General features: G+C 38.4%; 1 protein-coding gene across 1 annotated transcript; it reads right to left on the bottom strand.

Annotated features, from left to right (window-relative positions):
• Positions 1 to 41,817: 41,817 nt before the first annotated feature.
• On the bottom strand, positions 41,818 to 53,226 carry LOC142175770 (uncharacterized). Its single transcript, XM_075242760.1, has 7 exons — positions 52,642 to 53,226; positions 52,081 to 52,593; positions 50,123 to 52,036; positions 49,466 to 49,699; positions 48,886 to 48,998; positions 41,955 to 42,078; positions 41,818 to 41,841 (listed from the first exon to the last, which is right to left on the bottom strand). The coding sequence occupies exons 1-7, from the start codon at positions 53,224 to 53,226 to the stop codon at positions 41,818 to 41,820; spliced, it is 3,507 nt and encodes a 1,168-aa protein (XP_075098861.1).
• Between the last annotated feature and the right edge of the window lie 18,863 nt (positions 53,227 to 72,089).

Raw genomic sequence — 72,089 nt, 5'->3', positions numbered from 1 at the left:
CCGGGTGCCGCAAAGATGTATCAGGACTTGAGGAACCATTACTGGTGGAGGAGGATGAAGAAGGATATAGTAGAGTATGTGGCCCGATATCTAAATTTCCAGCAGGTGAAGTATGAGCATCAACGGCCTGGTGGGTTGCTTCAGAGGTTGGAGTCTCCGGAGTGGAAATGGGAATGGATCACTATAGATTTCGTGGTTGGACTCCCACGGACTCAGCGGAGGTTTGATGCAATTTGGGTGATTGTTGATAGGCTGACCAAGTCGACTCATTTCATTCCTGTGATGACTACCTATTCTTCCGAGCAGCTAGCTCGAATCTACATCCGTGAGATCGTTAGGCTTCATGGCGTATCGATATATATTATCTCTAACCGAGGTACGCAGTTTACATCATGATTCTGGAGAGCCGTACAACAGGAGTTGGGTACTAGAGTGGAGCTGAGCACAACATTTCAACCTCAGACAGACGGACAGTCCGAGCGCACTATTCAGATACTGGAGGATATGCTCCGCGCTTGTGTGATAGATTTTAGGGGTGCTTGGGACCAATTTTTGCCACTTGCCGAGTTTGCTTACAACAACAGTTATCAGTCCAGCATTCAGATGGCACTGTATGAGGCTCTGTATGTAGGCTGTGTCGGTACCCAGTGGGTCAGTTCGAGCCGGGTGAGGCCAGATTATTAGGTACTGACTTGGTTCAGGATGCCTTGGAAAAGGTTAAGGTGATTCAGGATAGATTTCGCACAGCCAGTCCAAACAGAAGAGTTACGCGAGAGCTTAAGTCTTAGGATTCGGAGTGTTTTGGGACACTTAGTCCCTAAAGCGGGAGCTTAAGTCTGAGGATTTTAACTGTAGTCAGAACTGTGTGAAAACGACTCCGGAATGGAGTTTCGTCGGTTCCGTTATCTCCGTTGGGTGATTTTGGACTTAGGAGCATCTCCGAATTGTGTTTTGGAGGTCCGTAGCTTATTTAGGCTTGAAATGACGAAAGTCTAATTTTTGGAGATTTGGACCGATGGTGGAAATTTTGATATCGGGGTCGAATTCTGATTCCGGAAGTTGGAGTAGGTCCGTAATGTTGAATATGACTTGTGTTCACAATTTGGGGTCAATCGAACGTGGTTTGGTTGGGTTTGGCATCGGTTGTCGAATTTGGAAGTTTCTAGTTCTTTAAGTTTGAATCGGAGGATGATTTGTGATTTTAGCTTTGTTTGATGTGGTTTGAAGATTCGACTAAGTTTGTATGGTGTTTTAGGATTGTTTGTATGTTTGGTTGAGGTCCCGGGGGCCTTGGGTGAGTTTCAGATGGTTATCGGATCATTTTTGGACTTGGAAGATTTTCTGGTGCTGGGTTGGTTCTGCTGTAATCGCACCTGCACAAGGCTGCCCGCAGGTGCAAGCCCGTGATAAGTAGGGATTTTAACCTATTGTTTTCTCTCTATTACTTGTATTTAGGGCCAAAAATTCGTGAAGGTATTCCCCGAAACTAATGTAATATGCTTGCAGGGATTGTTCAAAATAAGTCAAAGGAGTCATAATCAATTCATAAAGGAGTCAAAACTTGAACAAAAAACAAAACTGGGCCAAAGGATGTGAAACGCGGGCCGCACAAATATTGTGCGGCTGCGAAAGTTACAACGCGGTCGCGAGCACTATTTCAAGGTCCGTGAAAGGAAGATTCAGAGAGATGGATTTTTGGGATAAAACATGAACACGGACCGCGTCAGAAAGGTGCAGCCGCGAAAATACCTGCACGGCCGCGATTACGCGGACCACGGTTGTTGAGGTTCAGAGAGTTTACATTTTAAGCAAAAAAAAAGTGCGGTCTATATCAAGATTATGCGTCCGCGGAAGTCTCCTACACGACCGCGATAGAAATTACGTGGTCCGCGAAACCATGCTCAACCCAGATCCAAAAGTGAAGAACGCGGACCGCGATCAGAATTACGCGGCCACTAAAGCAAGAGTGCGGCCGCGGTCAGAATTACGCAGCCACGTGTGAAACGTGGGCCGCACAAATATTGTGTGGCCGCGAAAGCTACAACGCGATCGCGAGCACTATTTCGAGGTCCGTGAAAGGAAGATTCAGAGAGATGAATTTTTAGGCTAAAACATTAACGCGGACCGCGACAGAAAGGTGTGACCGCGTAAGTAACTGCGCGGCCGTGATTGGAATTATGCGGACCGCGGTTGCTGAGGTTCATAGAGCTTACATTTTAAGCAAAAACAAAAAGTGTGGTCCGTGTTAAGATTATGCGGCCACGGAAGTCTCCTAAGCGACCGCGATCCAAAAGTGAAGAACGTGGACCGCGATCATATTTACGCGGCTGCTAAAGCAAGAGTGCGGTCGCGGTCAGATTTACGTGGCTGCGTAACCTCCGCAGGGGTATTTTTGTCCAGAAATTTCAACTTAGTATAAATAGAACTTTTTGTCATTTTTAGCTCATGTTGTGTATTTTGCTAAGCACGTAAGATGGTTGTAACTTCCCTTTTGGGCAATTTTGTATTAGATTCACCTTATAACATTAGATTTTCATCTTTTAATATAGTATTATGAATTTTATCTTCTTTTCATCTTTAATTTCTGTTATTTTCATGAGTAGCTAAACCCATAGCTAGAGTTGTGACCCAACCCTAGTGTGGGTATTTAATGGGTATTTGATTTTAGGGCTTGAATGTGAAAGGGTTAGTGATATTTAGCCTAGTTCTTGCTAGAGCTCAAGAATTAATGGTTGCAAAAATTGATTCATACCTTTATGACTTAGTCTCTACTTGAGAAAAAAGGACTAAGTCGAGGAAAACTAGGCTAACAAGGAATTGGGGTGAACTCAAGAAATTGATAGCCCCAATTAGAGGGTTAAACCTAGAGATAGTAATACCCAACTTGAGCTAATATCACTTGATTTGCAAGAATACCCATTTAGACTTGAGAAAGCCAAATTGGGTAAAATCACTCAAATTACCGAGAGGTATAGAGTGAGTACCTGGGTGTGATTGCTATATTACAATCCCAAATAATCAAGCTTGCCCTAAATTTTTCTACCCGTTAGATATCCACTTAGGTAGAAGCCACTACCCTAGTCTCTTTAAACATTTGAAAAACAACAACAAAAATATTGTCATTAGCTTCAATTATTGCAATCTTTAGAGTAAAGTTACAAATAGAAACACCAATCAAGTTTATGGAAGTGTAATTAAACCCAAAACTTGCATTTAACTTAGATATACACCTAATCCCGTATTCTAGCTCCCTGTGGATTCGATCGCGGCCTTTGTTGGGTTTATTATTACATCGACTGCCTTGCTACTCAATTGTGGTGTAGGTTTGGCACATATCAATTTTTGACACCGTTGCCGGGGAGTTAAATGGATTTAGCTATATATCTAGGTATTTGTATGTTTTGTCTTTCTTTCCTTTCGAGTCACTAATTTTGTTTGTGAATTGCTTTCAGGTACAAAATGGCCCTTAACTACGAGCCCCTCGGAAATTTACCATTGGGGGAAGATGTAGATGACGATCAAGTGGACGAGGTTCATCCCGAGCCTCAAATAAACAGGCGAGGCCGACCACCTCCACCAAGAGCACCGCACATGGTGTTGCCGAATTAGGGCTATGCAAGTGCAATAGTCCCGCCCCAGATTAGGGCGTGCAACTTCCAAATTACCAATGTGATGCTTACACTGCTTGAGCAACGAGATTTCTTCACCGGAGCTCCACACCAAAATGCCTACAAGCATCTCAAGGCTTTCGTAGATACTTGTTAGGGGAGCAAGCAAACAAATGTCACAGAGGATGCACTATGGTTAAGGCTATTTCCCTTTTCTCTACGGGGAAAGGCCTTGGACTGGATAGAGAGATTTCCCAATCATTCCATCCATATTTGGGATGAGTTGGCCGAGAAGTTCATTGCAAATTCTTCTCTCCGGGGCACATGGCTACACTAAGGGATGAAATTTTAGCTTTCAAACAAGAGCCCAATGAGCCATTGCACGAGATTTAGGAAAAATATCGCACCATGGTCAAAGAATGCCCGAATAATGATATGACCGAGTCCATGATCCAATAGACCTTCTACAGGGGGATCAACACAACAAATCAATATGTGGTAAATCAACTCGTTGGGGGTAACTTCATGAACACACCTTATTCTGAAGCTTGTGATATCTTAGATGCGATGGCGGACACCTCATCGGCATGGCAAAGTAGAGCCAATGTTCCTCAGGGTGACCCTAATGTTATCCACCTTCACAAGGAACTTCATGATCACGGACAAGCCATTGCAGAGTTCACAAATACCATGAATTAGTTAGCCAAGGCTCAACTTCAGCAGGTTCAGGGGCCAAAGCAAGTAAATGCCATGGAATGAGTGAATGTAATGGTTAACAAGAGGAGACAAAGAGGTCAACAAGTTCAACACAATCAGGATCAATTTGAGCAAAGTGGTAGTGGGTACAACCAAGATTACTCTTATGACGATCAAAGTGAAGAGGTTCAATATGTGAACAATTACCAAGGTCAACGGAGCAATGCTCCAAATCAACAACAATGGAGATCATAGGGAAACAATCAAAATTGGGGCAACCAAGGCCAAGGGAATTGGAATAGTGTCAACAACAACAATCCGAACAATTGGGGGAATCAAGGAAATAACCAAGGCAATTGGGGTGACAACAATAATAGTAATTGGGGAGGCAATGGAAACCAAGGGTGTTGGAATAACAATAATGAAGGGAACCGGGGGTCGGGCTTTCAAAGGCCCCCGATGTATCAACAACCCAACAACCTGTCTCCATATCCGTCATAAGGGCAAAGTTCTTCCAACAATGAGATGGAATGGATAGAAAGTATGTTCAAGCAAATGATGGAAAGAAACGCCGACTCCGATGCCCAAATAGCCTCCCAAAACACTTCTATCCGCAACTGGAAGTCCAAATGGGTCAAATTTCTCAAGCCTTGAATACTCGCCCTAAGGGGTCAATACCAAGTGATACGGTAGTAAACCCGAAGGGTGGAAACAATATGGGCCATGCTATGGCGGTGACTACAAGAAGTGGTAGAGGTGGAGTTGCTAGTACCTCCAATCCAAGAAAGATCGTGAATGATGATGTGGTTTTGCAAGAATAGGATGAGCCAAGAAATGATGAGAATGTGAACGATGAAGTGGGGATAGACATTGATGAAAACATGGAGGAGACACAAGATGATGTGAACCCGTCTAGGAAACACGTGATTGACATACCTGATCCGGTAGTGCCCAAAGCCAAGGCTCCTTTGCCAAGGACTCCTCTACCATATCCTCAAAGGCTCGCAAAGCAAAACAATGAGAACCAATTCAAGAAATTCATTGATATGATGAAAAGTTTGTCCATAAATGTGCCTTTGGTTGAAGCTCTAGAACAAATGCCGGGATATGCCAAGTTCATGAAGGACTTGGTAACAAAGAAGAGGTCAATGAACTATGAGATGATCAAAATGACACATCAAGTGAGTGCCATTGTGCATCCCATGGCTCCAAAGCTAGAAGATCCCAGTGCCTTTACAATTCCATGCATTTTTGGTAGTGCCGATTTCGCCAAAGCCTTGTGTGATTTGGGAGCGAGCATTAATTTGATGCCATATTCTGTGCTCAAGACATTGGGAATTGGGAAACCAAGACCTACTTCCATGAGGTTGGAAATGTCAGACCGAACAATGAAGAGACCATTGGGGATAATTGATGATGTGCTAGTTCGGGTCGACAAGTTCATACTTCCCGCAGATTTTGTGATACTCAACTGTGAGGTTGACTATGAGGTGCCAATCATATTGGGGAGACCTTTCCTAGCTACAGGGAAGGCCTTAGTTGATGTGGAAGCTGGGGAGTTCACCTTCCAGGTGGGCGATGAAAAGGTTGTGTTCCACGTGTGCAAGTCAATGAGGCAGCCTAATAGCAACGAAGTATGTTCGTTTATGGATCTTGTGACTGAGGTGATTGTTGATGACACAAGTGCTATGATTAATGTGGAAGACCCTTTGGAAGCTGTGTTGTTGAATCATGATGAGGATGAGAAGGAAGGCTTGGTAGAATGTGCAAATGCTTTGCCAGGAATGGGATCCTACACATATGGACCCCGAAAACTTTCCTTGGACCTTGAGAACCGGAAGACTTCACCGATAAAGCCCTCAATCGAGGAGCCACACACATTGGAGTTGAAGTCCTTGCCTTCACACCTCAGGTATGAGTTCTTAGGCCCTTGTTCCACATTACCTGTTATTCTCTCTTCGTGCTTAACTTACGTGCAAGTAGATTCCACCCTTGCGGTGTTTCAAAGAAGGAAGAAGGCAATAGGTTGGACATTGGCAGATATTCGAGGTATAAGCCCCGCCTTTTGCATGTACAAAATCATATTGGAGGAAGATGCCAAACCCTCCATGGAATCAAAGGAGGTTGATCGAGGCCATGCAAGAGGTAGTCAAGAAAGAGATCATCAAGTGGCTAGATGCAGGGGTTGGGTACCCCATTTCTGATAGTTCATAGACTTCGCTGGTACAATGTGTCCCAAAGAAGGGGGCATGGCTGTGATCACAAATGATAGAAATGAATTGATCCCCACAAGAACTGTCATCTGTTGGAGGGTATGCATGGATAATAGGAAGCTGAACAAAGTGACCCAGAAAGACCATTTTTCATTGCCATTTGTTGACCAAATGTTGGATAGACTTGCCGGACGTGCTTATTATTGCTTTTTGGATGGGAATTCCGGATATAACCAGATTCTTATTGCATCTGAAGATCAAGAGAAGACCACCTTCACTTGTCCATATGGCACTTTCACATTCTCACGGATGCTATTCGGGTTATGCAATGCACCGATAACTTTTCAGCGGTGTATGATTTCCATCTTCACCGATATGGTGGAGGACTTTCTCGAGGTTTTCATGGATGATTTTTCTATCATGGGGGATTCTTTTGAAGAATGCTTGGATAACTTGGATAAGGTATTGGCACGTTGTGAAGAAACTAACTTGGTGCTGAATTGGAAAAAGTGTCACTTTATGGTCAAGGAGGGCATTGTCCTCGGTCACATGATTTCCATGAATGACATTGAGGTTGATAAAGCAAAAATTGAAGTGATATCCAAACTCCCTCCCCCTACTTCCGTAAAGGGAGTGAGAAGCTTTCTAGGTCATGCGGGGTTTTACTGCCGATTCATCAAGGACTTTTCTAAGGTGGTAAACCCCTTGTGCAAACTCTTGGAGAAAGATGCCAAGTTACTTTTCAATGAAGATTGCATGAAGGCATTTGAACTACTCAAGTATAAGTTGACTACCATTCCTATTATCACCGCGCCAAATTGGCGCTTACCATTTGAGCTCATGTGTGATACAAGCGATGTGGTAGTTGGTGCGGTATTGGGGCAACGAATTAATAAGATCTTTCATCCAGTCTACTATGCTAGCAAGACCATGAATGAGGCCCAAGTCAAATATACGGTGACCGAGAAAGAATTCCTAGCCATTGTCTTTGCCATGGAGAAGTTTTGCCCGTACCTAATGGTCACAAAGGTGATTGTTCACACCGACCATGCGACACTTTGTTATTTGATGAGCAAGAAAGACTCTAAGGCAAGGTTGATGCGGTGGGTGCTTCTATTTCAAGAGTTTGATCTAGAGATTCAAGACCGAAAGGGTAGTGAAAATCAAGTAGCAGACCACTTGTCCCGATTGGAGGAGGAGGGGAGACCACATGATGGCCTTGAGATCAATGATTTATTTCCTGACGAATAACTCCTTTCCATTTCTATAACCGGGATGCCATGGTTTGCCGATGTGGAAAACTATCTAATGAGTGGAATTATTCCGAATGAGTTCTCCTCTAACCAACAGAAGAAGCTCAGATGGGACTGCCTGGACTACTATTTTGATGAGCCGTATCTCCTCAAAATTTGCACTGATGGTGTTATCCGGAGATGTGTTCAAGAAGAAGAGCAATCGGGTATTTTTGAAGCTTGCCAATCCTCGCCCTATGGTGGTCACCATGGTGGGGCGAGAACTGCTACAAAGGTCCTAAGTTGTGGATTCTATTGGCCTACCTTATACAAAGACGCTAGCGAGCTCGTTAAGCGTTATGATGATTGCCAATTCCACCGGAATTAGAGCATTATACAAAGGTCCTAAGTTGTGGATTCTATTGGCCTACCTTCTGTGGGATGTAGCTTTCAATCTTTGGGTGGAGAAATTGAATGAACTTGATGAGTTCCGGTTCCATGCTTACTCCAGTTCATCCTTGTATAAGGACAAGATGAAGTACCTACATGATAAGTATATCCGGAATAAAGAATTCAAAAAAAGTGACCTTGTTCTTTTATTCAACTCTCAGTTACAGATGTTTCCGGGAAAGCTCAAGTCGAAGTGGAGTGGTCCTTTTGAAGTGGTACATGTGACTCCTTTCGGTTCTCTAGATTTGAAAAACAAGAATGGTAGGATCTTTAGAGTCAATGGGCACCGAGTGAATCACTACCTTGGCAAGATTGATGATAGCCACGTTGTGTCATTGATCCATTTCAAATGATGGTGGTAACATACGTCGTGCCGCGACGTTAAATCAAGCGCTTCTTGGGAGGCAACCCATGTATTTTTCTTTCTTTTGATTTTCTTCTTAGATTAGACATTATTTTGGACGGACTGGTTGTGAAGTGTATGTAGGAATTGGCTGTGCAGTGCAGGAAATTGACAAGGAAAAAATTTGTCTAAGTGGTGAACTTTCCCGGACCGCGCTCAAAACTTTGTGGACCGCATGAGCACTTTGCGGCCGCACAATTCTGCGCGCGGTTGCGTAGCTGAAATGGGAAAAATGCCAACTCTCTGAAGTTGGCCTGTCAAAATTCCTTCAGAGTTCGCGGCCGCGTTCAAATTTTCACGGTCCGCACAAATTGTGCGGCCGCGGCCAGTTTTTCACGGACCGCGCCCGAGCATTAGAGGCAGCAGCCGGCCAGTCTGAGGAGCCTACTGCCACTTTAAACACTACTGAGGAGCTGATTCGGATGCTCAGAAAACCCGTAGTCGCCCAGTCAGAGGATGTGGACATCCAGTTAGAGGATACAGAGGGTGCTGATGACCCGATGTAGACAGAGACCACATAAGGAGTTTTCTCTACTCTCTACCCCTTTTCCCTGTTCTTATTTGTTATGAGCATTGAGGACAATGCTATTTTTCATTTGGGGGTGGTCCATTTGGATTTGATGACATTTGGTATGTAATAACCATTATACTATTTTTCTTTATCTTTATTTATCTTTATTTTCACTTTTAGTATGTATACATTCTTACCATTCGATGTATATATTCATTTCCATTATGTATATATTCGCTTTACTTCATTTTGTACATATTCAGTCTACTTTACTTCATAACTTCTTTCGTTGTTTTTCCTTAGTAGCATAGCTTCTTATTTACTTTAGCAGCTTCTTTTTAAGTTGTTAGTTTCTTTTTATATTTTATGTGAACAATAAGCCTTTAGTTTTCTTAATGCCACGATTCTTTCCAAAGGGGGATGTTGTGTGAACCGGATGGCTCTTCCCAACGATGGATGGCTTAACAACCTTCTTAAGGGATTGAGTCCGTTTTCTTTATGTTTTTGTATATATAGTACTAATGAATAAAAGTGTCTCAAGCAGGCTTTACTTGGTACTAACACATTTACATTCGACCTTATGGTTAGAAACAAGTTGATTGGCAAAGATTAGCTCTAGTTGTGACCTTTAGACTCTTGTGTTGACTAAAACAATCATCGAGTGGTTTTTTTGAGCCATTTGTGATTTTCACTCTTAGCTAGGGTTGTTGTGGGCCCTCGACTCTGTTCTCTTTAACAATCCAGCAGCTTGAGAGGTGAGGTATTGAATTGCAAGTCCAAGTTCCATGCCAATAAGTCTAGAACTTGCCCTGAATGTTTGTCTAGGCGAAATTCTAAGTGTAGCTCAACTTGAGAAATGATTGTAGGATCTTATTGATCCAACTGGAAACTTGAAAGCTTCCGTAGCCTACCAATGTGACATCCCTAGTCAATCCCTTTGAGCTGAAGCCCTTTTTAATTCAATAGCCATATTACAAGCCTTTATCTGTTGTATAATGACCCTCTCTTGGCACCCGATCTTTCCTTAGCATTCTTCAAATAATTGAAAAAAGCATAAGTTTGGGGGAGAGACGAGGAATTTGAAAGTGATAAAAGGTTCAAAGAAGAAAAAGAATTGATGAAAAGGAAAGGCAAAGAAAAGGAAGAAAAGCCAAAAAGAAAGTGAAGGTTGAAGGGATTCAAAGAATGCAATGATGAAAGGCATGGAATGATGATAAAAGGAGAAAATTGATTGTCATGAGTAAGAAAGAGTGACGGTGTGTCTCTCTAGTTTCCCTAAGGAAGAAGAAAATGACTCAAAGAGTCGAGAAAGTATGAGCCGAAATGAGAAAATGGAGTGCTTAAAGAAAGATGAAACCATCATAGTTCGATAAGTCCTACCTTGATCCAAAAGTCTTCATTACATCCCAATAAAGCCCTATATGATTTCAAGTTAAGTGAGCTTACATTAGTGGTGGTTTACATAAGGGGAAAGCTTATGGTACTTAGAGCCGGACTTGTGGCATTCTTTTGAGAGTGATGAGCGCACTTCTTCACAATCCTTGTTTTGAGTGGTACATTCTAAAAAGTGAGATTTTCTCATGGAGAGTAGAGGGGGAGGAGTTTGGGATCCAAAATGACCTACGTGATAGAGCGAGCTTCCTTGATGAATTGAGTCAACTCTTGATGCTCTAGTGTCACATTAGAACTATAGTACTCAAAAGGTCATAACATGATGTTGTTGATAATTCATTTGTGTTGAGGGTAATTGCTAGTCCCAATTGATGCTTGATGGAGTCACCTTAGGCCAGCTGAAATATCCTTTTCTTTTTCTTGTGGAGGTGGGAATTATCCTATTTGCTCGAGGACAAGCAAAAGCTTAAGTTTGGGGGAGTTGATAAGTAGAGATTTTAACCTATTATTTGCTCTCTTTTACTTCTGTTTAGGGCCAAATATGCGTGAAAGTATTCACGGAAACTAATGTAATATGCTTGCTTGCAGGGATTATTTAAAATGATCCAAAGGAGTCATAATCAACTCATAAAGGAGTCAAATAGGGTAATTCCCACCTCCATAAGAAAAAGATGTGAAACGTGGGCCGCACAAATATTGTGTGGCCGCGAAAGCTACAACGCGATCGCGAGCACTATTTCGAGGTCCGCGAAAGGAAGATTCAGAGAGATGGATTTTTGGGCTAAAACATTAACGCGGACCGCGTCAGAAAGGTGTGGCCGTGAAAGTAACTGCGCGGCCGCGATTGGAATTACGGGGACCGTGGTTGCTGAGGTTCAGAGAGCTTACATTTTAAGCAAAAATAAAAAGTGTGGTCCGCGTTAAGATTATGTGGCCGCGGAAGTCTCCTGAGCGACCGCGATGGAAATTACGCGGTCCGCGAAATCATGCTCAACCCAGATCCAGAAGTGAAGAACGCGGACCGCGATCAGAATTATGCGGCTGCTAAAGCAAGAGTGCGGCCGCGGTCAGAATTACGCGGTTGCGTAACCTCCGCAGGGGTATTTTTGTTCGAAAATTTTAATTTAGTATAAATAGAACTTTTTGTCATCTTTAGGTCATGTTGTGTATTTTGCTAAGCACGTAAGACGACTGTAACTTCCCTTTTGGGCAATTTTGTATTAGATTCACCTTATAACATTAGATTTTCATCTTTTAATCTAGTATTATGAATTTTATCTTCTTTTCATCTTTAATTTCTGTTATTTCCTGAGTAAATAAACCCATAGCTAGGATTGTGACCTAACTCTAGTGTGGGTATTTAATGGGTATTTGATTTTAGGGCTTGAATGTGAAAGGGTTAGTGATATTTAGTCTAGTTCTTGCTAGAACTCAAGAATTAATTAAACATTGATTCATACCTTTATGACTTAGTCTCTACTTGAGAAAGAGGGACTAAGTCTAGGAAAACTAGGCTAATAAGGAATTGGGGTGAACTCAAGAAATTGATAGCCCCAATTAGAGGGTTAATCCTAGAGATAGTAATACCCAACTTGAGCTAATATCACTTGATTTGCAAGAATACCCATTTAGACTTGAGAAAGCCAAATTGGGTAAAATTACTCAAATTACCGAGAGGTATAGAGTGAGTACCCGGGTGTGATTGCTATATTATAATCCCAACTAATCAAGTTTACCCTAGATTTTGCTACCCGTTAGATATCCACCTAGGTAGAAGTCTCTACCCTAGTCTCTTTAAACATTTGAAAAACAACAACAAAAATATTGTCCTTAGTTTCAATTATTGCAATCTTTTAAGTAAAGTTAGAAATAGAAACACCAATCAAGTTTGTGGAAATGTAATTAAAGCCAAAACTTTTATTTAACTTAGATATACACCTAATCCCATATTCTAGCTCCCTGTGGATTCGATCCCGATCTTTGTTGGGTTTATTATTGCATCGACCGTCTTGCTACTCAATTGTGGTGTAGGTTTGGCACAGATCAGCCCGCAGGTGCGAGCAAATTGGCGCAGAAGCGGAGTTGGATGGATTGGTCAGGGGTCGCAGGTGTGTGGAAAAGGCCGCATCTATGATGCCCGCAAATGCGCAATGTTGTCCGCAGGCGCGAAGTTAAACCGCAGAAGCGTACAAGATTTCCGCAAAAGTGCACGTGCAAATGCAGCCCTTTTCATCGCAGGTGCGGAGGCAGAAGGGGTAAGTGATTTGCGCATAAGGTATCATTTTTCGCACAAGCGCACGCGCAGGTGCAGAAATGCCTGGGCAGTGTTTAAAACCGAAGGGTTTCGTAATTTTTATCATTTTGGACTTTGCAAACTCGGTTTAGGGCAAGTTTTGAGAGCCTTTTCGAGAGATTTCTTGAGGTAAGACCCTTGTGCTTATTTTTGATCAATAATCTTGCTTCCCCATTTAGTTTTTCACCTAGTTAGTGTGTGTTTAAGGTAGAATTTGGGAGTTTGAGACTAGGGATTTGGAAAGTTTGATTTATGGATTTGAATTACCATTTGGTTTCTATTTTAGTAAATTTGGTATGGTTAGACTCGTAAGTGAATGGGCTTTTGAATTTTGTGACTTTTACTCGATTCCGAGACGTGGGCCCGGGTCGACCTTTTAGGACGGATTTCGAAAATTTTGTTAAAATATTGATTTCATTAATTAGATGAGTCTATTATGGTTGTATTCATGATATGCAATTGTGTTTGGCTAGATTTGGGCCATTCGGAGTGGGATAATCGAGGAAAGGGCATTCTTACGGATTGATTGAGCTTGACTCGAGGTAAGTGGCTTGCCTAACTTTGTGTGGAGAAAATCCCCTTAGAATTTGGAACTATTGTGATATATGAGCGCCGTGTACGTGAGGTGACGAGTACGTACACGGGCTAGTTATTGTAAAAACCCAATTTTTACTAAGCAACAACCTATTTTCCTTTTATTTTGAGTTATACCATTTTAATGAGTATTAATCTGTTTTCATTCTTAATTGAGTTATTACAGTAAGTGTAGCTAACCTGTTTAGTCTAATATCACATGTCTACGTGCTTTAATTGCTTACTTAAACTCTGTGAAGCATGCCTAGTTGATTTTCCTGCCTTTTCCTTGTTCTTTATCAGTATAGCCGTAGAAATCTTACTGTTAACTGTTGTATTTGTCGTTTGATTGGTTTATTTACTTTTGAGACTACGAGGTGGTTCCTCGGGAGTTCTCCCTGCATATTTACTTTGGGACTATGGAACGGTATTCCGGAAGATCCCCCTGTACTGCATATTTACTTTGGGACTACGGAACGGTATTCCGGGGAGATCCCCCTGTACTGCATATTTACTTCGAGACTGCGGAACGGTATTTCGGGAGATCCTCCTGTCTTGCATATTTACTTTGGGATTACGAGACGGTATCTCGGGAGATCTCTTGTTGTATTTCTGTGTATTGAGTTGTAACCTTCTATGAATTCTTTCTTGTTAAATTTCAATCTTTATTTTAGTGCGATATTTCATTCTTACCTTGCTTTATTATCATATTCCAATAGGGCCCGGACCTGGCTTCGTCACTACTCTACCGAGGTTAGGCTTGGCACTTATTGGGTACCGATTGTAGTGTACTCATGCTACTCTTCTTCACATGTTTTTCGTGTGCAGATCCAGGTGCTCCTTATCAGCCGCACTATCAGTGAGCCGGGACAGTTTTGGAGACTTCAAGGTATATCTGCCGCGTCTGCAGACCTCAGAGTCCCCTTCTACTCTGTCTCATATCTATTATCTTCTGTATTTTTCCTTGTTAGACTCTGATATATAGAGACACTAGATTTTTTTCTTTTGTAGTTTGTGATTCACGATGTTCCGGGTTTTGGGATTACTATGTATTTTGAACAGTTAGTTGTTAAATTTATGTTTTCATTTCATTATTCCGCAAATATTAGGCTTACCTAGTCGTAGATACTAGGTGCCGTCACGACATCATAGGGAGGGAGAAATTGGGTCGTGACAGTAATGCCATCCCTCTTCTACACTCACTACAAAACACTGGCCCAAGCTGAGATGGTTTTTAACTCTAGAATAACAGTTCAGCTTTTGGTCTCAAAACCAACTCAAACTATCCAAATTATTCAGTTAAATCTCAAAAGCTAATGTTAACCAACTAGTTCAGAGCTGTTGTATATTGAAAATAAAGCCGGAGAAACTAGTTCACGACTGAAAGATTACTACCTGCAGCTTTCCAGATTCAAAGGGCACCTATTTTTCTATCTAGATAAGTAGGTTTATTGACCAAAATCAAGTATACCGAGATGAATATCATTAAGTAACTGTCTAATACACAGCACCATCAGACCAACCGTAGTTGCTATAATAGTCAATGTTACTGGTACACGAATTAAAAGTAGGAGGGCGAATTAAATTTATTAAAGCCGACGAAAACATTAGTTCACTGAAATCTGATCATCGTCATTGGGTTGGCTTTATCATTTGTCAAATGGTATTAACTGGTGCTGTCACCTTTCTTGATTTGATAGGTGACATTGGAGAAATAATGAGAACCATTGCGGTAGTACTTAACATGCACGAGTAAAAGCTGGTCAGGGAATAGCTCGGCATCCTCAGAGACTAGACCGTGGCCTTAGCTATACGTAAACGACTGACTTCAAGAAGATCAGAGATACTTCCCACATCAAAATAATTTGGTGGACGGGCACGATACGTGGCATAAGTATCACAAGACAAGGAAGAGTTTATCGACCACGAAAAGTATGTGTCTGTACTAGAAAGCATTAAAATTTCAGATGGCTACAATGAACTGTTGGAACTGTTTTATTGCTATTGTTTCCTGTTGTTTGGATAATCCTCTCTACTCCATATGAGAAAGAGGAGAAAGCTGTTCCAAGGTACAAAAATATAAGATATAGAGGTATCATTTCAAATTTTATCTATTGTTTCTCCAATTCCTTGGTGTGTTATAAATACAGAAGAAGGGATAAATGGGCATTATACCATGAAATTTATCTAAATACTGAAGAGATGTATACATTGGTAGGACAATAATGTGCACTATAAGTCCTAAATGTTTATGTCTTCTATTCTGCTAATGATTGAAAATTCTATTATACATAAACAGTTAAGGTAACTTTTTATCAAACACATCAGATTACAGTTTGATCAAACACATTATAAGATTTAGCCTTCATTCTAAACCAAAAGAAAGCAATATTCAGCTCTAACCGCATAAAAATACTGAAAGCTGCAGCAACTGTGCAACTAAACAAGCAAATTAATTCATTAAGTTTCGTGAATGATTCTACAATATCAAACTTGCTAGCTTAGACACTTCAAATAAATAATTTATATTTATTAGTAAAAATTATCTCTTGTAATCAATGTAGAACTAAAAGTGAATGGAAATTATTGTGTTTAAATCAATTATCCTGAAAAATTAGCTCTTAAACCAAACATGACAAGAAAGTGATAGATCAAATAGACTTGAAAAATTCAACAGAATATGAAAAGCATTAACACTAGCTTGCTTAACCATTATGTTTAGCACCTGGATAAGGCTATTGTTGTCTAAAGGAATAAGGAAACAAATAGGACCTTTGAACCAAGGTACTAGTTAATTTGCTGAAGAGTTCACAAAATGTACATTAACAGCTACACATATGTCTAGAACCTCAATTGATCATCTATGTTTTAGGTGAATCGATATGGAATATTTTGCTATTCATAAACAAATCATAGTCATCATAGAACAAACATGTGAATTTAGTAACTGAGATGTGTTCAACTGTTAAATCTGATAGATTTTGAATTCACTTTTTATGCAGGGGAGAATTTAGAGAAAGAACTGCGGATAATGGAGCTTAGGAATCAGGTGAGATATTACTTTTTCTTATAATTACTTTTGTCGTTACATTCACATAATTCCGAAATAAGTAGCTTGACCTTTTAGCATCAAAGAACTGATTGTAAATAATTTTATGTGTCCTTACTACTTTGCTCCAGTGTAGAACCATCTGCACCACTGAATTGGCTGCTGCATAAGAAAAGCTGCATGAACTACAAAGGAGAAAATGAGAGCTTTTGAAGTTATACTCTTAATATTCCTTTGGTGTCACTGAAGCATAAAATACAGATTTAAGAGAATGTCGAATGATTCAATCAATTTTATCTTGAGTAAATTATTGTACAACAAAGATCAAAGTTCTGGATATACTCGTTTATCTCATTCTTTTCTTCTATCTCTTCTCAGTTATTCGATACCAATAATTTCTTTTCCACATTTCACTTTGAATAGATATTTTCTATGTTCGGATATTAGTAAAAGATTATTCTAGTACTTTAAGACCTTCGCGCGGACAAACTAACCAGTTGATAAATACTTTTCCGAACCTTTTAGCCGCTAAAACTCCCTTTGTAATAAGTAAAAAACCAGTAATAAGCTTAATACTGTACTAAATCATCAACTAACAATAAAATAAAATATAGGATATATGTCATACTCAGGCAAAATGTTTGAACATAGTTGAATTCGTATCTCGACTAGTGGTAGATTAAATGACAATATCAATTTGCATCGAGGACAATTAGAAAATTTATGAACAATCACAAGAATAACAGTAGCCTTAGAAAATATACAAAGAAACCAATTCATAAAATATTAGAGGAATAGAGGAGAAATAAATTCAATCAATTGCACATCAATTTAGCAGCAGCATGATAACACAAACGACTTAGCATACGCAGAAAAAACTGTACTTTCACAAATCCTAAAACACAATAGTTGGATATAAAAAATATCAAATTTGTACCTGGTAAGAAGAATATTTTGCTGATAATGACAAGAAAGTGAAGAAGAAGAATGATTTTTGCAACAATCTTGAAACCTACACGAAAAGAGAAATTGGAAACGGATGAAAGAGAGAATATTGACCATGAAGATTAAGCATAATCGAGCAGCACCAAATATTGGGACTATGGTCAATATTTGTTGAAAAAAATAATGTGTAAGTAGACCTTACCCGTACATTGAAGATAACGGGACTGTTTCCAATAGACCCTATGCTCAAGACAAATGACAGTTAAACTCGACAGGTCAAAATCAAAATGAACAAAAATGATACTGGATAATAAACTGTTACATGTTATACAAAATCAAAAGGACAACATCAACATCATTAATTTTTGAAAAGTTCTAGGAATCAATTAATAAATAGGTTCCTTCGCTCTTCAGTCTTTACTTCTTAAGTAAGTTTGGAATGAAAGGAAAAATAAATATAAACAATTGGAAACTTTCATTCTACATGAAAATTAACACAACAAGAAAAATATCAAATTGTGTGTGAGAATGTGCATGTATCTATGTAGCCAGAAATAGCAACTTAGAATTTAACCCCAAAAAAAAAAAGATGCATCAGAAGGTGAATTGAGAAAACAAGAGAAATAACTAGAAAATGATGATTACAATAATCAAGCACTAAAAAATCGCTTAATCCAATAATTGTCACGACCCAAAATTCCACCACAAACGTCGTGATGGCACTTAGTCTCTAAGACTAAGTAAGCCGGTTATAATTACAATTCAAGTCATTTTTTTTAAAATAGAAACTAACAGCAAAAATAGTTACAAACAACCTCCCAAAACTGGTAATACTGAGTCACGAACTCTAACTGAATATATGAAATGATCTCAAGGATCGAATACTCAATATTGTTTGATTAATAATTAATAGTATAATAAAATGGAAAGACTTCAAGGGACTGCGATGACCAAGCAGCTCTACCTTGAATCCTTGCGATTACACTCTAACTTTGCCCGAGTCCGATAGCTCCAATACCTAGCTCTGCACAAAAATATGCAGAAGTGTAGTATGAGTACACCACGGTCGGTACCCAGTAAGTATCAAGACTAACCTCAGTGGAGTAGTGACGAGGTACAGTCGAGACACTCACTAGTCTAATAAACTGTGCAATATCGTATACAAAAATAATAGGAAACAAATAACAATGATGACAACAATAATCAACCAGTGATATACACAACAGGGCAATAAGAACACCATAAATATTGCTCAACAAATAATGAATACAAGTACAACCAATTAATCAAGTCCTTCAAATATAAATCTTTCGCCTATATATATTTTTTTCCAAATAATAATCTTCAGGATATAATACTCTCCAATAAATATATTTCGAATATACTCCCTTCAAATAAATATCTTTCAAATATAATTCTTTCAAATAAATATCTTTCGAATAAAAGTCACCATGTGACACCTCATTTCAAAATCATAAAAATACGGGTCTCAACCCACTTTCATATTTTCACGGTACCTCGTGCCAATTTCTCTATCACACCTGCGCAGACAACTCACATCCTAATATCATCATCATTTACTCATGGCACCTCGTGTCCACATTTCATATCACAATTGCACGGACAGTTCATGTGCCAATATCATCATTATTTACTCACGTGCATTTCATAATCCGCCTGGCAATAGCCACATGCTCCCAATTTCAACATAGATCAGACTATTATCAATTTACCAACAACAAGATAAATTACACAAGATATAAAAATAAATACAAAGAAAATCACAACATCACATGAAAATTACCAACGCAATAACCCCACATCATCACATAAAAATTACCAACACAATAACTCAACATCATCATGTATCATCCCTGACAATGGCCATATTTATCTCTCATATAGCCACCCTTATCATTCCTATAATAACCTCCCTTATCCCTCCGCCCTGACAATATCAATAGCCACCCTTATCGCTCCTAATGCCACCCTTATATCCTCATAATAATAACTCAAATCACACAATAATTTACACGGGATATTATCACAACAACATAACACAATCAATTCCTATCATAATCTGCCCAACAACCACAATAGATTCCAATGATATAGTAGAATAAATAAATTTCTCAAAAATAACCTAAGGCTCCACATAACGTAAAGAAAACCTCAAAAATAATCAACAGAGATAGAAAATACTCAGTATATCAACATAGAGGTGCTTGATGAGTGTCCGTGCTCTTCCAAAATTACCCTTTTATATCGAAAAGATTTATTTGCGGTAGACTAGTCGATCAACGGTGCAGTCGACAGTCCCATGCCTTTCCCTCTCAAGTTGTCCACTTGGGAGTACCAGTCTAGGCCATTCTAGAAACCTCACTCCAATATTAAATATACATGCATCATGTTAAACCCAATACGGGTTAGAACGTTGCTAACATGATAGCCCGCTAAGATAAGCCTTGTCCAAAGTCCGACGGGATTTCCACAATCCCAATGGACACTGTCACGTTATGTGCATTACTTGGAGAAAATAGGCCAATATGTTGATCACTAGTGTGTAAATAGTCAAATCTGGAGGGGGGAAAGGCTAACTCTATTTGTTCGCAAAAAATGAAGCACGAAATCCCCAGGTTAGGCATGGTCCAAAACAATCTACCTCTGCTACTTGATTAGTGGAAATATCTCATGCCTAGCGACAAGAATCATGTGAGAAGGTTCCTTGGTAACATGTCGTCCTTGTTAGATATCCGACCGAATATAGCATTGATTGAGGTCGCTACTATATTTTGGGATGAGAAAAGGGTCGTCTTCCGCTTCGGTAAGATAGAAATGACTCCTCTCTTAGAGGAAATAGAAGGCTTCGCTAAGCTGCCGTGGGATAGTCCAGGGTTATTAGTGCTAGAGAATCGCACCCCTTGCGGTTTTCTGAAAATGCTGAGTTTCAAGAAAAATGATGTGTTGCTTTGTTTGAAGAAGTCATATATCCCATTTGAATTCCTTTATGAGCGTTATGGGCACAATAAGTCAAATTGCCTTCATCATGATGAACTTGCCATTACTTCTTTGGGTTGGACGCACCGTCGGGTTTATGTGTTCATTGGCTGCTTCTTGGGGTTGTTGATATTTTCAATGAAAGGGGGAAGGATTCATACCCGTTTAGCCATGGTTGCTAGGACTTTTATAGAAGGAATCGAGGGACAGACTTACACCATCATCCCCATGATCCTAGCCGAGATATACCGCGCTCTAGATCGGTGTAAGCAGGAGTTCGAGCACTTCGAGGGTTGTAATATGTTACTGCAAGTTTGGTTATTAGAGCATTTTTAAAGAGGAGAATATCGCCAAGAGCTTCTACATCGACCATTGAATGACTATATAGCTTACCATCACCCAAAGAGAATGACATTTATCCCAGACAGGTTTGCACAACCTGGAAATGCTATGAGCTGGGTGCGTTTCTTCAGCAGTCTGACGGACAAGCAGGTACATTGGATGTTTGAATGGTTTCCTAGCAGTGAGTTCATCATCAGGTCAAGAGAGACTACTCACCTAGTACTGATCGGGTTGAGGGGCATCTATCCTTATGCTCCTATAAGTATAATTAGACAAGCGGGAAGAAAACAGGTTATACATCGGGTTTCCAACATGATCCAGTACAAAGTAGATTTAAAGGGTACGTTATTCCATTCAAGTTCGAGGCACAACATATGTGGAATCAGAAGGTCATTGTGGAAATGATACTATTGAGCCAGATAGGTATCATACTGGCCATGTGTACTTCTACCCATCATGGTTAGTGGACTATATATAGCAGGAGACGTCAAGCCGGGAATTAATCTGAAAAACAGGATCATGGATGACGCTGCTGAAGCACAAGTCAAGTATAGGAGGTTACGCAAAAAGGTCTTCGAGTCTGAAGCTAGGCATCTAGAACAACACAAAGTGGATATAGAAGAAATCAACGAATGGAGAGAAACTGCCACTAAATCAACATAAATATTAGAATATTTGGAGCAGGGTTGATGGAGCTTGAGAGAAAGATGAGAAAGAGGCTTTTAGATTGTCAGAACATGGATGGCAATGAAGGGGGTATCTAGCAAAGGCTTACCTGTTGTTGGATATGTGCGACCTGAGGAATCTGATTGATGGAGTCAAGAGAGCCAAGCATGGGGAAGGTCCTCCTGGGACCAAGTAAATTAGGAAATGATATTATTTACTGCTTTTTAGCTTAGTTTTAGATTTCGATTGTAATAAGGCAATTGTCATTAGTAACTTTCTTATTATTGTTGTTTTAGTAAGGATTTGACTCATTTTAGCATTAATGAAATGACACAATTATTGGCATCAATTTTCTCCAAGTCTATGTGTCGCTTAGCCCTACCTCGGGCACAATGAGGTCCTCCAAATTAAGACGTGATTCTGTTATTTTGCAAAGCATGTTCAATATTGTAGGCATTCTTTCAATATCCCTTACTGACTTGGTTACCTTTTTTTTTCTTTCTTTTGATTATTCCCATTCCCCAAGGTTGGTTCGTGCATACTGGAATCATCCACATATCATACTAGATCCAGAGGTCCTTCACCTCCTCCTCCACCAAGTGATCCTAAAGGCAAAAGCAAAGGGAAAGGAAAAATGGACGATTTAAGCAGCATCAGAAAGGGCAATGCAGAGAATGTTGAAACTTCGGACGGTCGGAGTACTCCAGCACAGAATAAATTGGTCCTATGTCTGGAACAGAAAATATTGGAGCTACTAGGGGAACTTGAGCAGGTCCAGAACTTGGTAAACCTTTCCCTCACCCTAAACGTCCTTGATATCAACCAACAAAATACAAACGCCTAAAACCCAACACCTCCCCAAAACACACAGAATCAAAACCCACAATCAAATCGTCCCGCACCATATCAATACGCCACACCTCCTCAGAACCACAACCCTCTACCGGTACCTACTCCTCAACAACACCATTACCATCCAACTCAATACCCACAAACAACCACATATCACAACTCTCAGAATGCACCACAACCTACTCCTGATCCACAAAACTCAACCAATGACCACCATTACGCCAAGATTCCCGGTGTCCACCAAAGCAATCTCATATGTGTGGAAACTTTACCCCACACCCCACAATAAACTCTATACATACCTGAATCAACCGAGAAAGACCTGTTTATTAAGAATATAGCGGAAGAACTCAAGAAGCTCACTGGCAAAGTTCAAAGTGTCAAAGGTGGTAAAGGCATTGAAGGTTTAAACTATGAGAACTTGTGCATTCAGCCAGATGTGGAACTGCCAGAGGGTCACAAACCTCCCAAGATCAAAATGTTCGATGGAACTGGTGATCCGAAAGTACATCTAAGAATATATTATTTGAAGTTGAAGTAGCCACACCAATGCCATTTGAAGTTGAGGTAACCACACCCTTCACTATGATGGTAGCACCTACTCAATCTTACCAGTCTAAAGCTATACCATGGGATTAAGTTGAGGAGGCAAGAAGGAAAGGAAAAGCGAAAATGGAAGAAACAGGTGCAACACAAGGCATGGCTAGAACTGGTAGGGTTTATACACCCGAGCATTTGAAGGGAACAAGGAAAGAAGTTGCGTCTAAGCCACTTGTCGTCGAGACCGGCCCTGACGACCTTTGGAGGAAGGTGCAAGCAAGAGAATACTCTGTGGTTGACCATTTGAACAAAACTCCTGCTCAGATATCTATTTTATCATTGCTGTAAAATTCAAAGACACACAGGAATGCCCTGATGAAGGTGCTGAGTGAAGCCTATGTACCCACCAATATCACCAGTGGGGAAATGTCCAATATGGTCGGGCAGGTGTTTGAAATCCACAAAATTACTTTTCATGAAGATGGGCTACCGCCGGAAGGACTTAGTCACAACAGGGCACTACATATTACAGTGCAATTTGAGGACAAATTCATCGCCAGGGTCCTGATAAATGGGGGTTCAAGTCTCAACGTATGTCCGCTGACTACTCTGAAGAGGCTGGGTAAAGGTTTGCACGAGATATGAGCAGGAAGTATGAATGTGAAGGCGTTCGATGGATCTCAGAGGGCCACAATTGGAGAAATCAACTTCAGCCTATAGATGGGACCAATCTAGTTTGATGTTGAGTTTTAAGTGCTGGATATATCTGCTACCTACAATATACTGTTGGGATGACCCTGGATACATGCCGTTGGGGACGTAGCTTCTAGTCTGCATCAGGTTATGAATTTTGAATGGAATCATCAAGAAATGATCATCCATGGAGACGGGAGTAATCCCATCTATACCAATCAGACTGTTCCAGTCATCGAGAACAGGAGGAAGTTGGGTGGAGAAACATACCATCGAATTGAGCACGTCAACGCAATTGAAAAGGACAAATGGTGGAGCAACAAGATAGAAAGCATATTTCTATAGACAGGGTACGAGCCTGGCAAGGGTCTTGGCAAGAATCTCCAAGGGATCACCAAACCGGTACAGTTGAAGCGTCATGGTACAACGTTTGGGCTTGGGTATGAATACACTTGGAAAGAGTATCAGGATTGGTCACCGCTATGGCGTGGTCCTTATTATCTGCTGGAACAACCGGCACCACATTTACACCAGACATTTCATCAAGCCGACATGATATGGGGGTCTGGAGAAGATGAAGCTCTAGCTGGCATAAGGAAGCTATTTCTAGATGATGAAGCCATGTATTGCAGTGTGATAGTTGAGGAGGAGTAGGAGGAGGAAGACCTTACTATTCAGACCATAGAGAAAGGAGCTATTCTCAAGAACTGGACTGTTGCACCATGCCGGGCCCATCGAGTTCCTGGGTAGCCTGGCAATTAGCATCAATTATTTTTTAAAGCAATTTTATGAGCATCTAAGACATTTTTCGTATTTAGTTCTGAACGTATTTTGTTTTGAAATAATTGCTCGAGTCATCGAGCCGTACTTGTTTGACGTTTTCAAGATTTATTTAATGCATTTTTATTTTTAGTATTTATTCTTATTATTTACATTTTTTCTCTACAATATTATTATTACCTATCCTGATGAACCTACGACTGTGACATGTAATGAGACAACGCAACGTAAGGATAGTGATTCAGAGGATCTGGAAGAGGATGTAATACCTGAGGACATTGTCAGAGAAGTGGAAAATTTTAAAACAAGCCTAAGTATAATTTGGACGAGACCAAGACGGTTAACTTAGGGAATTCCGAAACAGTCAAGGAAACATGTATAAGCATTCACCTATCACCGTCAGAGAAGGAAGAGTACATCTAGTTCTTGAAGGAGTATGAAGACATCTTTGCATGGTCTTACGATGATATGACTTTTCTGAGCACATCCATAGTGGCTCACAAGTTACCCACCGATCCAATGTGTCCACCAGTGAAACAGAAGCTCATAAAATTCAAGCCAGATATGATTTTGAAGATAAAAGAGGAAGTCACTAAGAAAATCAAAGCCAAAGTTCTCAGAGTGGTTGAATATCCGACTTGGTCAGCCAACATTGTGCCGGTTCTGAAGAAGGATGGGAAGGTCGGAGTATGTATCGATTATCGGGATCTAAACAGAGCAAGTCCCAAAGATGATTTCCCGTTTCCCAATATACACATACTAATCGACAACTGTGCCAAGCATGAACTCCAGTCTTTTGTGGATTGCTTCGCTGGGTATTATTAGATCTGGATTGATGAAGAGGATGCCGAAAAGACAGCCTTTATCACACCATGGGGGACGTACTACTATAAAATGATGTCGTTTGGCCTAAAGAATGCTGGAGCCACTTACATGAGAGCCATGACAACCATTTTTCACGACATGATACATAGGGAAATAGAGGTGTACGTGGATGACGTCATCATCAAATCTAGGAGAAGCACAGATCATATAGCAGACTTGAGAAAATTCTTTAATCGGCTTCCAAGGTACAATCTAAAACTGAATCCTACAAAGTGTGCCTTCGGAGTTCCTGCCGGAAAATTGCTAGGATTCATCGTCAGCCGCCGAAGGATTGAATTGGACCCGTCAAAGGTCAAAGCTATCCAGGACGTGCCACCTCCAAAGAACAAGAAAGATGTGATGAGTTTCTTAGGGCGTCTCAACTATATCAGCCGTTTCATAGCACAATCAATTGTGATCTGTGAACCGATTTTCAAAATGTTGAAAATATATGCCGCAACGAGCTGGACTAAAGAATTCCAAAATGCCTTCGACCAAATCAAGGAGTATTTATCTAAACTACCTGTTCCGGTCCCACCGGAACTAGGGAGACCTTTGCTGCTTTATTTGTCCGTACTAGATGGGGCTTTTAGTTGTGTTCTGGGTCAACACGATGAGACGGAAAGAAAGGAACATGTCATATATCATCTGAGTAAAACATTCACAACCTATGAAGCACGATACTCTTTTATGGAGCGCACTTGCTACGCTTTGACATGGATAGCTCAAAAGTTGAGGCACTACTTCTGTGCTTATACCACATATCTCATATCAAGAATGGACCCATTGAAATACATCTTCCAAAAAACCATGCCTACCGGAAAGTTGGCGAAATGGCAAATATTGCTGAGTGACTTCGACATTATCTATGTAACTCAGAAGGCAGTCAAAGGGCAAGCATTGTCAGATCATTTGGCAGAAAATCCTGTAGACGGAGAATACAAACCGTTGAAAACATATTTTCCCGACGAGGAAGTATCATTTGTGGGAGAATACATCACTGAAGCATATGATGGTTGGAGGATGTTCTTTGACGGAGCCGCGAACTTCAAAGGAGTAGTTATTGGAGCTGTCTTAGTATCAGAAACCGGCCAACACTATCCGGTATCCGCAAAACTCAGGTTTTTCATGTACCAATAATATGGCAGAATATGAGGCTTGCATCTTGGGACTCAGGTTGGCCATTGACATGAATGTTCAAGAGTTGCTAGTGATTGGAGATTCAGATCTCTTGGTACATCAAGTTTCAGGAGAGTGGGACACTAAGAACACTAAGATATTACCATATATGTACTGTGTGCAAGAGATGATCAAGAGGTTCACGAAGATAGAATTCAAACATGTTCCGAGGATTCAGAATGAGTTCGCAGATACATTGGCCACTCTATCTTCCATGAAACAACACCCAGACAAGAATTTCATCGACCCTATCCCAATAAGAATTCATAAGCAACTAGCTTATTGTTCTTATTTTGAAGAAGAAAGTGATGGAAATCCATGGTTACATGACATCAAAGAATACTTGGCATAAGGAGAATACCCAGAGCACGCAACTCATACTCATAAATGCACACTCCGAAGGTTAGCCAACTACTTCTTTCAAAGCGGAGGGATTCTGTACAGAAGGACTCCTGACCTGGGGTTATTACGGTGTTTCGATGCCAAGGAAGCATCCAGATTGCTCGAGAAAATACATGTCGGAACTTGCGGGCCGCACATGAATGGTTTTGTCTTAGCCAAGAAAATACTAAGAGCAGGGTATTTCTGGATGACCATGGAGACAGACTGCATCAGGTATGTCCAGAAGTGTCACCTATGAAAGATACATCCTGACATGATATGAGTGCCACTCAATAAACTCAATGAAACAAGTGCACCACGACCTTTCTCCGCTTGGGGTATGGATGTCATCGGTTCAATCGAACTCGCTGCTTCAAATGGGCATAGATTTATTCTAGTGGCTATAGACTATTTCACAAAATGGGTTGAAGTTGCATCTTACAAAGTTGTAACCAAGAAGGTCATCACAGACTTTCTTCGGGATCACATTATTTGCCGATTCGGGGTTCCAGAGTCAATCATCACCGACAACGCCGCCAATCTTAACAGTTATTTAATGAAGTCTATGTGTTAAACTTTCAAGATCAAGCATAAGAATTCCACAGCATATAAGCCGCAAATGAATGGAGCTGTAGAAGCCGCCAACAAGAACATCAAGAAGATATTGAGGAAGATGGTAGATAATTACAAATAATGGCATGAAAAGCTACTGTTTGCTTTGCTTGGATATCGTACCACGGTTCGCACATCAACTGAGGCAACTCCTTATTTATTGTTTTACGGTACTGAAGCAGTTATCCCTGCCGAAGTAGAAATCCCTTCTCTGAGAATCATACAAGAAGCCGAGCTTAGCGACACAGAATGGTTACAAAGCCGATATGAGCAACTGGCCCTCACTGATGGAACAATAATGAATGCAGTATGTCACGGTCAACTCTACCAAAACAGAATGGCAAGAGCTTTCAACAAAAGGGTCAGACCAAGGCAATTCACACAGGGGCAATTAGTGCTGAAGCGAATTTTGTCGCATCAAGATGAAGCTAAAGGGAAGTTTTCACCTAATTGGCAAGGTCCCTACATGGTTCATCGAGTACTAACAGGAGGGGCACTTATACTTGTAGAAATGAATGGAGAAATTTGGCCAAAACCTATCAACTCAGACGCAGTCAAGAGATACTATGTTTAGGATTGTTTACATTTCTTCATTTGATGTAACTGAGGGGATACGTAGGCAGCCCTGTGGGTTCGGTCACATCTTAATAAAATCTTCATTTTTCCATGATCAGAAAATTGGGGCAGAATTTTGGGAGGACCCTCAAAATTCTAAAGCAAGTTCAGCCGACATCGTCATACACAAAACAACCAAAGTATTGAATTTAAACTGGGGAACTCTCAAATTCTAAATCAAGGAGGTTGCAATGTCTCTAAAATATGTCACAGTCACCGGTTAATATATATTATTTGAAATTGCATACTACTATATTTGAAATAACTATATTTATCAAATGCATGCATATTTTTAGAAAACTTTATTTCTTTGGCAGCGAGATGCTGCCCAGGGTAACTCAAACAGGACCTCAAGATAGGAGCAAAGGCAAAACAGAAAACAAAAGCACAAACCAACCTTCCCCCACAAAACTCATGCTTTTTCTTTGGATGCAGGCACGATAAGACAATAATACCCGCAGATACATCAAATCACTACCTTCATGATGACAAGTTACCAAACGCAAACACTTCCAGCTAAGAAATACTTTACTTTCTCACGGTCACTCATCATTTTTTTTACATAAGGCTAAACACTGCCTTTCACTGCATGAGACTAAGCATTGTCTCCTCTTCCTGCATGAGGCTAAGCACTACCTCCCTAATTGCATAAGGCTAAGCATTGCCTTTCCTTGCATGAGACTAAGCATAGTTTCCCTCATTTGCATGAGACTAAGCATTGTCTCCTCTTCTTCCATAAGGCGAAACATTACCTCCCTAATTGCATGAGACTAAGCATTGTCTCCCCTATTTGCATGAGGCTAAGCATTATCTCCCTCTTTACATGAGACTAAGCATTGTCTCCCTTATTTGCATAAGGCTAAGCATTGCCTCCCTCTTTGAATGAGACTAAGCATTGCCTCATCTTCCTGCATGAGGCTAAGCACTGCCTCCTAATTGCATAAGTCTAAGCGTTGCCTTTCCTTGCATGAGACTAATCATTGTCTCCTTTTCTTGCATGAGGCTAAGCATTTCCTCCCTAATCGCATGAGACTAAGCATTGCCTCCTCTTCTTGCATGAGGCTAAGCACTACCTCCCTGATTCCATAAGGCTAAGAACTGCCTTTCCTTGCACAAGACTAAGCATTGTCTTCCCATTTGGCATAAGGCTAAGCATTTCCTTTTCCATGCATAAGATTAACTACTATCTCCACTATGCCATCTAAGACCTAGCACTATCCCCTGTTCACCTAGGGCTAAGCACTGCCCTCATCTTACACAAGACTAAGCCTTGTCTTGTTTCATCTTCACATATGACCAGGTGTCACATCTTTGCACTTCATGGGCTGAAATATCACCATTTTGTCCGAAGGCATCATCCTCATAGCCGGGAGACATTATTCCATGGCCTGAGGATCTCTCGAAATTGTACATCATTATTCAAAGGGGTCATAGTCCAAAGGTACCATCCTCATGTTCCTAGGACATCATTTCATGGCCTGCGAATCCCTTATCATACACTTCATAGCCCAGGACGCCATGGTCTAAGGATATCATCCTCACCATCCGAAGACAATATTCATGGTCCAAAGGAAATTTGCATCAAGTTTGAATTTTCGCAATAACCCATATATATTTGCATGCATCATGTTTTAAGTTTTGCAGGTAACCCAGGAAGTAATCGGTCTTCAAACGGGAGCAATCTTTTCTCCGGTTTTCGTTCAAAACGTTCACATCTTGCAATTGTTTCAAACATAATCGACCACCATCAATTACCCGCCTTTTACTCTATGACCGTTCAGATATTTGCTCAGTGATACATCCATAACGTTTTAAATTCACATTCATGAATTCGCATAAATTCATCTGATACTATCCTACCCAAAGGAACCCTTTCTGAAACATACGACCATTCCTATAACAACTCCATCGGTTTCATTCACCGTTGGAACCAAAACTGCACATGACCTGATTCCCGTAATACCAGGAATTTGTAGGCAACTCAGGAACCGGGGTTCGGCCCCCACTTTTTCCAAATCACATCATCCCTCATTTAATTCGGCCAAAATTGATCATCATTTTCTTTACCCGATAATTTGTTTATCATTCCCAAGTAAAGAGGGGCAACTGTTGATACCCAATTTTGCCTTCATATTTTCTCAAAAATATATATACTTTGAAAACATCATTTTTACATCATTATTTAGTTTACAAATCTATAAAATAATTTTCTATAATTTCTTATAATTTTTAGAGCTTTAAAATTGATTTTTCTATATTTAAATTACTTGAATATTTATTAATTACTCCTTCAAATTATTTTACGATGACTTAACTACTTAAAGTTATTATTTTTGTACCTATAATACATGTTTCAAATATTTTATTTCATTTTATGTAATTACATTAATAATTTTAAGCTATTTGCGCAATTTTGTAGTAATAGCCTATATCTGTACAAAAATAATCTTTATTTATATTATTTATGTCAAAATAGCATTTTATATTTTTATAATACAAAGTTATTATTTTTAAGCATTTCAGTGTATAAATAATATTTTTACTTATTTTTCAAGTATGGTTATAAATTATTTTCGTGTATTTAAATAATAGCCTAGCTTTAAACTAATTTTTGAATCAAATTGGCCCAATATCCTTAGCCCAATAGACCCCAAGCCCAAACCAGGCGACCCTTGTATAATACCCGGTCGGTACCCGTTTTTATGACCCCGCCCCGTTCGTTTTTGAATCCTAGCCGTTGATCTCTCAAGATTAACGACCCCCGTTCACTCTCCTTCTTTAATTAACCAAACCCGCCCAAACCCTATCATTTTCTCTTAACTCGCTGCCCCTAAATTCTCTCTACTCCCTTTTCTTATCTGAGAAACCCTAGCCGTTGTATCACTCAACTTCTCCAAATCCGGCTCTAAAATGGAATCAATCACTGATTCACTTACCTTATTGGTCTCCTCTTACTACTGGTCGTCCGTTTGTGGTGTTACTAGGTGCTTACCTAAGTTTGGCAAGCAAGATATCTTGAGATAGAACTAAAGTGGTTTGAACCTTTGATTCTGATCATTATTTCATCTATATACATTCAGTACCATGCTATGTGAGTCCGATTCAATGAGATCTCTGTTGATTTGTGTCCTCTCTCTTGAACTAGGGTTTACCCGATTTTTCTCCTAAATTGATTTTGAACTGATTTTGCATGTCTTTTTTCCTTATTCTTTGTTTGATTTATTTTGTTTTCTTGTTTGTTCGTTCAATTTTTACTGCTATATAAACCCCTCACAATTCACATTTTAGGACAGACTGGAATCAATATACTTTCACTAAAAATTGGAGCTTTGTTCTGTGATTCCCTCATTCTCTTATTCTGTACTTCATTGTGGCCGGCTGAAAGCCAAGGCCATTGAGATTCTGTTATTCGAACTTTCTCTTGGTGCGACCATTGCCCGGAGTTCGTTTGAAGCTCTTGGGAACTTTGACGCATTGAGATTTTGGGTTCTTGTGGAATTTTGCTCTTTACTGTTGTTCGTTTAACTAGTAAATTACTTGACTTTTGTAATTTCATCCCTTTGTGTCTCTGATTGGCATGTGTTCTTACTTCTAAAATCCATGGCTTAATGTGTTTCTGGGTTACTTTTATGCACCACTCTGTTAACTTTTGTGATGACCCAAAAGGTCAACTTTAAATTTAATAATTAATGTGCTAAGACCTCGAAAAATACTATTTATTATTTCTCGACTTGCGTGCGTAGTCCGTATAATTTTCCGTAATGTTTTCATATGAAAAATAGATTAAATGTGAAATAGGGCCTTAAAACTCAACTGAGTTGACTTTGGTTAACATTTTGAGCAAACAGACTTGAATCAGTGTTTTGACAGTTTTGATAGGTCCGTATCGTGATTTGGGACTTGGGCGTATACCCGAAATTTAATTTGGAGGTCCCTAGCTTGAATTATCACCAGTTGACGAAAACTAGAAACATAAATGCTTAAATATTTCAAAGTTTGACTACAAATTGACTTTTATTGATATCGGGGTCGGATTTGAGTTCTAAAAATTTTTATAGGTTTGTTATGTCATTTATGACTTGTCTGTCGAATTTGGTGAGAAACGGAGTTGATTTGTCGTGATTCGGTTATTCGGTTGTGAAAATATAAGTTTTAAAGTTTTCTTAAAATTTTCATTTGATTTGGTGTCCGATTTTTAATTCTAGGTGTTAAATTGGTGTTTTAATCTGGAGAGCGAGCGAGTTTGTATGAGGTTTATGGACTTGTGTGCATGTTTGGTTTGGAGCCCCGAGGGCTCGGGTGAGTTTCGGATAGCCTACAGACCATTTGAACTTTGAGAAAAATCTGATTTTTTAGCTTCTGCAGTCATCTGGTGCATTGTGCTTCGCGATCGCGAAGCCATTCCTGCGATCGCGAAGAGGAAAATTAGACTAGCACATTTTGTGCTTCGCGTTCGCGACCGAGGGCACGCGTTCGCGAAGGGTCGAAGTGCAAAGCTTCGCTTTCGCAAAGCCATTCCTGCGACCGCGAGGAGGAAATGAGGCAGAAGCTAGGGCACTCAAATTGTTCTTCGCGTTCGCATGAAACGGTCCGCGATCGCGTAGGTCTACGGGGCTATGCTTCGCGTCTGCGTATGGGATGCCGCGTTCGTGTAGTGCAAATTGGCAGCCTGTGCGAATTGTGTTTCGCGATCGCGAAGCCATTCCCGCGATCGCGAAGAGTAAAATGGACCTGGGCAAAAGCTGCTCTACGCGATCGCGAACGAATTTCCGCGATCGCGATGAGTAAAAATCTGGGCAAACAGAACTTAAGTTCTGGAAATGAGATTTTGACCCATTTTCCACCATTTTCGATTTTGAGCTCGGGTAAGATGATTTTTGGACGGTTTTTACGGGAAAACATTGGGATAAATGTTCATTATCCTATATTAATATATTTCATGATTCCATACTCATTTATATCATGAATCTGTGAATTTATTGAAGAAAAATCAGATTTTTATAAAATCTTCCAAAAATGTAAAATGAAGATTTGAAAGCCAATCCGATGTCGGAATTTGATAATTTTTGTATGGTTGAACTCGTATCAGAACGGGTATTCGGATTTCGTGAGTGTTTCCAAGATTCGAGACATGGGACCCACTGTCAAGTTTTTAGATGATTTTCGGATTTTAAATTGCTTATTAGTAAATTCATATGGAATTAATTCCTACAATTTGTATTGAGTATATTGAATTGTTTATGACTAAATTTGAGGATTTCAGACACAAATTCGCGAGGCAAAGGTGTATTGGATTCTTGAATTTAGTTGCAAAGCGAGGTAAGTGTCGTGGTTAACCTTGACTTGAGGGAGTAAGACTTATTTATCTATTTGCTACATGATTTAATATGCGGGTACAACGTATATGTGAGGTGACGAGTATTTATGCATTGTGGTTGAGTCAAAGCATGCAGGTGAAATTTGTTTATTGTGAATAATTATCTACTTAATTAAATATATTCCTGTTTAAGTTTATTATTGATTATTTGATCATTATTCGTGAAATTATTATTCATTTAATTATTATTGATTATTTTGGAAGGTGAAGTTGGTATTTTGGTATTGAATTAATTGATAAGTGTATATCCCCGCATTTAAATACTCTTCCGAATCTATATTATTATTTTCATGGTAAGGAAGAGTGTAAAAGCACGAAGGGTGTTGTCGTGTCATTTGTGAGTGTAAAAGCACGAAGGGTGTTGTCGTGCCAAATTGTGAGTGTAAAAGCACGAAGGATGATGCCGTGTCAAATGAGAGTAAAAGCAAGAAGGGTGGTGTCGTGCCATTTTCATATTGTCATTTGTTCATTTTATTGTTGATGAATTAATTGACTGCTAAGTGATACATCTCCTGCTGAAATTATTATATTTTTTCCCTTCGCATGTTCCCTCCCAATTTATAAATTGTTATTTATTGTTACTTCGTATATGTATATACTTGTACAAGTTGTTTATGTACGTGTCTTGTCATAGCCTCGTCACTACTTCGTCGAGGTTAGGCTCGGTACTTACCAGTACATGGGGTCGGTTGTACTGATACTGCACTCTACACTTCTTGTGCAGATTTCGGAGTTGGTCCTAGTGGCGTACAGTAGATTTGCCCGGACACAGCTACTAGTAGAGACATGAGGTATAACTGCACAACGTTCGCAGTTCTGAAGTCCCTTTCTATCTTATCTCAGCTGTATATTATATTTCAAACAGCTTGAATTTTATTCAGACCTTTAATTGTATTGTCTTAGAAGCTCGTGCACTTGTGACTCCAGTTCTGGGATGGTATTTAGAGATCGCTATTATTATGGATTATTCATTACATTTCAGACTTTATTTCCGCATTTGTTTCTTTGTTATTAATTAATTTAAATTTTTTTTTAAATGGCTAATATTATTCTAACGTTGGCTTGCCTAGCAAGTGAAATATTTGGCGCCATCACGGTCCCGAATGTGGGAATTTCGGGTCGTGATAGTTGGTATCATAGCACTAGGTTACATAGGTGTCACGAGTCACGAGCAAACTTAGTAGAGTCTGAAGGATCGGCACGGAGACGTTTGTACTTATCTTTCAAAGGCTATGAAGTTTAGGAACAATATCACTTCTTTCTTATCCTGTCGTGCGATTTTATTCTATCATTGATAATTGAACCATTCTATTCTTATTCTCTCGCAGATGGCGAGAACACGTAATACATCCCACCTTCCTAAGCTCATTTAGCTAGTGTATTGACATCTGAATGTTCATGAATATGCTTACCTTCTTGGCCTTGAATCTTCGTAAAGAATGCCTCACATTTGTAATAACCTGCGTTAAGACTTTCATTGTTTAAATTTTAACTTGTCTCTCTGCTATTGTGTCACTCAGCATGCTCACTCGATCCCATACCCCTTTAGTGATTGCTTGTGATTTAGAACAGTTATCTCAGCCTGTTTTCCCTACCATGTTTGAATTGTTGTTTCATGATATTAGGATGGATCCTTGGTATAACTTTGACCCTATTTAGTGAATTAGTCTACTGTGTCAATGCCTAAATGCCAACATTTGCTATTTGACATGAGTTTACTTTCCACTCTATTTTGAATCTCGGTAATGATAGTCTTGCATATGTAATGTGTAATGTAAGTTGAGCCCTGGGTATAAAGAAGGGCTGAAAGCCAAGGCTGCGAAGGCTCTTACTACTAACCTCCCTGGTATGAGCACTGCTCGGGGTTCATTTGAGACTCTTGTGAACTTTGACACATTGGGATTTGGGTCTTTAGTCACTCCCTGAAACTTGAACTACCCCATTCAACCCTTTCTTCCTATTATCTGCTGAATATCTAAGTTGGTTGGTTTAAGTGATTCAATGCCTGGAAATATGGTTATATGATTTGGCTTTGGGATCTTCTATAGATTCTGGGTTGTGTGGATGAATATGGCTCCTTGTTGGAAGTCTGGGTATGCTGTATGAGAATTGCTGAAGGCCCAAACAGTGTTGGGTATTTCTTTTGGGCCGGTTGTGAGCCTATTGTCATTATTTGTATAATATTTGTAATCTTATTCATTATTGGGCCTGTAATAACTTTGTAATAAATAATTGGGGTGTAAGTAAAAAGGGGGAGTGGGTAGATTCTTAATATTTGCGTACAGAGGGGTAGACAATATGCCTATAGGACTCAGTGATTTACTTGCTATATATGTTATTCAATCACTATGTGCACTATAAAAATCATGTCATTAGGGGATGCACATACACACACACACACACACACACACACACACACACACACACACTATCTGCTAGCAAACATAAATTCAAAATGTTGCAATTATGCTTACTGCTACGTGCTAATAGAAAATCTGCCTATAGGAATAAATGTCACTGATTTTTCTTTCAATTCGCATAAGCATATTCACTAGAAATCATGCCTATAGGATTCTGATTATTCCGTTTGCCACTGTTCACCTAGAAAATATGCCTATAAGGATAAGGGTATGACAATAAAATCGGCTCCAAATGTTAATCGTTAGAGATCTCGCCCTAAATTGTTAATGTTGAACTTCTCAAACATTGTTTATTGTGTATTGTTTATTAATGCTATTTTTAGAAAGTATGAGTAATTCTGTGCTTTTCTCCAATAGATTTCACTATCCTTCACTACGTAGATCACCTAGACATAACACCTATAGGTTTAATAACTTGAAACTTGCGATCTCAATAATCAGCTTGTAACAACTGTATAATCTTGTCTATGAATTCAAAGTCACTTAGAAATCATATCTATAGGGCCTAAGGTTCTTAATTCTGAACTACCTAACCTGAACATTTGTTTTGCGTGTATTTGTTGCTTAAGTGTGGAGGCTAACTTGATCCCTTAACTACCCATATTTGAAGTCCAATGTGTTTTTGTATGTCGCCTAGTTTTAACATTTTGAGCAGCCTAGGTAAAGTCTAGAACTACCTAAATAGAGGTCCAAAACCTCCTGGACCATAGGTATGGGATAGGTAATGCACGCATAGGGCACGACTTAGAATTGAATTAGAGCGCTTTTAGGTAAACAACTTTAACATAGTAATCGGGTAGCAGGAGATGATAGTCTGTGCCCGCTGAATAATATGAGTAACTCCCTACCTCAAGGGAGTTGCGAAATATTATTTATGTTGCACGGGGTGATTCTTTAGGCTAAAAAACTTAGGACCCCCCCTCCCCTTTCCTTTCTATGTTAGCTATTAGAATTAGAATAGTTGTATCTCTATATTCGTATTAAGATTTTTGTAATAAAATTCTTTGACCTTTATATTCTCTTTGCTTATTTCATCACTTAGCCTAATTAAAATACGCATAATTTTATGTTCGGTCGGGACCCACAGTTGTGAAACTCGAAGAGTGCCTAACACCTTCTCTTTGAGGTAATTTGAGCCTTACCCGATCTTTGGTGGCGTTGACTAGTCAAACAGAGTTATCTGTACAATAGGTGCCCTAACGCACCTTAAAAATCGTTAGGTGGCGACTCTTCTTTTAGCACTCTATCTCCCATTCTAAAATGAGTTGTCACGACGTCAAAACCCGCTTTCGCGAGAAAATTGGGACGCGACACCAGATAGTATATTCTGACACTATCATAGTGCCCTGACGAAACCGTTCAAACTGTGTGTGCCACGCATAACGGAGAGTCTGGGGAATAAACTCTTTCAAAAATATTTCCGAAAATTGAGCCCAAATTGGTGGCATTACATCGGCTGGTCTACCTTCTTTATAAACTTGCCACCACTGATACACTGCGTCTGACAACTGAAATGTAGTAAAGGCAACTCCGCTCACTTCCACAATACCCATGGTGCGGAGAATATGGTAATACTTTTCTATAAATACTTGGGCATCCTCTAAATCTGTGCCACTGAAAGTAGGTGGACTATATCTCTTAAACCTCTCAAGTCTCTTTTGTTCTTCTTTTTATGCCTCTGGCCTGACCTTAGGTTGAACCAGAATAACAGGTTGTACCGGTACTATACCTAAAACCTGACCAATGTGAACCTGCTGCTCTGGAGTACGGGTGATAGGAGTCTGAATTACTCCCCCAATCTGTGAAATATTTGGTGCAATAAAGATCAATCCCGCCTGAGTTAATGTACCAAACATATTCAAGAACTGTGTTAAAGTCTCCTGAAGTCCGGGGGTAATAACAGGTGCTTGTGGTACTTGTCCCCCAAGTGGAGCAACTGGCGGCTCCTCAACTGCCCCTTTAACCGATGTTCTAGCTGTGACACATGCCCTTCCTCGTCCTCTACCTTGTCCCCGACCTCTTGCGGCCCTAGCAGTATGTGCGGGTGCCTGCTCAGCTGACCCGGTAGTACGTGTCCTCACCATCTATGAGAGAATAGAGATACAAAGGCTCAAATTCCACAATCAACAAATACGCACGACAGGAATGAGAGAAGTGGAAATTTTCTAACAGTTCTGTAGCCTCTTGAAGATAAGTACAGATGTCTAGTACTGATCCGCAAGACTCTACTAGACTCGTTCGTGACTCGTAGAACCTATAAACCTAGAGCTCTGATATCAACTTGTCACGGCCCGAAATCCTACCACAGGCGTCGTGATGGCACTTAGTCTCTAAGACTAAGTAAGCCGATTATAATTATAATGCAAACCAATTATTTTTTAAATAGAAACTAACAACGGAAATAGTTACAAACAACCTCCCAAGACTGGTAATACTGAGTCACGAACTCTAACTGAATACATGAAATGATCTCAAGAATCGAATACTCAATACTGTTTGATTAATAATTAATAGTACAATAAAATAGAAAGACTTCAAGGGACTGCGACGACCAAGCAACTCTATCTTGAATCCTTGCGATCACACTCTAACTCTGTCTGAGTCCGATAACTCCAATACCTAGCTCTGAACAAAAATATGCAGAAGTGTAGTATGAGTACACCACGGTCGGTACCCAGTGAGTATCAAAACTAACCTCAATGGAGTAGTGACGAGGTACAGTCGAGACACTCATTAATCTAATAACCTGTGCAATATCATATACAAAAATAATAGAAAATAAATAATAATGATGGCAACAATAATCAACCAGTGATATATACAGCAGGGCAACAAGAACACCATAAATATTGCTCAACAAATAATGAATACAAGTACAACCAATTAATCAAGTCCTTCAAATATAAATCTTTCGCCTATATATTTTTTCTTTCAAATAATAATCTTCATGATATAATACTCTCCAATAAATATATTTCGAATATACTCCCTTCAAATAAATATCTTTCAAATTAATCTCTTTCAAATATAATTCTTTCAAATAAATGTCTTTCGAGCTAAAGTCACCATGTGACACCTCATTTCAAAATCATAAAAATACGGGTTTCAGCTCACTTTCATATTTCCACGACACCCCGTGCCAATTTCTCTATCACAATCGCACGGACAACTCACGTGCCAATATCATCATCATTTACTCACGACACCTTGTGCCCACATTTCATATCACAACTGCACGGACAGTTCACGTGCCAATATTATTATTATTTACTCACGGCACCTCGTACCCACATTTCATTTCATAATCTGCCTGGCAATAGCCACAGGCTCCCAATTTCAACATAGATCAGACTATTATCAATTTATCAACAACAAAGCAAATTGCACAAGATATAAAAATAAACACAAAAAAAATCACATCACATAAAAATTACCAACGCAATAACCCCACATCACCACATAAAAATTACCAACACAATAACTCCACATCATCACATATCATCCCTGACAATGGCCACCCTTATCTCTCTTATAGCCACCCTTATCACTCCTATAATATCCTCTATTATCCCTCTACCCTGACAATATCAATAGCCACACTTATCGCTCCTATAGCCACCCTTATCGCTCATATAACCACCCTTATTACTCCGTGTAATAGCCACCTTTATCACTTCGCTCAGACAATATCCTAACACACATAACCACGATGAAATTCTACCCTTATACCCGTATAATATCAACAGTGAAATGTCACCCTTATATCCTCATAATAATAACTCAAATTACACAACAATTTACATGGGATATTATCACGACAACACAACACAATCAATTTCTATCACAATTTGTCAAACAACCACAACCAATTCCAATGATATAGTAGAATCAATAAATTTTTCAAAAATAACCCAAGGCTCCATACAACGTATATAAAACCTCAAAAACAATCAACAAAGATAGAAAATACTTAGTATAGGGCAACACCTTCATTAATCCAAATTTTTGATAATTATATTAATGCCTCAGTTTAAACTTAGTTCATTAATTATTTGCAGATGAAAAAATCCATAATATAATTATTTCTAGGAAATATCAACTCAACAAACTCACAGAATTTACATAAATATTCTAGTAACAATCATATCAATTTGTCATATAAAAACAAATTCAACAAACAAGGATTGAGGCATGACAAATAGATGATTTAATAAATGCCAATAATTATTCAATTTACTACACAATAATGCCTAAGACTTTACCCAATAAAATTTGTACATATAAGCCCGAGTGCGTACTCGTCACCTCGCGTATAAAGCTTTTCACATTTCACAAATGGCACATAAGACTCGATGCCTAAGGGGTGAGTCCCTACTCAAGGTTAGGCAAGATACTTACCTTTCTGAAGTTATGCCGATATTCCAAAATTGCCTTCTTGCTTGAATTGATCTCTGGACAGCTCAAATCTATCCAAATTAATTGTATAACTTCATTAAAATTCATCGAAAATAATTCTCGATAATAAAACGTCGACTTAAAATTTTATTCTAAAACGTCAACCAAAAGTTGACGCGGGATCCGCCTCTTGGAACCCGGCATAATTTTTACGAAATCCGAACACACATTCTGATATGAGTTCAACCATACCAATTTTATCGAATTCCAACAACAAATCGTCCTCCAAATCTTGAATTTTTGTTTTATAAATTTTCTACAATTTTTCCCAAATTTCCATCTCAAAATACTAATTAAATGATGAAAACAATGATATATTCATGTATATTAACTAAATTCGAGAGAAAATCACTTACCCCGATGATTTTCTTGAAAATTCCACGAAAAATCGTCACAAATCGAGCTCCTAAAGTCCAAAAATAAAAAATGAGATGAAACCATCGTTCATATAGTACAAAATCTGATCCCCATTGTGCTGACCGCATATTTTCTTGTGCGCTCGCACATCCCAGGTGCTGCGCTCGCACTCCAAATTGTGCGGCCGCACTTCAGTAGCTTTGTACTACCAGGATTCAGTAAATTGACCATAACTTTCTCTACAAATGTCCAAATAATTAATGGTATACCTTTCTGGAACATAGATTCAAAGAGTTACAACTTTAGTTTTTGAATCATCTAATATTCCTTGTAGATTAAAAGATATAACCTTCCGAAATCGGACCATCGAATTTACAAAATCACCTTTCTGCGGCCGCGAGAAGAATTCTGCGGACCGCACAATTTCAACTACGGTCCGCACATCTTCAAGTTCGGTCCGCACAATTCCTACTGCTACAGCACTTTGGGAGTTTGCGGCCGCACTTCTGTACTCTAAAATGTGCCCTCCGCACTTCAGTTGTCCCGTAACATCGTCAGAGCGCCAAAATGCCAAGACTCGCTCAAAACTCACACCGGAACTCATTCGAGCTACTCGGAACCTAGTACGAATGTACCAACAAGTCCTATAATACGATACGAACTTAGTCGGACCCTCAAATTACAACAAACGACATCAAAAACATGAATCACACTCCAATTCAAGCCTATTAAAACTAAGGAAATTCCAACTTCTACGATCGATGCCAAAACCTATCAAATCAAGTCCGATTGACCTTAAATGTTGCACACAAGTCATAAATGATGTAATGGTACTGTTCCAATTTCCGGAATCGAAATCAGACCTCGTTATCAAAAATTCAACCTTCGGTCGAACTTTCCAAAAATCTTCTATTTTTCAACTTTCGCCAAAATACGTCGAATTATCCTACGGACTTCCAAATTTAAATCCGAACATACACCTAAGTCCGAAATCACCATACGAAACTATTGACATCAACGAAATTCCATTCCGGAGTCGTTTGCTCAAAAGCCAACTCCCCAATCAACTCTTTCCATTTAAGCTTCAAAATGAGAATTGTTCTTCCAAATTAAATTCCGAATATTCCGAAAATTAAACTCGACCACACACGCGGATCATAATACATATTACGAAGATGCTTGAGACCTTAAGTCACTGAAAGGAGCGTTAATTTTTAAAACGACAAGTCGCATCGTTACAATAATCTTCCCCTCTAATACAACTGAATTCACCTTAAATCACCAAAATTAAGAACATGAAAAACATACCAAAAAACTCATTTTTATTCATTAGTGTCACAATTAACCTATGCAAATCGAAAAAGAGAACAAAGAAAAACTACAAAAGGGGATAGATAAGAAAGGTTCTCAATCATCTCAATTGCACAAATTCTGTAGAAAATTCAAGAAATCCAATTACCAAAATAACAAGACTAAAAATACCAACAGGCCAAGCTTCAACAGCAGCACCAACTTCTTCACTACGCAATGTGAGCTCTGAGATTATAAATACCCCAAAGGTTCTAAACTTGGACAGATAATATCTATCAGCAAAACAATCAAGTCTAGGATTAACAAGCCCTAATGCTACTCCACCAATTAAAGCTAAAGGCAAAAAAAAATTGATACAAAATCCCAAATTGGTTTACCCAATTAGAGTTTAGTTTTGCAGTAGCCCGTGGAAACTGGTCTCCACTACCACTTCCCTGGAAAATACCATAAATTCTATCAGCTCAAAAGTTAATAAACTGTTTGAATATTTGATTTTGTACGGTTTTTAACATCAAATCAATTTTAACATCGTAGCACCTAAGAACATAATAATAAGGAAAGGAAAGGAGGCTTGCCTGTTGTTATATTGTGTCTGCTTCATTTAGTTTCCAGCCGTCTTCCGTTTCATGTTCGATGACGGGGATAGGTTTTCTTACTTTGGAGGGAATGGTTCATTAATGACAAAAAAAAATGGAGGGAAAGTTTTTTTCTATTTTTTGGGTACGGAGGGAAAGTTAGAATAATAAAAATCTATTTTAATTAGTGTTTTTTAGTGACAATTAATTGTTATTGTTGGTAAAAGCATATCTTTTACGGGCTAATGGTCACATGCCACTAATATTTCAGCTTAACAAATCTATTAGCACCAATTGCCTTATTGTCGCTAAATAATTGTCACCAAAGGCCTTTTTTGTAGTAGTGCCCACGTGCTCGGATTCCGGAAATATTTGAAGAAACTTGTTACCCATAACCTTAGGAATATAAATATATGATTTTCACTAAGTTCTATAATCATTTTCGTGATAAAATCTCATTTTAATCAAAACCTAGGTTTTTCATCTAAACTAATAATTTTTATAAATTTTCATATTAAAATCTACCAATAAGCTATGTATTAAACTCACATTAGGTAGAAATTACTTACCTCACAAAGCTAGGTCGAAATTCCCTCCTCCAAAGCTCTCAAATCGCCCAAGAGTGAGAGAAAATATGATAAAAATGGCCTAAGTCCGTATTAAATGAACCCTCACTGCCCAGCTACTTTCGCACTTATGGTGCCTTGGTCGCATCTGTGGTCTCGTACCTGCGGAAAATGCCTCGCATGTGCGCTTTTCCCTCACCTAGCCAGCCTTCGCATCTGCGGATAGAAGGGGCCGTTTCTACGGGCCTAGTCGCACCTGCGGTCGCGCATGTGCGCCCAATCTTCCACATCTGCGGTTCCTGGGCTACCCTTGATCTCTCGCTTCTGTGGCTCGTGGCTCGCACCTGTGAGCCCGCACCTGCGGCTGGCCAAGCGTAGGCGCGATTATGAAAAATCTGGGAGCTTCAGTTATGGCTCCATGCTCCCAACTTGGTCCGAGCCTCGTCCGATCGACACTCGGGGCCCTCGGGGCTCCCGGGGACTCGCCCGAATATACCAACAAGTTTGGAATCATAAAACGGACTCGCTCGAACTCTCAGAATGCTAGAAATAACATTAAAACTAAGAATCACACCCCAAAACCAATTGAATCAAACTTGTGAACTTCAAGTTCTTCTATTCGCTCAAAATGCGCTGAAACGTACTTAGACTATTCGGATTGACACCAAATTTTGCGTGCAAGTCTTAAATGACATTACTAAGCTATTCCTAGTCTCATAATTCCGTTTGAACCTCGATAACACCAAAACCCGCTCCAAACCAAATTTAAAGAATTTCTAAAGTCTTCAAAGAGCCAACTTTCACTATTAGGCGTCAAGCCCGGATCATCCAAAACCCGATGCGAATATGCGCCCAAGTCCAAAATCATCATACGAACCTATTGGAACCGTCAAATATCGATTCTGAGGTCGTTTTCTCAAAATGTTGATCGAAGTCAAACTTAGCCTTTTAAGGCCAACATAAGGAACCAAGTGTTCCGATTTCAACCCAAACCCTTTCAAATCACGACCTGACCATCCCCGCAAGTTATAAAATAGTAGAAGCACGTACAGGAAGTCTAATTTAGGGAAACATGGTTCTAGAAAGTAAAATAATCGGTCGGGTCGTTACATAAACTGCAAGTTATAATTCTCCTCAATGCATGAACCTAAGTTGCATGTTATAAGGCTTCTTATTACATGAGTATATATTGTATGTCACGAAATTTCCCAATTTTAAACTAAATTTTTAAGGCATAAAACTCTTCAAATTCGAGTAATGTCTTCAAGTTGTAAAGCTCTTCAAATATGGGCAAAGTGTTCCAGTGGAAAGCTATTCAAATTTGAGCAAAGTGTTCAAGTTGTAAAGTTCTTCAAATTCGAGCAAAGACTCAAGTCGAAAGCTCTTCAAAGTCGAGCAAAGAGTTCAAGTTGAAAAGCTTTTTAAATTCAAGCCAAACTTTAAGATGTAAAGCTCTTCAAATTCGAGAAAGTGTTCAAGTCGCAAAGCTCTTAAAATATGAGCAAATAGTTCAAGTTGCAAAGGTTTTTCAAATTCGAGCCAAACTTCAATGCATAAAGCTCTTCAAATTTGGCAAAGTCTTCAAGTTGTAAAGCTCTTCAAATTCGAGAGAAGTGTTCAAGTTGCAAAGCTCATCAAAACACGAGCTTAAATTACAAGTCACTACGCTTCTTCACGCGAAAGTATAAACTACATATTACTCTTGGCCCGCAAGAGTATAAAATATGTACAGACCAAAAAAAATAAATGTCCGCTAGGTTGAAAATCTCGAAAGAGGTAGCCTAGGCAAAAGTTAGGACACTAAAAAAAATCACCAATTCTAAACTACGGTATGACTTAATCCTCTTCATCGAGGTACGTAGGCAGCTTAGAGTTTCATTCTAAGTTCAGTTGCATGAGTTCAAAAGACACATATCACCCCAATCGTTGATCGAATAAAACACGATGGAGTATAATCCACTTGATTGGAACTTAAAAAAATTACTCTTACATGTATTCTTTCATTGAACTTTGTGCCTTATCAAAGATTGATGGTTCAATGGGGGCAAGCCTCCATAGCAAATTGGCATCTCTGATGGATGATGTAGGCTTTTAGTAGAAGACCAAATCTTCAGATTGAATTTTTTCAAATCTGCTAATTTTTTCAAGTTGATGTTTAAAAGTTCAATCGTTGCCCGAATGAAGTATGATGGAATTTAATCTATTCAATCAACACTTGAAAATCAAGCTGAAACACTATTCTTCTGTTGAACTTTGGATCCCATATGATTTAAAGGAGGCAAGCTTCCATGGTAAATTGGTGTCTTTAATGAGATGATTATAGTCTTTTAGGAGGTTGCTAAGTATTTTCATTGAAGTCCGGAGATTCGCTATGCCTTCGAATTCGCCAAACCTTCAAGTTTTTGGTCTTCAAGTTGAAGTGTTTAATTCCTCCAAGTCTTCAAGTTGAAATCTTCAAATCCGCCAAGCCTCCAAGTTGAAGTCTACGAGTCCTCCAAGTCTTCAGGCCGACTGACCGGTCTTCTAGTTAAAATATTCATATCCCCCAGTTCTTCAAGGTGAAGTTTTCAGGTTTACCTCCCTTCAAGTTGAAGTTTTCAGGTCCGCCAATCTTTAAGTTGAAATATTCAAATCCTCCAAGTCTTAAAGTCCATCGGCCTTTAAGTTGAAGTCCTCAAATTCACCGGTCCTCAAGTTGAATTATTTTAAGCCCTCCAAGTCTCCAAGTTTGCTAATTTTTCAAGTTGAAATTTAAAAGTCCACCGCTCTTCAGGTTGAGGTGTCAAAGTCCGCCGAATCTTCAAGTCCATCAAATCTTCAAGCTTGTCGGTCTTCAAGTTGAAGTCTGCAAAGTCCGCCAAGTTTTTAAAGTTTGCGAAGTATTCAAGTCGATGTCGTCAAGACCACCTAGTCTTAGAGTTGAAGCTTTCTAATTTCCAATCTTAAGGTGGACGTTTAAGTCCCTTTGCACCTTAAGTTGGCCTCTTCACGGGTTTGTCCTTAAAATGAACTATACTTTCGCAATATTAAGGTGGGCGTTGAAGTTCCTTTGCACCTTGAGTCGGCCTTTTTGTGGATTTGTCCTTAAAAGGAACTATAATTTTTCAATCTTAAGGTGAACGTTTAAGTCCCTTTGCACCTTAAGTTGGCATTTTCACGAGTTTGTCCTTAAAAGGAACTATAATTTTTCAATCCACCATGTACTTAAAAGGAACTATAATTTTCCAATCTTAAGGTGGACATGTTAGTCTATTTGCATCTTAAGTTGGCCTCTTCGTGAGTTTGTCCTTAAAAAAACTATAGTTTTCCAGTATTAAGGTGGACATTTAAGTCCCTTTGCACCTTAAGCTGGTATCATCGTGGATTTGATCCTTCTATATGTTGTTGATGATTTGACTTCTATAGGTTGCCATGAATTTGTCCTTGTATAGGCTATTGCGGGCGGATCCTTCTATATGTTGTTGAGGATTTGTCCTTCTATGGGTTGTCATTGATTTTTCCTTGTATATGCTATTGCGGGCTGATCCTTCTACATGATGTTGAGAATCTGTCCTTCTATATGTTGCCATGAATTTGTCCTTCTATATGCCGTATGAACCTTCACACCTTAAGATTATCCCTTCAATTTTTGGACGGGAATGAATATCCGTTCCACATGCCCTAAGATCACCTTCTTCATGCATGAGTCATCTCTTTGGACAATAATTTATCCATGTTTGGTTTGCCTAGAGAAGAGAAAGAGGAAAAGAAAAGGAGGAAAAAGAAGATAAAAACACAGAAAAAATAATTTACCTGTCAAATGCGGACTCGAATAAGCTTGCGGTCGATGCATCTTAATGTGTAGAATCGAAGAAAAGAGTACTATATATAGCTAGCAATGGCGGATGTCCAATATATTTGTCTGGATGTGGGATCTATGTAACCGTCCCCGAAATGAATTTGGTTGCGCCAATAATTCGTTTGCCACAAGGAATCACTTTTGCATGGTTGTCTCTTTAACAAGTAGCGTGACAATAAATTTTAATAAACATGAAAGCACTTTGATAGGAAAACAAATTGTACTTAAAGTTACCACGTGGAGGCGCTGAAGATGCAACGTGTTAATTTGGTGGACATTACAATTGAAAGGATTATTTTCTAAGTTATGAAAAGGTGGAATTTCCGAGTAACAATTCAGGTACCAAGATGTACCAAATCAACGTGGCTTAACTTTCATTCCTATCTAAGGAATGGACTGACATTAAAGTGTCAGAGTCAAATTGTTTTAAGCAGCTGACAAAATTTATGCAATACAAATGAACCATGGAAATACCTGTTTCGAGGTAATTTGATCCGATGCTAATTTACCAATACTTCAAGCCTCGTCTTGAGGTTTATTAAGTTTACACCTCAGACAAATTTTGAAGTAGGGGCATTTATAGGCATGCAAAATTTATTGACTTTTAAATCTAATAAAATAACTTGGACTATATTTTAAATTCAAAGTATATTAGTCAAATAAATATTATGGGCTAATATAATTGAATTAGTTATATAAGTCCAATATATATGGATTAAATAAATAAGTCTTAATACATTGGGTCAGCCCATTTAATTGGGCTAAAGTGATGAACCCACTTCATTAGGCTCAAGATGTCATCTTCCTAGAGTCCCATTTTGGTGCCACGTGTCAAATAACGTGGCACGCCAAGTCAAACAGAAGAGCCAATGGGATCATGCCATGTGTCAAAATGACAAGGCATGCCAAGTCAAATTAAAAGGCTAATGAAATCGCGCCACATGTGCAAGTGACATGTTCTAGCCAATCAAATACGGTCTTGCCACTCTTCAGTCTGATTGGTCAGAAAGTGTTTATTCTCATCACAACTCTTTTCTCCCACAACTTTAAATATGGGTCTTCATAACTTAGAAAAGACATCAGAAGTTATAATAAGAAGCAAGAGATAGCTCGTGGATCAAACACCGTAAATTTCTCAACAAGTTTCAAGCAACCAAGTTCAAGTTTAAGAAATCAAGTTCAAGCTCAAGAACGAAGAACAAATCAAGATTCAAGGAGTACGGGTTCAAATCAAAGTTTATGCTAGTTGAATTCAAGATCATCGTTCGTGGCAACAAATTCAAATTCAAGATCAAGCTCGAAAGCCCTTAAATTTATATTGAAAAAGTAAAATAAGAGGAATCGTAGAGATTGTACACTCAAATTATTTGAAATCAAATACTATGATTGTTGCGATATTTTCGGTCTTTTTTTTTTTGGCCTAATGGCTAATATATAAATAAAATCCCAAAATGGGTCCAATGCTTACAAGATGTCCAAACCAAAATAAAAGTTGCATGAAGCTATTAGCTATTAAAAAAGATATAAAAGCTAAAATCTAATAAACTAACTATTACAACATGATAAGTTGAATGCTTCCTTCTCCTATTAGTGTATGTGAATCCAATTGTCATTGGCAAATACCAAGCAGCACCTATCAAGCTCTCACCAGGCACCAGGGTATATTATCCATAGGCTAAAATGAATTCCAAACATCTCCACCGTAGAGTTAAAGTCCGCATCGTCCTCCAAGTGTCGCTACTATATGATCTCCATATGCAATGGACTGATTTTGTTCAAGTATTAATCATGTGCTCACTCATCAAGATTAATATGTAGAAGATGAGCCTGGCTTTAGGCAAGCTTTGCAAGGCAAAAGCCAGGCTTGAGCTGGATTTAGGCAGGCTTTACAAGGCAAAGGCCAAGCATGCGCTGGCTTTAGGCAGGCTTTGCAAGGCAAAAGCCAGGCTTGAGCTGGCTTTAGGCAGGCTTTGCAGGCCAAAGGCCAGGCATGAGCTGGCTTTAGGCAGGCTTTACAAGGCAAAAGTCAGGCATGAGCTGGCTTTAGCTAGGCTTTACAAGGCAAAAGCCAGGCATGAGCTGGCTTTAGGCTGGCTTTACAAGGCAAAAGCCAGGAATGATCTAGCTTTAAGCAGACTTTGCAAGGCAAAGGCCAGCCTTTGAGAATGTGCCTTTTTGTGATCTTGTAAGCTCAGATCCATCCCTACTAGAACCTTTAATGTAGACATCATTCAAAACATTGCTAAACCATCCTCAGATTGAGCTTGAAAGCATGCTAATACCACTGAGAAATGATTCAACAATCTCCAAAAATACCATATGATGGGTTCAACATTTTCCTTAGCATTTGGACATATCAGTTTGTGCAGAGTCCAATCTTGTGAAGCCATCAGTCTGGGGTTCTTCTCTTTGCTATCCTAATCCTAAGGTTAGGTGATTGAGATTTGTCTAGATTGATCAACCTCCTCCCTGCACTAGGCAGTTCAGAGAATGAATGAAACTTAGATGTACCTGCAAAAGAGAACACAATGTTAGCTATAAAATCCGCCACTGAGTTGCCTTCTCTGAACACATGTTGAAAGATCACATTGAAGTTTTCCTTTATCTCTATAATTTTCTTCACATCCTGTGCAATTACCCAAGGAGGATCCCATTCCCCTTCTATCGCCTTCTTCATCACCAATGAATCAGTCTCCATTATGGGAGGGTGAAAATCATGCTCCACATAATGTTCCAACTCTTGAAGAATAGCCTTAGCTTCAGCCACCACATTAGTTGTCACTCCCACGTCTACTGCCCTAGCATATACCACATCACCTTCATCATCCCTCACACAAAAGCCTGGGGAGCTAGGTCCAGAATTGCCCTTTGAAGCTCCATCAATATTACATTTGTACCAACCATGACAAGGAAGCTGCTATGTTACTCTTGTAGTGATCAATATAGGTTTATATCCTTCAAAGTATTGAATCATGTCTGGCCATAACAATGGAATATTAGGGATCCAAGCATACCTCAGCCTTGCCAGTTGATGCATTGTCCTATTTATCTCATGAATCACCCTATTTGTGGACATTGAACCACCATGTTTACCTGCATTTCTTCTCTTCCACAGCTCCCAAGTGATGATAGCCGGTACTGCTTGAAATAATGGCTTTAATTTCGGACAACACTGAGCATACCACCTTATAATCTGCTTCAATTGAATCAATTGCACAGAAATTCCAGCAGCCCCCATGAACAAGTTCCATACCTTAGAGGCAGTAGGACTTGTGACAAATATATGCTCAATGGATCCCTCTTGGGGCTGCTAACAACACCAACACCTAGACTTCACCATTTGCCCTTGCCTCCTCCACATGTCATCGGTGGCTATTTTCTGCCTCCACAATCTCCACAAGAAGAAGGATATCTTGAATGGCAAACCTTTAATCCATATTAACTTGAATTCCTTATTAGGATCTCCCTTATGCCTTAATATTTGCCAAGCACTGCTAACACTGAACTTGCCTGAAGGAGTTGGCATCCAGTATGGCTTATCCCAATATCCCTCACTGCCTTCATAGTGCACATTTAGCCTTATATGTTCTGCAATTTCCTCATTGAAAGTTTGATCTAGCAGCTGATCATCCCATGTTTCCCCTTGCCGCAGTTCTGCCACCTCCTGAAGACCTTCATTGATTGGAAAGTCTTCAGGTAATACATGATAAAGTGCACCCAATCCAGTCCAATTTTCATGCCAAATATTAGTTGTTCCACTCTTCAATTCCCATACGATCTTATGTTCTACTTCTTCCCTAGTATTCAGCATTTGTCTCCAAACATGAGACCCTACCCTAAAATGCACCATAGTTGGTGGCTCCTTCTTGCAATACTTATTACACATGAAATTAGACCACAAAGATTTTGTGGTCCTAAACCTCCACCATAGTTTAGCAAACAGTGCCCTTGAGACATCATTTAAGGACCTAAAACCTAGCCCCCCTTCCTCTTTAGGAAGGCAAAGATTTTGCCATGAAGCCCAGTGTCTGCTTCTCCCTTCTTCCTTTGTGCTCCAAAAGAACCTAGCAAAAGTCTTATGTAGATGCCCCAGGATGCTGTTTGGTGGATCAAGGACTGATAACATGTGAACTGGCATACTTTGCAACACACTAGAGATGAGTGTTGTCTTTCCTCCAAATGACAACAGTTTTTCTTTCCATGAATGCAATTTAGCCTTCACCTTCTTGATAAGATCCTCATAATAGTCCCTCTTCCTTCTAGTGTAAAAAATAGGACACCCTAGATATGTGAAGGGGAATTTACCTCTTGCAAATCCTGTAATAGCTCCAACTGCCTGAAACAATCCATTAGCAACCTTTGAATACATGTAGTATGAACTCTTATCTTTGTTGATCATCTGACCTGATATCTTCTCATAGTTCCCCAACACTGCCATAATCTTGCTCAAAGAGGGAGGATGAGCAGATGCAAAGATTATCGTATCATCAGCATACGCCAAGTGGTTTAAAGAATCAGACCACTTAGGCATTCCAAATCCCATAAATGACTTGTCTTCAAAAAGCTTATTCAAAGACCTGGAAAGTACCTCAGCTGACAGAATGAAAAATGCTGGAGATAGGGGATCCCCTTGTTTCACACCCCTTGTCGACTTAAAGAACCCTGAGGACTGCCCATTCACCAATACTGAATACCAGTTATTTGACATCAAGTTCCACACCATGTTGATGAAGTGTTCAGAAAATCCCATCTTCCTTAGCACATACAATAAGTACTTCCATGAGACCCTATCATAGGCCTTAGCCATATCAAGCTTGATCACCACATTAGTTGGCTTTCCCCTTAACCTTATGTCAGTGATAATTTCTTGAGTCAATAAGATGTTCTCAAATATACTCCTACCCTTTACAAATCCGGATTGATTAGGAGCTATTAGAGATGGCAAAAAAATCTCCAATCTGTCATGTAACATCCTAGACAAAACCTTGTTAATGAAGTTGCTCAAACTAATAGGTCTTAAGTCAGAGAAGGTCTCAACTCTAGGTTTCTTGGGCAGCAACACTAGATTGGTGTGAGTGATGGATTTAGGCAATGCAGCTCCTCCATAGAAGTGTAGCACCATGTTGTGTATATCAGCACCAATAACATCCCAGCATGTTTGATAAAACAAGCCAGTGAATCCATCGGGGCCACTAGCACTCTCCCCACTAAGCTCAAAAATTGCTGCCCTTACTTCTTCAATTGTGGCAATCTGCTAAGTTCCAAATTCTGATCCATAGTGACCATTGAAGGTACATTATTGAGCAAGGGAAATTCAGAAGCATCACCTTCATTTGTGAACTGTTTTTGATAGAAGTCCACTGCAGCTGTAGCCAATTGCTCCTGGTCTTCAATCCATACCCCACTGCCACTTTTGATCCTCTTCAGTTGCAATTTTTTTCTTTTGCCAATGACATGGTTGTGAAAGAAACTTGTATTCCTATCTCCTTCAGCAAACCAAGTCATCCCAGCTTTTTGCCTCCAATACTGCTCCTCAATATTCAAGTATTTCTTCAATTCAGATTGAGCCTTTTGAAGCACAATCCTATTCTCAGTTGTAGGCTCTTTTTCAAACAACATCTCCTTTACCCTAACAATGTCCTCCAAAATATCCAATTGCTTGAAGATATCATCAAATGTTTCCCTATTCCATTTTAAGAGTGCTGCCTTCACCCTCTTGATATTCTGCTTGAACATCAAAAATTGATCCCCTATGAAATCAGCTTCCCAATTTTGCCTCACCACATCTATAATTATAGCATGCTTTGTCTAAAAGTTCAAGAATCTGAAAGGCTTGACAAAATTGGTTGTCTGCACCCCACATGTCATTAGCAATGGTGCATGATCTGATCCAGTTCTGATTAGATGCTCAACTTCAATAGTTGGCAACATGTTCTGAAATGGAAAATTCACAAAAATCCTATCCAATCTCTTGAATATACACTCAGCATTGGATCTCCCATTCCACCATATGAATGAACTTCCTTTGTACCCTTGCTCAAACAAACCACAAGAGTTTACACAAAATGCAAAATCCTCATATTCAGGAGGGTGTACTGGAAGTCCCCCTATTTTCTCATCTTCATGCAATATCACATTGAAATCCCCTCCTACCAACCATGGTAATTCCATATCACTTGCTAAATAATACAAGTGATCCCACAAATCCAACCTCTCCATTGTTGAATATTTTGCATAAACAAATGTCATCATCATGTGCTGCCCCAGGTCATAGTGAAACACTCTCACAGTCACATGTTGCTCAGTATCCTCCACTAATTCCCATTCCACCACTGCATCGAAGAACAACCATATTTGCCCATTAATATTTGTATAAGCAGTCTCTATATTCAACCTCCTTTTATATCTATCAATGAGTCCCTTCTTTTGAAAAGGCCCCATCAATGCAACTACACAAAAATTGTACTCCCTATTCATATTGATCACCCTAGGAAAGTCCTATTGTGTATTCATAGACCTTATGTTCCATATTAATGTTTTGATCATCATCTAGATAGAGAATTTGCCCTCCTGGGCATTATTCTTGAAGGTTGTGGTGGATCTTTACTCTGATTCTTCTTAGTTTTTTTTACCTCCTTTAGCACTAGTTATGGGTGATATATCCCCTTCCCTAGCCACTTGTTTGAAGTTTTCGGCAGTTGATTCATCATCTCATTCATCCTTCATTGGATTTTGTCTCAATAAGTCTTCATCAATTAGTGTCACATTGTGTGTAACTAAATCATGTAAATGTTGTAGAGGAGTCTTAGTTAGAACATAAAGATGTAGTTGCATGGTTTGATCAGTGCCAGATTCCATAGGCACTTCCTCTATTTCCCTGGATGCTCTTGGAACAGTTGCCCGCTCATCAGCCTGTTCATACTCCTTGAATTATAGCTCATGGACATACGCCGAAACACCATCTACATAGGCCAAAATCTCTCTAATGGCTTTAAGGTTGGGGTTTACTGTAGCTACCTCATCAGGTGAACCTGGCTTTAGGCCTGACGTCGCCCGCCTAACGTCTGGGGAGCATAGCTTTAGGCCTGGCGTCGCCAGCCTATCACTAGGTGAGCCTGGCTTTAGGCCTGGCGTCGCCAGCCTATCGCTAGGTGAGCCTGGATTTAGGCCTGGCATCGCCAACCTATCACCCGGTGAGCCCAGCTTTAGGTCTGGCGTCGCCAGCCTATCGCCAGGTGAGCTTGGATTGTTGTCCTTCTTCACCTTGTCTTCTATTGTCTTTGTTTTGCCCAGCTGATCATTCTTAACCTCAACTGCATCGCTCCATAAGACCTTTGTAGAGTTTACCTCATCAAGATCCTCCATCTGCCCAGAATCTTTAAAAGTTTGAGATGGTATCGCATGACAAGATTGGTTTGTGGTAACATTGAATTGTTTTAGCTCCTCTTTGCTAGTCCCAAACCTTCTATGAACCCATTCGATTGTGGACTAAACCCCAGAAGGAGTAGGACCATCTTTAGAACTGAAGACTGGTTTTCCCCCCACCAAAACTAGTTGGTTGTTCTCGTTTATATCACTTTGTTCCTCTTCTAATACTGCAAATTTATTCCTTGTTTGAACCTTGTTTGTCTGATCTTCTTCGACCTACATCAGTGCAAAGTTATTGTGCACCTACTGTACACCAACATTCACTGGCACGATTGCATTGCCAGTTTGCCCTAGTACCTGGGTTTTGTTATTTTTGTTGGTTCCCCGATTATCCCGAACTTCCTTCCACTGTGCACCTACGTTCCCGACTACTTTTCCACTCATGAGAATCATTAAAGAGGTAATGTGATTTTTGGTTTTTCCTTGTTCATCAGCAGCAGAATTCCAGTTGTTCAACTCAGCAAGATCATTCCTTTTCTTGCTGCTTCGATTCTCAATAAGCTCGGGGTGCAAACGCCAACATTCAATTTCATCATGTCCTTGTAGTTTACACTCATTACAATATTTTGGTAGCATGTCATACTGAATTCTCACCCATTCTGTTCGAACACCACCAGAAGCTTCATCATCAATATCCAATCGCACCTTTTTAGGTAGTTCGGCCAACAAATCGACAAGAACTTTTACTCTTGCGCAACTCGGCCTAGTTTTGTTTGTAGTTGTCGCGTCAAGACACACTGGCCTTCCCACAGCTGTAGCCAAAGAAAACAGAGTTTTCTTTACAAAAAAGGTAGGCAGCAGTCCAGGAAAAGAAATCCACGCCATCGCCATCGGAGTTTCTTCACCCGCCTTAAATTTTGCATCGTAGATAAGAGTACGCAATTGGTATTCGTACCCATCTTTGGCTTTGATGTAGTACATACTCTTCGATGTGAAATCGAGGAAATATTGCCATAGAGTTAATCTAATTAACACATGACGATCTCTAAGGAATCCGATATTACACTCACCTTTGATACCACATTAAGTTGGAATTAGTCGGCGAAGCTCGTGAATCTCCGGAGAACCATATGAAAGCTTGCCAACGACAGCATATTGGATGCCTTCAATCACGTTCATTCTATCTACTTCTGCCTCTGTGAATTTAACCACTGGTTGGCCATTCAAATACACTGCTCGTCGCAGTGGAATGGGTTGAATTGAAGCTGTAGCAGTAGCCATCGCTGGATGATTTAAAGAATTTGGTTTCACAATCTTAGAGTATGGGTTGGCGTTAGTTGTTTTATGTTGTTGTTCAATGCTGGGGGAGGGCAGACAAGCCGGAAAATTCGGCTGGTCGCCGGCCATTGTGACCATTGGCACTGTTCACTGCTACAGTGACGACGAAAATTTTGAGAGAATTGGTTACTTTGACCATTTTCGGTCTTGATTTTATTTTCTTGACGCATATTTATTGTCTACAATATATTATTTAGTTAAAAGTTGTAAATTGTGAAATATTTTTTGAATTCATCAGTAAGTATGAAAATTCCCCTTTGAAAACACAGATGGTATTTTATTGGTTTTTTTTACTTTTAGCATGTCCCAGAAACTATTTACATTCAATAGCTAAAAATTATATAAAATTTGTATAATTTTTGTATATAAAAAATAAAATTTATATATATACAAAAAATATATTTTTCGATTATTATATTTTAGAGCGGCTATACAATATCATTTTTCCTATTTTATTTCTTCATACACTACCCAATCGAGCTACCCACCAACATTATTTACAAATATAACCACTAATTTGTAGTGATATACTTGGAATACGTTAAAACATAAAGATTAGTAGAATAAAAAATATTTCAATTATAATTTTTAATGTACTTGCGAATCCGAATACTCAATTAAAGTCCTAACATGAGAATGCGTGCAATTGAAAAAGAAATGTATCCTAAGTTCCTAACATGAGATGGCGTGCAACTGAAACGGGGTAAAGTAACCCGCGGCCACTTTTAAGTCTGTTATTTAAAATATATTCATAATTTATAATGTATTTTTCGAACTTTATCCTGAAATTTAAACTTTGAAGTTTAAACTTCAGAATGCGCTATTCTGAAGCTTGAACGAATAGACTAATTATTAAGTACACTGTAAACTGTGAATATATATTAAACAAAATACTTAAAAGTGGCCGGTGTCATTTCCACTTGAAACGGATGTGCACAATTTCCTTAAATAAGTGCATTTATATACATTGGATTTATTTTCATTTTCACATGTATTTTCCTGATATCGTGGATCTGATATTATGCGAAATTTATGGGGCAATGACTATAACTCTTAAGTCTCGTCGACAATATTGTTTTTTTATTGGGAAGCCAAGAGAGAATGGAACTCAAATTTATAGATTTGTTTTTTCCTCAAAAATTTATAGATCACATTATGCAAAATGGGAGGGCAACCCGACAAGTCCTGAACATAAGTTCAATTTTTTACATATTTGAACATCAATTATGGATCCAAGTTGTGTTTGTTTTTTGAGGTTTTACATAATGAGAGGAAATTTTGTATTGTTTTTTAAATTTTAACCAAACCAATTTATTTTCGTTTTTTTTTTCCCACTACCAACTTGGTTTCTAAAAATAATTTCAAAACCAAACGCAATCTATCAGAGTGGTTTGCTTTTAGCATACGAAGGTAAATAGAGAAAAAATGTTTTGCAAGAAACGATCGATCCATCTATAAATATTATTAGAAGGCATTATTTGGATTATGATAGACTATATTCTTTGTTTTTTCCAACTTAATCCTGCCAATTTGCAGTAATAACACGAGGAAGGGAAAAAAAGAGACAAAATTAAAAACTAAAATGGCAGGATTCGGATTTTCACATTGATCTCAACCATGCTCGGAAAATCCTTTTCAAGTCTTCTCCAAGAAGATTGACTCGACAAATAAAGCACTGAATTGGCGAACTATTTCAGAATATAAAAATGCCGAAAACGAAGAAGGCCAATTTGCTCTTGACTTGATATCAGGCCAATTCGTTGGAGCCTAAGGGTGTGTTTGGTATGAAGGAAAATGTTTCCATGGAAAATATTTTCCTAGAAATTGTTTTCCCGAAAAAAGAGTGGTTTTATCATTTATTTTTCCTTGTTTGGTTGGTGAGAGAAAAACTTTTTCCGGAAAATATTTTCTTGTGTTTGGTTAGAGAGTATAAAATATTTTTAGGAAAATAATTTTTTATGCTACTCTCCTCAACCCACTTTCCCTAAAATCTCCATGTTTCCTGTACTCCTCCCCTCTCCAGGCTCTATTTTCTTCAAGAATTTAATTATTCTTTTCAAAATTCACACAAACTCCAAGAAACTAATGTGCTACTTTACTTTTTCACACAAGAACAACGTTAAAATTTGAGTTCGATAACTAAAAAAAACACTTTATTTTGTTGAAAAAGAATGTATCTTTTCTACAATATGAAAAGAAATTACTCATTTTGTTGAATAAAAGAAAATAATTTTTCTACATCATGAAAAGAAAATACTCAGTTTGTTGAACTGAGAAAATAATTTTTCTGCATCAAAAGAAAGTACTCGTTTTGTTAAAATAAAAAAAAAATATTTTTCTATATTATGAAAGAAAGTATTTTTTTTGTTGAAATGAAAGAAAATACTTTTTCTACCTCATGAAAAGAAAAGTACTAGCTCATTTTTTGAAAAAAAATACTTTTTCTATTTCAGGAAAAGAAAATACTTAGTTTGTTGAAATGAAAGAAAATACTTTTTTACATCATAAAAAGAAAGTACTCGTTTTGTTGAAATGAAAGAAAATATTTTTTTCTACATTATAAAAATAAAGTATTCATTTTTGAAAAAAAAATACTTTTTCTATTTCAGGAAAAGAAAATACTTGTTATGTTGAAATGAAAGAAATTATTTTTATTTTTTCTACATCATGAAAAGAATATACTCGTTTTGTTAAAATTAAAGAAATTACTTTTTCTACATCATGAAAAGAAAGTACTCATTTTTTGAAACAAAATACTTTTTCTATTCCAGGAAAAGAAAATACTTACTTTGTTGAAATAAAAGAAAATACTTTTTTCTACATCATAAAAAGAAAGTACCCGTTTTGTTGAAATGAAAGAAAATATTTTTTTTCTACATCATGAAAAGAAAGTACTCATTTTTTGAAAAAAAAAAAATACTTTTTCTATTCGAGGAAAAGAAAATACTTAGTTTGTTGAAATAAAAAAAATACTCTATCTATAACATGAAAAGAAAGTACTCTTTTGTTGAAATAAAAGAAAATACTATTTTCTACCTCATGAAAAAAAAGTACTCGTTTTGTTGAAACGAAAGGAAATACTTTTATTATATTATGAAAAGAATATACTCATTTTATTGAAATAAAAAAATACTCTATCTACAACATGAAAATAAAGTACTCTTAATAATAGTTCTATATAGGGGGTGGTGAGCGAGGTTGGGGTGTGGTCAGGGGTAGGGGGTTGGAGTGAGTTGGTGGGCATAGGGAATAGGGTAGAGAAAGTTGAATAAGAGTTTTGAAAAATATTTTTCCTCTTTTTGATAAGGAAAATATTTTTCAAAACATTTAAAACAACTAAACATGAATCAGGTCAAATATATCCTAAATCTAACAATATTAACTCTAAGTGACAGCCAGTGGGGAGAGACATGAAGCAAAATTATCGATCACGTTATATTAAAATGGAGGTTAACCTAGGAAAGATTTAAACATAAAAAACTTAGAAAATATGAGGGAAGTGCCGCGGCGGGGACCATTATAGAGAGCTCTTATCATAGCATAGATCTATAAATTGCATCCTTTTAGAAGTAATAAGATGCTCATACAAAAGATTTTAAAAGAGTGAAATACTACTTTTAAGATGAAGTTGCTCAAGTTTGATGTTGTCTTCACTGTGATTGTTATGATAGCCCTGGGTTAGTAACCATCTGAATTTATCTTTATATAATATATAGTTCCAATCATATATATATATTTGATTGTAAAAATTATGATGGTGAACTATATCAGTCAATGTGGCATGGTTTAGAAAGACACAAGTCATAGCAGCATCGGACATTGTTGATCAAGAATTTTCGGGATTCAAGAAAAGACTACTTCCACAACTTAATGATGGTGTAACTTGCCTCAGACCTTGTAGTTCTGACAGTGATTGCAGTGATTGTTGGGTTTGTTGCCGTTGCTTGAAAACTATATATTCATATACTCCTGCTTGTGTCTAGCTGACAAGTTAGTGTGCAGGGGCAGACTACGTAATCTACAGCAAATCCCTGTTACGCATTAGTGTCCAAGTGTGTTTCCTTTATCTTTTCTTCAATACTTTTCTTTTTCATATTTAGTACGTGTAATAAAGAAAGTCAAGTGAAGACTTTGAATAAGAATGAATTCTGCTTAGATATGCTTTCTATGCATGATTTTTGGCTTTTATTGTTGTAATGATCCCAAATCAACCAGTAGCTAAATGTCACAGTTAAACTTACAAACACCCTTTTCTATTACTTTAGCAAAGAAATGAGATTACTACTCAACTCAAAATATAAGGACTACCGCTAGTACTAATAATGAAACAGAAATGCCTGAATTGAAATATAAAGGATAGAGAAGAAGGGAGGAGAAGCTCTGATATAAACTAAATGTCCATCAAACTGTCTAGAAAACTTGGTTCTCTATCAGTTCCCACAGAACACACGCACAACAGCAAGTAGATAACACAACAGTATTTTACGTGGAAAACTCCCAGCTCACGAGATTAAAATCACGACCTACACTCGTAGGATTTCAATTTTACTAACCGAGCAACTTTAGATTACCAATCAACCGCGTAAGTTATAAAATCAAAATTACATATGTATGAAGAATCAAAAGGAGAAACAGAGCGCAAATACACAAAATGACCGATCGGGTCGTTACATTTTTCCTCTCTTAAAACACACGTTCGTCCTCGAACGTGCATAGAGACATACCTAAAGTGACGAATTGGTGAGGATAACGACTCTACATGTCGTGCTCGGTCTCCCAGGTCGCGTCCTCGACCGGATGACCCCTCCATTGAGCTTTCACCGAAGCAATGTTCTTTGATCTCAACTTCCGGACTTGTCTGTCCAAGATATCCACCGTCTCCTCAACATAAGTCAAATCCTTGTCTAATTGGATTGAGCTGAGGCTAATTGATGGGACGGATCACCATAATACTTCCAGAGCATAGAAACATGGAACACCGGGCGAACTATCGATAGGTTGAGTGACAATGCAAGCTTGTAAGTCACATCACCAACTCTCTCAAGGATCTCAAAAGGACCAATATACCTAGAGCTTAACTAGCCCCTTCTTCCCGAACCTCATTACACCTTTCATAGGTGAAACCCGAAGCAAAACCCTCTCTCCGGCCATGAATGCTACATCACGAGCCTTCCGATCGGCATAACTCTTCTGCCTAAATTGTACTGTGCGAAGCCAATCCTGAATCAACTTGATTTTATCCAAGGCATCCCAAACCAAATCTGTGCCCAATAACCTAGCCTCACCCGACTCAAACCAACCAATTGGAGAACGACATCGTCTGCTATATAGGTGATGTTTGGATATAATTCTATATTTTTTGTGCATTACTTACCTTACATTTTGGTGTTCTAATGCTAAATTGTATTATATTTATGCTTAATTGAATTTATTTTATGTGTAGGTACTTTGAAGATAAAATTTAGGAGCAAAGTAAATATTTTAATGTGTATTTTATACACTACAAATATGGGATCATTAATTATGTGATTATGAAGAGCATTAAGTGGAGGAAATTAAAGACAATTGCAAACAAAGAAAGAAAAAGCAAAGAAACAAGAAAAATGGAAACGTTAGGCAATCCAAAGTTTTGCAGCAACTTGAAAGCAAAAGTTAGGCGAAAACGTTACTGGATTTACCGCTACACGCCGGCCTCGACCTGCATTACGTGATTTGTTCTATTTCGTCTGGGACTTGGTTATTTCGGTCCTACACGGTCCCAACTTGTATAAAAGGGGTCCTAAACCTATTTTGGAGAGGGAGGACGTTTTTGAGAGAAAAACACAAGCACAGAGCCGCCGTGGAGGTCGGAATTCATCAAGTTCCATCTTTCTCCCACCAAACTTAGTAATTTTTATGTTTCTTTGTATGATTTGTTGTTTGGCTACCATGTCTATGTGGAGCTAAACTTCACGTTCTAGGGTTGTGGTTCTTTCATGACTATTGTTATTCGGGTATTGATTTTGCCTTCTTGATTTATCATGTTGGTTTATTTATTCAATCTTGCGCTTAATTATTTAATTGCTTGATCACCAATTGAATACTATCTACGAATCTAGAATTGAACTCGAAAGTGGGAATTCTAGATTGCATATAGGATTGAGTAGAGCAAGTTCTTGAACTCGGGCATCGGAAAATGGATTCGTAGTTAGGATAGACATATACCTAATTGCCTTGCTTGGTTGATTTACAGGAATTATAAATGCGTTTTTGTTGATTCTAATTCCATAGACATATAGGCGTTAGGTTAGCTTGAATAGGCGAGTAAGAACTCGACAGATTCTTATGAGCAATATTAACCCTGTCAACCAATAAGCTAGATAAATTAGTCGGTCAATTCAATTGAAGAATACAATAGGATTGTTAGATAGCCCATAACCCTAGATCGTTTTCATTACATTGATATCATAAAAATCTGCTCTTTCTCTGTTCAAAGTTCATTATTTATATTATTTTATTTTATTAGTTTAGAATCAAATATTTTTAGGTTTAATTCTTGTTTAGATAATTAGGATAGTCTAATTTAGTTAATAGTTAATCATAAGGCCTCATAAGGAGCTATCTGAATACTTGATTGGTAGTTGTTGTTGCAGGAGAACTATGCAAGCGGAAAGAACTGATCCCAAGAGCCCCCGAAATTCATAATACAGGCACGAAGCGTATCCTCTAATATCTAAATGGTGCGCTCGAAATGCCTCTCCATTTGGGGGTGAAATGTTGTACTCAACTCAACCCCTGTGCCTAACTCACGCTGCACGGCTCTCAAAAATAACTATGTGAACGGTGTGCCTCGATCAGAGATAATGGATATCGGTACATGGTGGAGACGAACAATCTCACAAATATAGATTTGATATGCTCAGAAGAATAGGTAGTCACCACTAGAATAAAATGAGCCGACTTGGTGAACCTGTCCACAATCACCCATACTGCGTCAAATTTATTCAAAATCCGTGGGAGCCCAACAACGAAATTCATGGTAACACGCTCCCATTTCCACTCAAGAATTTCAAGTCTTTGAAGTAAACCGCTCGGCCTCTAATGCTCATACTTCACTTGCTGACAATTCAGGCACCGAGCCACATACCCCACTATATCTTTTTTCATTCTCCTCTACCAATAGTGCTGTCTCAAATCCTAATATATCTTAGCGGCACCCGGATGAATGGAGTACCACAAACTGTGGGCCTCCACAAGGATCATGTAACACATATACATTGGACACACATATATGGCCTTGCATCCGTAAGACACTGTCATCTACGATAGAAACCTCCTTGGTATAGCTGTGTTGTATCGTGTCCTTAAGGACAAGCAAATGGGGGTCGTTATACTGACAATCTCTCATGCACTCATATAAAGAAGAGCAAGAAACCACACAAGCAAGAACCATGCTGGGCTCCGAAACATCCAATCTAACAAACTAATTGGCCAAGGCCTGAACATCCATGGCTAGTGGCCTCTCTGTTGCCGATAGATACGCCAAACTGCCAATACTCTCTGCCTTAATACTCAAGGCATTGGACACCACATTGGCCTTCCCGAGATGATACAAAATAGTGATATCATAGTCTTTAAGAAACTCCAACCATCTCCGTTGCCGCAAGTTAAGATCTTTTTGCTTGAACAGATGTTGGAGACTCCGGTGGTTGATATAGACCTCACATGGAACACCATACATATAGTGCCTCCAAATCTTCAATGCAAGTATAATAGTTGCCGAGACGCGTAAGCAATCACCCTACCGTCTTGTATCAACACTGCGCCAAGCCTAACACACGATGCATCATAATACACAATGTAAGACCCCAAACCCGTAGGCAATAATAAAATTGGGGCTATATTCAAAGCAATCTTGAGCTTTTGAAAGCTCGCCTCACACTCCTCGGACCATCTGAAAGGAGCACCCTTCTGGGTCAATCTAGTCATAGATGCATCAATGGATGAGAAATCCTCTATGAAACAGCGATAACACCCAGCCAAACCAAGAAAACTCTGAATCTCAGTAGCTGAAGACGGTCTGGGCCAATTCTGAACTGCCTCTGTGAGCACCTAATTTTTGACTATATTTGAATTTTTACCACCTTCTACTATGTAATTACTTTTAGAAATTTAATATTTTTTTTAACTTTGTTATATTTTTTTTATATAGGGTAAGAATTAAAAATAATTTAAAAGGTCAAATTATTACTATTAGTATTATTTATATTTTTTTATCTTTATTTTTAAATAAAATAAATTTTAAAAAAACAAAAAAATTAAATTTTTTTTTTAATTTTTGGATGGGAATATAATAATAGGAAAATTAAAACTATGGAATAAAAAAAAGTAAAAGTAAAAGTAGGTGGAAATTGTTTTTTTTAAAAAGTAAAAGAAAGTAGAAAATTTAAAAAATAAAAGTAAAAGAATGTGAAAATTTAAAAAATGAAAAGTAAAAGAAGTTGGAATAAAAAAAAGTAAAAGTAAAAGTAGGTGGAAATTATTTTTAAAAAAAAATTAAAAGAAAGTAGAAATTAAATAAAAAGTAAGATAAGTGGAAATTAAAAAAAAGAAAAGAAAAGTAAAATAAGTGAAAAATAAAAAAAAGAAAAGTAAAAAGTGGGAAATTAAAAAATGAAAAGTAAAGGAAAGTGGGGAATTAGTTTTTTTAAAAAAAGAAGAAAAATGAGAAGTGGGAATTTTTTTTAATTAAAAAATAATAAAATAATAAAATAATAAAACAAATTTGCAAAACATTCGAATTTGTTTTCTATAAATAGAAGAGAAATGTGAGGAGAGAGGGAGGAGGAGAAGGAGAAAAAAAAGAAGTGAGGAGGGAATTGAGAGAAATTATTTTTTTCTTCTTCTACGCTAAGGGAATTTTTACTCGTGTCATTCTTTCTTCGTCTTTCTTTCAAACAATCCAGCAAGTCATCACCCAAAACACAACAAAAATACTTCATAACATCCTTTTTTACACCCCAAAAAGTGGAGTCAATAGTTGAGGTCGAGGATTCCGTTGGAGCTCCGTTCAATAGGTTTGATGTTATTCGTCGCTTATACTTGTTTGACGTTCGTCTGAGTTATTGTACCTGTTCTTGGAGCCTCATTTAATTGGAAATTTTGCATTAAAGGTTTATTTTTCCCTCTGTTCTTTTTATATTATTTCATGTAATTTTATTTATTTGCCTTTAAACTTTATAAATAATAATGTAAGTTAGTCCTTAAATGCTATATGCTTAATCATGTTTTTGGAAATATGGTATTCAAACTTGCTTTAAAGTAGGGAAGATTTGGACTCTAATGAGTTTGGGCTTCAATTGTTGGGTTGTAGGGTATTGGTACATGATGGTTTATTTATTCAAATATCTAAAATCATACACTTCTTCCACAAGTAATTTCATAATTCATGGCCTTCACATTAATCTCAAACTTAGGAAAGAAACAAATCATGAATGCGCTAGAATGCTTTAGGCGTACTCATAATTCATTGAATCATCGTGATTATGTATACGTTCGCGTGACATAATTACGATTCCCAAAACTAAAATCAAGGTATGCGTTCGTGCAACTTTGGGTGAAACAACCTTAAATATAATAAAAATGATATTAATTGCGTGCACGTACACGTGACATGATTTTTGCATATAAACAAAATAGATTCACACACGTGATTCGTTTCCGCTTGGGTAAGCCAGGTCTAAAACACACCCCTAGGATTTAAACCTAGAATAACATAGCCTCATACCGGATCCCTAGTAGGAATGTTTGTTTGCATCACGTGCATTTGACTTTGGGAACTCAGCATAGGGGTTGGGACCGTTTAGGATAGGTGTACCCAAAATAAAAGACCATCCTAATGCATCCTACATGCTACTTGTCTATTTTGTTTGATCTGGTTTGCATATTGACCGACTTATAGAATAAGAACAGAAAATTGAGAAAAGCAGGAGTGAGAGGTAAGAGAGAAAAAATTCATCCGGTTTCCAAAAATTACGGTATTTAAAAAACCCCGAAACTCTGCCAAAATTTTGAAAAAAAGAAGAAGACATTTTAAATTGAGCTAAAATTTTGAAGTGTTATATTTCCCCTATTCTGTCAAAATGGACCGAACTACGCGGGTCTGATTCTCACCGGATGTGAGATACATAGGCAAACCTCATCAGTTCTGACCCCAATTTTTAAAAATCCAAAAATATTTTCATTCAATTTCTTCTTTAGAAGTCTTTCCGTAGAAAATCCCAAATAAAAACAAAATAAAAACCAAAAATATTTTCTTTCTTGTTTAGAAGTCTTTCTTTCGAAAACTTTGAATAAAAAAAGAGAGAAAATTCTAAATCCAAAATAGTTTCCTTGTAAGGAGCTTTTGTGGTATGATTTTCAAAACAAAAGAAAGATTGATGAGTAAATTAGAAAACGAGTTAGCTTATTTACCTTATTTCTGGTATTCCTGAACTACGTAATGATCTAATTCATGCGGCGTCATGATATGTAGGCAATCCCCATCGGATTCGATCATAGCCATAAACAAATTGAGTGAAAAAATAAACCGAAAAAAAATGAAGAAAATAATTGAGTGAAAAAGAAAGAAAAGAGTGACAAAAATAAATAACAAAGAAAAATAAAGAGCGAAAAACAACAAAAAGAGAAAGAAAAAAGAAATCAAGGTATGAAAAAACAAATTAAAAAAAAAAAAGAGCCTCCCGAGAAGGAATCAGTTCATCCCTGTTGGTAAATCATACTCGAGCTTGTTCCAAAAAGCTAGTTAGGCTAGGTCTACTGCAGCCAGTAGCCCGAACTGGCGCACCGGGCTAATGCTAGATGTGAATACCACTCTGGAGCAGTGGGACATGATACAGAAGACTGTTGGATTCTTAAGAGAGCAGTGGAAGACCTCATCGAGGTCAAGGAAATAGTGCTTAGGGATGAAGAGGCCCCTAGTATGATGAACAATCCTCTGCACGGAATGATCTGTGAAGATGAGGAATTTGATCCAGCACTGAAAGCCACAGTAGCCATTTCCGCGGCAGAAGAGAAACCGAAAAATGGGCGTCAAACCTGAAAAGTTCTCTGTCAGATGGGAGTCTCGGTAGCCGGTCTTGCTATCTTTTCTGTGTCTGGATTATTTCAGGGTGTAATGCGGACGTTTTACTTTTATTGTCTTACTTTGTGATGTAAACACTTCTATAAAAAAAAATAAAAAAATCAAATCAAATAAAATTAATATTTCATTGAATGTCTATTTTCTTAATCTTTTCACCTTTCTTATTTTCTCTTTTGAGTTCTGTTAATGCAGATTTTAATGACATGACATTCTTGCGGACTATATGCCTAGATCCTAAAATGTTGTCAGACCTCGAAATAATTAATCAAGAAGCAGAATGTGTTGAAGATAAGGCTTGTGAGAAAATAAATAAAGAATTGGAACAGTAGGCCTAGGCCAAGTTAGAATGAAATCAGAAGAAGTTGAAATTCCCTCTCTTCGGATCATTGTTGAAGCCGAGATTGAGGATAAAGATTTGGTCAAGAATCGATTGGAACAATTGACACTGATTGATGAAAAGCGATTGGCCGCAGTTTGTCACGAGCAGTTGTACCAACAAAGAATGGCTAGTGCCTACAACAAGAAAGTGCGGCCCAGGAAATTTGAAGTGGGGCAACTCGTTCTGAGATGTATCCTCCCGCATCATGAAGAAGCTAAAGAAAATTGCCTCCAAATTGATGAAGTCAAAAAGGTACTATGTTTGACCCTTCACACACCTTTAATGCTCTTTGATTGAGATGACGAATGCTTTCATTCTCGCTACCCAAACATCATTAACCCTTTTTTCCAACCCTTTGAGCCGGTTACCTTTCTTTGATTACCCTCTTTGGAACCTGAAGGAGTTATGAAAAAAAAAAAACAAGAAAGAAAAAAAGAGAAGAAAAAAAAGAAAAAGTAAAGAGAAAGAAAACAAAACAGACAGAAAAACAAAAGAAAAAAAAACAGTTCATGTTACATTGAACTACGTTTGACTTGATTCTGAAAGGATACATAGGCAGCCTCTCTCTAGGGTTCAGTCATACCAATACAAAAATCCACATTCCCCCAAAAGTTGAAACTGGAGCAGATGTTACAATGGTTCGAAAATGATTTCGCCTGAAAGGTTCCAAAGTTGTAATTCAATCCAAATCCTTTTTACCCAAATCCTTTTCAAGTCCTTCCGATCAATCAACGAGAATGTTCAAGAATTGGAGGATACAATTACTTGGATATGATACAACCAAATGAGATAAATAAAATAAGAGAGTCTTATTGGTGAAAACCCTCACGGGCATCGTAGGGCAATGTCGAGCAGAGAAAATAAAAATAAGAGAGTCTTGTTAGTGAAAACCCGCAAAGGGCACTATAAGGAGATGGTGAGAAGAGAAATGAGAGAGGTCAGCTAGTGAAAATCCACAAAGAGCACTATAGATTGAAAAGAGATCTTCACAGCCATTGGCATCGATACAGTCCTGGGCAAGGTTTCGAGGCAAAAGTTGTGTTGAATTGCTGAGAGTCGGACGGTTTACACAGATCAGACATCCGGTCCAAAAGGCATGTCATGTTCATTGAAGTCCGCATGTACTCCCAGATAAGTCCTTCTTTAATTTTGTTCCCCGAAAAGGACACCTCTTGTTTAAACACATTCTCCATTGCTGTTTTCTTTGAATCCCTTTCAGTATAACTTCGTGTCAAAATAAAGGCAAAGAAAGGATGGTAAGACTGATTACAGATCTCTGGTTTGAAGCGAACAGATACATTGAAAAGGCACCCAACCTCGGCAGGGGCATCAAGTCAACCCCGACTGGCCATGGGGCTGATTCTTTGAAATCAAAAACTCTCAAAAGGAGGAAATCAAATTGAAAGTGCCTGAAGTTGAATAGGTTAAGTCCCAAGTGGATAACCGTTTTGGCAAAGATTGAAAAGCCAAAGGTTCCCCAATGCTCTGGAATTGAAAGTTTTGGAGGAAAGAAGTCTAAAGTGAAATGCCACAAAGGAAAAATAAAGTTGAAAAGGTTAAGTTCCACGTGACCAACCGTCATGTAAAAGTTTGAAAAGAAGGGCTCTCTGGGGCCAGAAATGCAAGTAGTTGTCATGAAACATCTAGTGGCAGGTTGAAATCATCATCAAAAGAAGATGGGCACAAAGCCAAGCTGCCAAAGACATCAAGGCTTCAAACTGACCACCACTTTGAACACTCATGATTTTTCTTTGTTTGCAGTAGTAACAAAGCAGTGCAGAATGGCGATTCCTAAAGGACGAATATCGCCAAAGGTAAGTTTCCTCAAAATTTCCACTTTCCTTTATTTTTAGCATGCATCGGGAAGTACTCTTCGCTCAGGTTGTTTTACATAGCTTAACCCAGGTAGAACCTTTTTGCCTAGGAGGATCCAGCTCATAGTTTCGGGTAGAAGTACTTTTTGCCCAGGCTGTTTTTCGTAGCTTAACCCAGGTAGAACCTTTTCACCTGGGGGGATCCAGCTCATAGTTTCGGGTAGAAGTACTCTTCGCCCAGGTTGTTTTTCAGTAGCTTAACTCAGGTAGAACCATTTCGCCTAGGGGGATCCAGCTCATTGTTCCGGGTAGAAGTACTCTTTGCTTAGGCTTGTTTTTTGTAGCTTAACCCAGGTAGAGCCTTTTCGCCTAGGGGGATCCAGCTCATAGTTTCAGGGTAGAAGTACTCTTTGCTCAGGTTGTTTTACGTAGCTTAACCCAGGTAGAACCTTTTTTCCTAGGGGGATCCAGCTCATAGTTCCGGGTAGAAGTACTCTTCACCCAGGTTAATTTTCGTAGCTTAACCCAGGTAGAACCTTTTCGCCTAGGGGGATCCAGCCCATAGTTCCGGGTAGAAGTACTCTTCGTCGAGGCTATTTTTTGTAGCTTAACCCAGGTAGAACCTTTTCGCCTAGGGGGATCCAGCTCATAGTTTCGGGTAGAAGTACTCTTCGCCCATGCTGATTTTCGTAGGTTAACCCAGGTAGAACCTTTTCCCCTAGGGGGATCCAACTCATAGTTCCGGATAGAAGTATTCTTCGCCCAGGTTATTTTTCGTAGCTTAATCTAGGTAGAACATTTTCGCTCAGGGGGATCCAGCTCATAGTTTCCGGGTAGAAGTACTCTTCGCTCAGGTTGTTTTACATAGCTTAACCCAGGTAGAACCTTTTCGTCCAGGGAGATCCAGCTCATAGTTCTGGGTAGAAGTACTCTTCGCTCAGGTTGTTTTACGTAGCTTAACCCAGGTAGAACCTTTTCGCCTAGGGGGATCCAACTTATAGTTCCGGTTAGAAGTACTCTTCGCCCAGGCTGTTTTACGTAGCTTAACCCAGGTAGAAACTTTTCTCCTAGGGGGATCCAGCTCATATTTCGGGTAGAAGTACTCTTCGCCAGGCTCGTTGTTCACAGTTTAACCCAGGTAGAACCTTTTCGCCCTGGGGATTCATTTTTATTTCAGTAATATAGGGCACCAACCCCTAGTTACATTTCTTTTCCGTAATACAGGGTGCCATCCCCTGGTTACATTTCCTTAACAGTATCAGGGTACACCAATCCCTAGTCGCTTTTCCAATATAGGGTCTCCACTCCCTAGTTTCTTTCATTTTAGACATAGGGTCTCCATTCCCTAGTCTCTGATTGTTTTTCGGGGTACACCATTCCCGACCTTTTATTGCTTTCAATAAAGAACTAGTTTTGAATTTTGTTACAATAACTCACGAAATTGTCCTAGTGCAAACTGGGGCAGAAAAATTTCGCTCGTTTGTTTCTTTTGGTGTTTGAGTAGGTTTTACCTCGAGGCATAGGGTTCGAGATGGCCAAAAGAAGAAGTCTCAATTCAGAATAAAAGAAAATAAAAAATAGGTGAATCCAAAATGCAAAATTAGTTGAAAAGATGTGGAATGCGCAAGACATGACTGAAGCCACAAGTATTGGAATCCCGTTTTGATTATAAGAAGCTATAGAACAATGAACTAGCACCTACAACTAGCGAGCATCAAGGTTTAGATAAGAGTATGCATGAAGAACCAGTCAAGACTCAAGATCAAGTTTCAGAAGACTCAGAGATAGGAATCCTATAACTCATAGCTGATAGGCTTGTTGAGTTTCTTTTTTATTTTGATATAATAGCAGGACCGCGGACTAGAGCCTCGACGAAACCTTACTCGACTCCTCAATTCATCATTCCACCATTCTCCTTGAACTACACGTGACCTGATTCCCCTATAACCCGGGATATGTAAGTTGTCCAAAATCAGGACTCGGTTGCACCCTATCTTTTATTTCTTTTCCTTTTGAATAACAGTTTGGTCAAACATTAGTCACATGGCTCACCTAGTCTTTGCATGAAAACTCTTCATGTTTTCAAGCAAAGAGGGGCAGCTGTGAGCACCTAATTTTTGACTATATTTGAATTTTTACCACCTTCTACTATGTAATTACTTTTAGAAATTTAATATATTTTTTTAGCTTTGATACATTTTTTTATATAGGGTAAGAATAAAAAATAATTTAAAAGATCAAATTATTACTATTAGTATTATTTTTATTTTTTATTTTTATTTTTAAATAAAATAAATTTTAAAAAAACCAAAAAAATTAAATATTATTTTTAATTTTCGGATGAGAATAAAATAATAAAAAAATTAAAAATATGGAATAAAAAAAGTAAAAGTAAAAGTAGGTGGAAATTATTGTTTTAAAAAAAGTAAAAGAAAGTAGAAATTAAAAAAAAAAGTAAAATAAGTGGAAATTAAAAAAAAGAAAAGTAAAATAAGTGAAAAATAAAGAAAAGAAAAGTAAAAAGTGGGAAATTAAAAAACGAAAAGTAAAGGAAAGTGGGGAATTGGTTTTTAAAAAACAAAGAAGAAAAATGGGAAGTGGGAATTCTTTTTAATTAAAAAATAATAAAATAATAAAATAAAAAAATAAAAAAATAAAAAAATAATCTGAAAAAATTTTGAATTTATTTTCTATAAATAGAAGAGAAATGTGAGGAGAGGGGGAGGAGGAGAAGGAGAAAAAAAGGGAGGAGGGAATTGAGAGAAATTATTTTTTCTTCTTCTACGCTAAGGGAATTTCTACTCGTGTCATTCTTTCTTCGTCTTTCTTTCAAACAATCCAGCAAGCCATCACCCAAAACCAAACAAAAATATTTCATAACATCCTTTTTTATACGCCAAAAAGTGGAGTCAATAGTCGAGGTCGAGGATTCCGTTGGAGCTCCGTTCACTAGGTTTGATGTTATTCGTCGCTTATGCTTGTTCGGCGTTCGTCTGAGTTATTGTACCTATTCTTGGAGACTCATTTAATTAGAAATTTTGCATTAAAGGTTTATTCTTCCCTCTGTTCTTTTTATCTTATTTCATGTGATTTTATTTATTTGCCTTTAAACTTTATAAATTATAATGTAAGTTAGTCCTTAAATGCTAATGCTTAATCATGTTTTTGGAAATATGGTATTCAAACTTGCTTTAAAGTTGGGAAGATTTGGACTCTAATGAGTTTGGGCTTCAATTGTTGGGTTGTAGGGTGTTGGTACATGATGGCTTATTTATTCAAATAT

This window comes from Nicotiana tabacum, chromosome 22, assembly GCF_000715075.1.
Source record: "Nicotiana tabacum cultivar K326 chromosome 22, ASM71507v2, whole genome shotgun sequence".
In the NCBI taxonomy this organism is placed as follows: Eukaryota; Viridiplantae; Streptophyta; class Magnoliopsida; order Solanales; family Solanaceae; genus Nicotiana; species Nicotiana tabacum.
This window is presented reverse-complemented; position numbering and strand designations above follow the sequence as displayed.

What these genes read in the sequence shown, in the direction of transcription:
- LOC142175770 (XM_075242760.1), bottom strand. Translation starts at nt 53,226, where the DNA reads ATGGGGCCTTTTCAAAAGAAGGGACTCATTGATAGATATAAAAGGAGG. An exon ending in AATTTCCCTTGCTCAATAAT is followed by an intron (nt 52,037 to 52,080) that starts GTACCTTCAATG and finishes GGAACTTAGCAG; the next exon opens with ATTGCCACAATTGAAGAAGT. An exon ending in TAATGGAGACTGATTCATTG is followed by an intron (nt 48,999 to 49,465) that starts GTGATGAAGAAG and finishes TCTACATTAAAG; the next exon opens with GTTCTAGTAGGGATGGATCT.